Raw genomic sequence first — 72,089 nt, 5'->3', positions numbered from 1 at the left:
TAGAAAAGTATATGGTTGCCATATAGATGAGAGGTAGTTTTATTTAACATGGTGTTATATTTGGAAAAAATAAACCAAAGCCTTTTAAAAACAGTGCTCCCTGAGAAGTACTTTAGGGGTTGCCCAGACGCATCATTTCTTAAATGTCCAAGTATGTAGTTTTTTGTGTACCTTTTTTTTTTTTGAGGTCCGCGGGCCTTTCACTGTTGTGGCCTCTCCCATTGCGGAGCACAGGCTCCAGACGTGCAGGCTCAGCGGCCATGGCTCACGGGCCCAGCCACTCTGCAGCATGTGGGATCTTCCTGGACCGGGCCACGAACCCGTGTCCCCTGCATCGGCAGGCGGACTCTCAACCACTGCGCCACCAGGGAAGCCCTGTGTACCTTTTATTTTAAAACAATCTCAAACTTACAAAAAAATTTAAAGAACATCTTTTTCCTGACCATTTGAAACTAAATTGCAAACATGATGTCTTATAACCCCAAATACTTCAATGTGTAATTCTTACAAACAAGGACATTCTCCTCCAAAACAATAGCAGTAAAACCAATCAATTGAAATTAACATTTATATATATCATGATCCTCAGACCCCATTCAAGTTCCGCCAGTTGTCCTAACAATATTCTTTATAGCAAAAGAATCTTGTCCAGAATCATAACAGGGCATTTGGTTTTCACGTCTTTTTCGTCTCCTTCAATTGTGGAACAATTCTTCAGTCTTTCGTTGAGTTTCATGACCTTGAAGCTTTTGGAGATTACAGGTTGGTTATTTTGTAGAACATCCTTCAGTTTGGGTTTGTCTGTTGTTTCCTTGTGATTAAATGCAGGTAATGTGCAACTTTGGCAGGAACACCACAGAAGCGATGCTGTGTTCTCATTACATCCTATCAGCAGACACAGGATTTCTATTTGGCCCATTACTGGTCATGTTAACTTTGATCACCTGATGGTGGTGTCTAGCAAGCTCCTCCACTGTAAGGTTACATTTTTTACTTTTGTAATTTGTACGTATTTTAGTATATAGGCTAAAAAAGTTTTAATCGTGGTAAAACATACTAGAATATCTTATAAATCAACTTTTAACACCTTGGAGGCCATTTCAAGTTGTTGCCTTAACTTATGTTTGCATAGAGCCTAGCCTGTTGCTTACTATCTTTCTCAGGTTCTTACAATATAATTTTGCGTGATTCTTTATAGCGTTTTCTCTTTAGCTGAGCTGAATTTTCTGAGCTAATCTGAAATCACTCTCAGCTATATCTCTGAGCTTAAAGAATTTTTAACACTGAATGACAGCCCTGAAGTGCTCACAGGATTTATTTGCCTGGGAATAAAGCATCTGTATTCATTTTTCTATTGCAGGATAACAAATTACCACAAATTTCGCCTTTTAAAACAACACATATTTATTATCACACAGTTTCCACGGATCAGGAGTCTGGGCATGGTTTTCCAGGTCCTCTGATTTTGAGAATATTCCAGGCGTTGACTGGGGCCAGGGTCTCAATCCGAAGCCCAGTCTTCTTTCAAGCCCACGTGCTTGTTGGCAGTATTCATTCCTTGTAGTAGCCATAGTACTCACAGTGGCCTATTTCTTCAGGACCCACAAAAGGGTCTCTGGCTTCTGCTTCTGATCTCAGGACCCTCTTTGAAAGGGTTCACCTGGTTAAGTCAGGCTACAAGGATAATCTGCCTTTTGATCAGCTCAGTGTAAACTAATCAGGCACATTAATTACACCTTGCAAAACCTCTTCACCTTTGCCATCCAAGTCAGATGCTTGAGCCTCTTGCACTGCTTTACTGGCCACTGAGTTTGTTACTCGGTTCTGACTCAGCCTTTTCTTTTCTCAATCTTAATTTAAGTTTTTGCCTGTCTGAACACATAAAACTGTACAAGTAAAGACACTGTTACAGCCTGTGTGCACCATTGTGAAATATCAGGCGAGGCTCGGGTACATCTGCTTTATGTGTGCTTACCATGAAGTTGTGCAATGAGAGTAAATGCACAGCCCCTGGGGTTGTGATCCTTCCTGTTAAGCGATTTTAACACTAATTGTAAATCTTTTGTGCTTTTTGCCTGCCTTTTTTTTTTTTGGTAAGGAATGAAATCAGTTGTTAGGTATTATTGGGAATTCCACTCAGGGGCAAACCTTTATTAACATCCTCTTAAGCTTCTGGAACAGTTTAATTGAAGAGTTTTCCAGGAGCGCTGATAACAAAATACCACTTGAAATTCCTTATCTGTATGAATCTGGAATTTCTGAAAACTCGGCAATCCCAACAAGATATGGAAACGGATGCTGAGGTAGATAGATCAGCAACGATCATCCAAGCCTGTGTTTTATTCTCTAGTTACATTATACTCGTTGATAAGGATTTTAAAATGTAACCTTATAAAATAAACATGACTTATGGTCATAAGTTTCTGCTTTTATCTACAGCAGGGGCAGTGATTGAGGTGGGTGTTCTGAGTGAGGTTTTGCTTGATTAAGGAGTCTATTGCTTTAAAAAGATTTGAAAGCCACAGAAGAGTTTGAACAAGATAGTATTGGGAAGACTGGGTCTTCAGCTAGCAAATGAATCTAGGAAATTCAGGAGCTTAATCAAGTTAATAATTTAATTCAATTCTTTCTTGAATAGGACAAATGGAGCTTTTATATAATTTGATCATTTGTATATCCACCCAGTCTGATTACAGGACTACTGACATCACCTCCTCTAGCTAAGGTTTGTTGAACCTGATCAAGACCCCGTTCATTCTCTGCTGCAGAGATATACAATAGCCTTTCTTTTGTCGCTGAGTAAGCCTTAAATCTGAATAAGTAAGTCTCCTACCACTAAGATCTGACTAGTCGCATTTTACCAGACAAGGTCAGTTCTTTCAACTGTCAGCTGAAGTTTTAGTTAACTGTAGGCTGCCTAAAATCCATAATACAATTTTCCAAACACAGTGTATCCCTTGGTCTGTGCCTCCTATGGGACAAAAACTTCCTCTCCTGGACTGGGGTCAGGAAAGGGCTAAATCTAAATGTCCTAAAGTGTTAGGTTTCTCAGGGGATTTCCCCCTGAATCTTATTCAGGTACAGTTGAAACGTACCAAACCACACACATCTGGAGAGTACAATTTGATCCATCTTAACATATGCACACCACAGTCAACATAATGAACCCTTCCATCAGCTTCAAAAGTTTCCGTTGCCTCTTTGTAATCCTTCCCTGCCTCCACCCCCTCCCCCAGAGAACCAGTACTCTGCTTTCCGTTATCACAGATTAATTAACATTTTCTGAAATTAAATGGTATCATCCACTATGTCTTCTTCTTTTGCCTGGCTTCTTTCACTCAGCTGACTCATTTTCACATGCATCCTTGTGGTGAACATCAACTGTCCATTCCTCTTGAGTGTACGGTTATACCACATTTGTTTATCCATCAATACTTTTTTCTTTTTTTAATTTTTATTTTATTTTTTATTTTTTAGGAGATATATATATATATTTTAAACACCTTTATTGGAGTATAATTGCTTTACAATGGTGTGTTAGTTTCTGCTTTATAACAAAGTGAATCAGCTATACGTATACATATATCTCCTCCCTCTTGCATCTCCCTCCCACCGTCCCTATCCCACCCCTCTAGGTGGTCACAAAGCACCAAGCTGATCTCCCTGTGCTATGCGGCTGCTTCCCACTAGATATCTATTTTACATTTGGTAGTGTATATATGTCCATGCCACTCTCTCACTTCATCCCAGCTTACCCTTCCCCCTCCCTGTGTCCTCAAGTCCATTCTCTATGTCTGCGTCTTTATTCCTGTCCTGCCCCTAGGTTCTTCAGAACCATTTTTTTTTCTAGATTCCATATATATGTGTTAGCATACAGTATTTGTTTTTCTTTTTCTGACTTACTTCACTCTTAACACTCTTAACAGACTCTAGATCAATCCTTCACTATAAATAACTCAATTTCATTTCTTTTTATGGATGAGTAATATTCCATTGTATATATGTGCCACATCTTCTTTATCCATTCATCTGTTGATGGACACTTAGGTTGCTTCCATGTCCTGGTTATTGTAAATAGAGCTGCAGTGAACATTGTGGTACATGACCATTTTTAAATTATGGTTTTCTCAGGGTATATGCCCAGTAGTTGGATTGCTCTGTCGTCTGGTAGTTCAATTTTTAGTTTTTTAAGGAACCTCCATACTGTTCTCCATAGTGGCTGTATCAATTTACATTCCCACCAACAATGCAAGAGGGTTCCCTTTTCTCCACACCCTCGCCAGCATTTATTGTTGGTAGATTTTTTGATGATGGCCATTCTGATATGCATTCAATATTGATGGACATTTGGGTTGTTTCCAATTTTGGACTATTACAAATAAACCTGATATGAACTTTCACGTACAAGTCTTTATGTGGGCATACGTTTTAATTTTTCTAGGGTTTATAGCTAGGAATGGAATTGGCATATGGTAGGTGTTATGTTTAACTTTTTAAGAAACTGCTACATTGCTTTCCAAAGTCACTGCACCATTTTGCATTCCCATGAAAAATGTATGAGGGTTCTAGTCGCTCTACAGCCTCATCCACACTTGGTACTGTTTTTAGAAGATTAGTCTTTCTAATGGGTGTGTAGTGGTCTTAAGTTACATTTCCCCAATGACTAATGATGTTAAGGATCTTTTTGTGTGAGGTGTTCAGATCTTTTGCCCATTTTCTTCCTGGGTTGTCCAATGTGTTTTTTAGTGTGTCTGGGAAAGATTTGGCATTCAAATAATCCATTTCCTCAGGTTGAACATTTTGGCTCAGAAAATGATAAGCTAACCACTTTGATCTCTACCAAACTTGAGGGGACTTATACTTTCCTCTCTGTAGAATAAGAATCTGTTCTGGACTGCTCAATCTGATCACCTAGTATGTTGGATGTCCCCTATCTCTATAGTTAGATCTTTCCTGCCAGGGCATGTGCTGCTTGTTACAATTTGGTGCCCTCTTTATTTCACATACCTTGTGGTAGATATTAGTATTGGAGACATGAGTACTAGAATTAGTGCAGGGGCTGTTGAAAGCCTCCTTGCAATCAATGTAGAGTGGAAGAAAGTTTTTGTGTGTGTGTGTTTTTGTTCCTACGGTTATCCTTCTAGGGAGAGAATGTCAACTTAAACGGAAAATTTTCTCTAACTATCAATTAGTAAATGAGATATTGCCAGTAGAAATCTAGGGGATACTTTTTAAATAACTCATATTTACCCTTAGACTTAGAATTTTCTATTTAAAACGAGAGAGGCAAATTGAAAAACAATTAAGCTCTCGTTGCTCTCTCCCATGCTCAGGGTAGATTCTTTGGACTCTATAGACGGTGACATATCTCCTTACTCTAAATCTTGAATAGCTGTCTCTGAGCTGAGTTGTGTGCATACTTAGACTTTGAAATCTGTACTACCTGCTAAAACAAAATACAGATAAAAAAGATGGAGTCCCATCCAAAATAATAGCAGTGATCTATTTTTCACACTATTGCAGATGTGTATATGGGGGTGGTTTGTTAAAGATTTGCTCTTAACATTTTAATAATGAAGAGGACTTCTGCTCTGCTCTCCCAGAGGCGGTGTATTTACTTTCCTTCTCTCTTTTACTCTCTTTATCCTCTCTTTTGTCTTCCCCAAGGCAAGAACAGTTATTTATTTAATTAGTGGGGAGAGCCTGACAATCCTAAAGCCAGGTAGGCTCAGCCTTTAGAATCCTTCCTGGACCGCCTCCCCTGAGGCATTGTGGGTTCACTGTGCTTCCAGGTTCTAATCAGTAAGTTGGCAGGTGTGTTTAGCCTCCTGCAGGCCCTGACAGGCCTCTGTTCTCTGAGAACCAGCTTCTTACCCTGTTCCTGGGTGGAAAAATCAGCGCGGCTGTTCATATTTGGTTGTTTATCTTCAATTCATGGTGGGTAGGGCAATGTGGGAGGTAGGGGAGGGGCCTCAGAAAAAGGCTTTTTACTTCAAACCTAGTTTTACTGCTAATAAAATTTTGAATCAACATGTCTTCCATCTCCTTGGGGCTGTGTTTGAGTTAGCAGAATCTGGAGGGGATTTGAGCTATGGCCTTTGAGATTCAAAAAAAGACCTTGCATTGGCTTATGTGAATGTGTGGTTCCATTCTGTTCCCTTCGTGGAAGTATGGCCCAGTTCAGAGGTTCATGGCCAGCTCTGTTTTTTGCCCCACCCTCTCTGACATGCCTTCAAAATCAGACTCCCTCCTCTCTCCCCTAATACTTGAATATTGAGATACCTTGTAAAAAGTCTGGGTGTTACCCAAGCATTTGCTGAGACTTGCAAAAAACAAAGGAAAGCATAAGAAAAGAAAACAGCAGTAAATTTTAACGTAGAGAGGGGTGATTCGAAAACATTAAATAGTTATAATCTGATAACATGCTGTTAACTTGTATATCTACCTCAGCAATTTTTCCTGAATAATGGATAAAGGCAACTCAGGAAAAGGGTGACTTACTGGAGGAAATATTTAATGCCAACAAATCTGGTTTCTTTCTAAAGCAGATGCCTTCTGCTTTTATTTACTGAGTTAAAAACACGTATCACATTTTTATGATGTGCATTTTTCTCCTCACACTGTATATTTTTGTGTTTAGGATCATAACCACAGTGGTTTTGCCAACCACAGTACTCTTTAGGAATTTAACCTCCATAATTGATAAAGGATTGCCATATTGCTTTTATATTGGGGGAGGGGAGGGAGTTATTAAGTTAAAAAAAGAAGACTTAAATGACCTGGTTGAAAATCATGGGCTTTCAAATTCTATTATTTATTGAAATTTCCCTCTAGATCTCAAAAAACAGATCAATAACAACCTACAACTGACGTTATCCTTCTCAGGTTTCAACTTCCACGATTGGTAAGTCAGAGGCACAATCTGGATGAGGCTATTTGAGAACTCAGTAATTTTCAATCTTATTATAAATGTGCTCTCTGTAAAAATATGTGTAAAATCTTGGGTCTTAGCATTCAAACCTTTGCTGAGAACGGTAGAATAACTCTGATGTGTGAGATTTTAGAAGCCCGAGCCCTGACAGAAACTTTGGAGGCCTTTTTCAACTCTAACATCCTAAGATAATTGCTCTGAACTTTGCAGACTGCAGCCTTTTCTCTTGAAACCTAGGAATAACTCTTCATATATTTCACTGGAATAAAAAGTTTGATTTAAATAGGGTACACAGTGAAGACTTTTGCTATGAAAACAGTTCAAAAATCTTTCTAGATTCATGAGCTTCAAACTTTGTCTCCCTTTATACCTTATTAAAAATTCTATCAGTGGGATTCTGTTTGAACAGACACAGAATAGATTCAACCCAATGTCCAGGAGTATATTCTTCCAACACTCAGCACTATCAACAAACGAATCTGTTGCCTGTTTTGTCTAAAAAGTATGCTAGTAGCCTCTTCAATGAGTGTGTCTCAATTTTTAGAACAATATTGAATTGAGCTTTAGGCAGAATATGCCACTGTTAACCTGTTATACTGTGTTTGCATGCTTGTAATAAAATCAGTTGACAAATAGGGATTATTGACAGCTCATATTGGACATTTATTGATCTTGAACTGAGGGCTAATCTGTTCAAGCTTTACATAGATCCTATATGTTGATGCTTTTACAAAGCCTGAACCTCAGTGAGCAAGAATGATTTCTTAACAGATACTTCAAATAATGTCAGATAAAATTCTGTCACCTACCAAAATTCAAAAGGAGTCATGTACAAAAATGTTCATTGCAGCTCTATTTACAATAGCCCAGAGATGGAAACAACCTAAGTGCCCATCATTGGATGAATGGATAAAGAAGATGTGGCACATATATACAATGGAATATTATTCAGCCATAAAAAGAAACGAAATTGAGCTATTTGTAATGAGGTGGATAGACCTAGAGTCTGTCATACAGAGTGAAGTAAGTCAGAAAGAGAAAGACAAATACCGTATGCTAACACATATATATGGAATTTAAGAAAAAAAATGTCATGAAGAACCTAGGGGTAAGACAGGAATAAAGACACAGACCTACTGGAGAACGGACTTGAGGCTATGGGGAGGGGGAAGGGTGAGCTGTGACAGGGCGAGAGAGAGGCATGGACATATATACACTAACAAACGTAAGGTAGATAGCTAGTGGGAAGCAGCCGCATGGCACAGGGATATGGCTCTGTTCTTTGTGACCACCTGGAGGGGTGGGGTAGGGAGGGTGGGAGGGAGGGAGACGCAAGAGGGAAGAGATATGGGAACTTATGTATATGTATAACTGATTCACTTTGTTATAAAGCAGAAACTAACACACCATTGTAAAGCAATTATACCCCAATAAAGATGTTAAAAAAAAAATTCTGTCACCTATAATCCTTGTGCATTTTCTTTAAATTGTCTCCCTCTTTCTAAACTTGAGTTTTTTTTTTAATACTCTGCACAATTAGCACTTTACAATTTTTTAGCACTTGGGATGGTGTTCTTTACAACCTCAAAGCATAAGCTTGAGCAACCTGAGAGGTAGACTCTGTCTAGGAAGATAGTTTGCTGAGATTAAAAACCACTGGTTTAGGAATTAAGAAGCCTGGCTCTGCCAAACAGCTCAATGACTGTGAACAAGTTATTTAATCTTTCTGATCGTTCATTTCCTCGTCTGTAAAATGACCCAGTCATTTTAGTCTCTATCATCCTTTCCAATTCAGAATATTTGAATATATACTGTTTTTAAATACCCTGGCATTTCTCATATAGCCCTTTCACGTACATATCATTTCATCCTCAAAAGAATCATTAAATTCGATAAGGCTGGTCTTTGCAGAACAGATAGAGAAGGTGGGTAACATTTTAACTGTGGTAACGAAGATTGTGGGAAATTAGGTGATTGGCAAAGATTACCTATCTGATAAATGGCAGAACTGGAACAAGAACTCTGGTCTTTTGACTCCAGCAAACGCCTGTGTAGGCCACCAAATGATGCAAGAGAAAGCATGACTGTTTGGAATCAATTGTGTGCATGAATTTCTTCTCCTGGTGATATGCCCTTGAGCTACTTAAACCACACTAAACTCAAAGTAAGTAACAGAAATAAAAGTAACAAAGTGACCAGTGCTTTACTGTGATATGAATATGGAGTAATTACGAGGGATTGAAAGATAACAGCTGAGCTCTGGGTGGGTAAGTTTGAGGCTGCAATGTGGAGCAACGTTATGATTCAGTATGGCCACTCCTTACCAGAAATGTAGAGATAAGGTACAGGCGGTAGGGGAACAAAGTCATGAGGAAACACAAGGAACTGGGAAATTCTCACAGCTTAGCTAGGTAAAGTAGGAGAACACATAGACTAAAAATATTTGAAAAACAATGGCACACGAAAATCACAGTATGTATCATGCTGGAATGAACCAAGACTAGGAAAGGATGTAAACTTGGTTAGACTGCAATAAAAAAATGTTAGTGACTGCAAAATCATATGCCAAAATGTGATAGGATTTAGGAAATGCACACTGAAAAACTAAGGGGTAAAGGGAATGACATATGGACCCTACTCCCAAATAGTTCAGAAAAAAAATTTATGGGTGTAAATCGAACCAGAAAACTTTCTGCTTTCTGTTGCTCTCTGACCCAATTATTACTGTGGGTGGAATAAAACTCCACCCAGTTCCATAAGGATATGGGAGATAGGCAAAGGTTATAGACAGAAGGTATTAGCGGTGTTTATGTCCTGGTACATAGCCCCATTCTTGAGAGGGATATGCTAAACTCCTGTCTTGCTCAAGGTTTCCCTGAAGATCAACTGAGCTAATGAAGGAGAAAGTACTTGGTAATGACAATGGAGTAATAAAAGTGAAAACATTCCTGAACTGTGGCAATATAACTGTAATGGATACACAGTTGTTACTATTAAGCTAAAAGAAAACCAAGGTTAGCATTGGAAAAAAAATCATCAGATTGGTAGACTTGGTTTTTTGATACTATAAACGCATAATAGACAATTTAGTTGCCCTAATCCTGATAGACACAAATCCACTGCTCTTTTCTCTTCCCAATGACTCATGAAGTATATTAGTTTGCCAGGGTTGCTGTAACAAAGCATCACAAACTGGGTGGCTTACACAACAGAAATGGAATGTCTCACAGTTCTTAAAGTTGGAAGCCCAATATCAAAGTGTCAGCAGGGTTAGTTCCTTCTGTGAGGGAAAGATCTGTCCTAGGCCTTTCTCCTTGACTTGTGGTTGCCTGTTTTCTCCTATGCCTCTTCACCTAGTATTTTTCTACAAGTGTCTGTGCCCAAATTCCCTCTTCTTATAAGGACACCAGTCATATTGGGCAAAGGTCCACTCTAGTGGCCTCATTTTGACTTGATCACTTCTGTAAAGACCTACTCTCTAAATAAGGCCACATCTGAGGTACTGGAGGTTTGGACTTCAACATATGAATTTGGGGGCAAAACAATTCAACCCATAACATGAAGAATGGTTTCTTTTGTGAATGTAGGTCCTTTTCTTAAAGACCGAATTCTTTGATGATCCAATGGGTTCAGTGAGAGATGGTTCTCCCTTCTTTACTTTCTTAGTTTCAAGGCATGTCTCATTTCCACTGCTGAATCTGTCTCATTGAAATGGGGAAGAAGAGATAGGCTTGCCCTCCACAATAGTGCAAAGGATTGGCAGTGAATTCAAAGACCTACCAGGTGGTATTCCAGGCATACCCAATGGGGTGTTCCAGTCTTTCAGTATACAGATCTTTCCCCAAGAATTTAGTAGTAATAGGTGAGAACCCACCTTACTACTTTCTGCAAGAATGTACAAAAAATATTTTTATAATGAACACATCAGTGACAGAACACTTACAAATACCAGATACCAATACGTTCTGTTGGAGAGCACACTTTTTTTTTTTTTTTTTTGCGGTACGTGGGCCTCTCACTGTTGTGGCCTCTCCCGTTGCAGAGCACGGGCTCCGGACGCACAGGCTTAGTGGCCATGGCTCACGGGCCCAGCCGCTTCGTGGCATGTGGGATCTTCCCAGACCGGGGCACGAACCCGTGTCCCCTGCATCGGTAGGCGGACTCTCAACCACTGCGCCACCAGGGAAGGCCAGAGAGCACACTTTTTAAGACACATGAGGCATTGAAAAAGCCTTTTTTGTGTGTGTGGCCAGAATATTTATAAATCTGAGAATTATCCTATTCATTTATTTTTAACCATTAAACTAAATTTTTTTCTGTTTTAATAAAAGCATTTCATCTAGAATATTCATTGCAGCAGCCAGCCTTTTCCATTGTTCCCTGAGTGCACCCCCAAAGTTTAAAATATAGTCCTCATTTTCATTTGTCATGTACTAACACGTGCTCTACACCTTAACTGCAGGCAATTACTGAAAATGTCTTTGATGCAGTAAGACAAGCTGTACCTAATTCTCCTCTTCTGACTCTGCATAGTTCAAGGATAAACTCTGGAAGTAAAAGGGGAAAAAAAAGGAAACCCCCAATCCTTTTTATGAAACCTTCCCTCAATTTTTATTCAAACAGTGACCAGTTGACTTCTCCTGCTACCAACAATTGCTAAATAGTGGTGAAAGCTGTGTAAGAAACTATCAGTGAAGCATACCTGAGAAGCTCTGAAATAATCCCTAGAAAAGACTGGAAAATGTGCTGTAGGCTTCGTGTGCAGCAGTGTGTGAGGGTAGAGGCCTGAAACTGAAATCCTCAGTTACCTTTTGCAGTAGTCTGATGTCCAGCCCATGCACTTGTTTATTTTTGAATGCCTTTCCACTGTGTAGGAGCTGAAAGTGTACCTGTTGGGCTTAAACCAACAGTAAGCAATGGTGGTGACAATCACTGAACCCCAGCTGAGTTGAATTATTGGTACAACGAATATAATGAGAAGGAAAGACTCTAGCATTTCCTGAACCCTTACTTGGTGACGAGGTCAGCGCTTGGCCAACTTTAATGTGTGTACGAATCACCCAGAGCATCTTCTTAGCAAACATATTGAGATTCAGCAGGTCTGGGGCAGGGCCTGAGATTCTGCATTTTCAACAAATTCTCAGTGACTACTAGCTTCTGGTCCCCAGACCACAGTTTGTGTAGCAAAAGCCTAGATCCTTCATATTTAATACAATAAATTTGAGAGATATTATTATTTTTTTAAAAGCAGACATTGAAGGAGAGATTAGAAAATTCATAAATGAGGAAAACTGCAATTTGACTTATAACAAAGTTCCTATTCTTTCCAGTACTCTAATAGCATCCAGTAAGAGCAACAAATGCTTTATTTTATTTTTAAAAGTTTGTGTCTCAAGTATGCCTGGTCACCTGTAACATTTGTCTAAATTTCTGATGCTCAGGCCCCACCCCAATCTATTAAATTGAAGTTGCTAGATGGTGCGTCTAGGAAACGGTATTTTAAACTGGTACCTAGCTGATTTTTGTGATCAGGAAAGTTTAGGAAACAATGATTACCTAGGTGATACTGTAGTTTTGGAACTGAAATGAGGAACTTTGGTGTTCTAGCTTTATTTGAGAGTTTGAGCAGAACATTACCTGCTCAGAACCTTTAATGCATTTCAACTTCACTGAGAAGGGCTGCTGGGGCACCGGAATGAAACTTGTCGGTTTCATGACGTAAGGGATATGTTTAAACCTGTATCTTATAACAGGGTTGTAAAGTATAGTATCAAATTATGCCACTCTTAATTGTAAGGTGAAAACAACAACAGCCACAAAGTTTTCTTTCCCTCTTTATCAGGTAAATGATCTTTGCTACCAATCCAGTTACAATCGGTATTCTAGAATAGAAGCTCATCGGAATAATTTTTCCCGTGTCCAAGCTACATAATTAACTTTTTTCGTAGAAATCTCAATGCGATTAAAGTAAGGTTGGTTATTTATCTCTGCTTTGAAAAGTTTACTTTGCAGCAAGGAGATTACCCATAAATTTTTCACTATAGTTCTGAACAGGAAATGAAGGGCCAAAGTAGACTTTTTAAAGTAAACATTGAGTTACTTCTTTTAGATCACTGATATCCTTTCTGGCTTTTAAACAACACGCTTAATGTACTGCAATACTATATGTGATTAAAAGGCACTTTAGGATCTTAGTATAGTTAAGTTAATGTACTTAAATATAATTTATTAGCTTGATACATTCTGTTATTAATGGAACCTAATAACTTAATAACTGGAAGACCTTGAATTTCTTATATATTTCTATATTTTTAAGAAAATCTAATTATATATGACCAATTTTCAAATGAAATATCACATTTCCTTTTAAAATTAACAGGGTATTTCAAATATGTCAAAAGACTTGTATACCGAAATCTCACTATGACACAATTCACTAAGGGTGGAATTTGCTGCAGGGAAGTTCAATCAATATAAATATTAGTCATTTGGAGACGCTCAACTTGAATTTCAAATCTAGATTGGGCCAGTTAAGTAGTTTTTCTGAGCCTCCATTTCCTCATCTGTAAAATAGGGACATTTTCTTGCTGAGTTATGTATTAGACTAGAGGTAGACGAATGGGCAAGCATGTGGTAGGTGATTAATGAATGGTAATAATAAAACAGGGCATCATTGCTGAACTGCTGAAAGGACTTCTTTTTACTGATTATCACTTTTATAGTAATCTCAGAGAATGAATTCCATCATTATCTGTTTAGCAAAGTTCCTGCGTATGTACTTCCTCCATTGGATTACAATGAAGTCACATGATATCTACATTATACTTATTCAAATTCAACTACATGCACTTGACATGAAAGAGAAAACATGGAAAGAGGGGAAAAATCCCCCAATTTATAATTGTCTAGGCAATTCAGCCCAATATTCTGCTCAATGAGCATAAATATTCTGGTGTAAATATAAGATGAGAAATGTGAATCTTTCTTTCCATTGGTTTTGCTTCCATTGGTTCATGCCTCTCAAAGCATGAACACTTCACTGTCCAAAGTATAACTCTAGGATCTTGACATACACATTTCTGTACAAAGTATTCCTAAAGTGCAGGCCAACAACTGCACTTTATCTGCTGCTAACTGAAGAAAGAATGCTCTCTGTTTCAAAGCTGGAGGGAAAACTGGCTCTATTGGAACTATTGAGAAATACTGTGTGTCTCTTTGAAGTAACAACTTCCTGAGGAGTTTTCCAATGCAATGTTTAAAAATGTCTTATTTTGAAATAATTTTAGACACAGAAGTTACAAAAATAGTTCAGAAAGTTATTGTCTATCCTTCAACCAGTTTCTCTGTGTTAACAACTTTCATCACCGTAGTCTAATTATCAAAAGCAGGAGATAAAAGCCTCATACTACTGAAAATGGACACTGTTGTTCATGGTGTCCATAAATTGTTAATGTGGCTACATTGAGAACACAGGTTTTGCTTCCATCACTGTAACTTTATTGCAGTGGTGACAATGAGACCTGCAACATTTTTTTTTGGCTAGGCTCATGAGTAAAAATTGGATATAACAAGGCTTTTCAGTACTAGAAAAGATGAAGGAATAAATAGCAACGTACTCTTGCTATATTTAACTTCTAGGGTCCTAAAGTAAATCGCTCAAGGAAATTGGATCCCAAAGATTACAGGTGGGGAATTTTGAAGTGTGTCCATATTCCACTGGAGATCAAAGAAGCCCAACTAAAAGAATTGTGGGCTGACTCACATGACAACTTCTTTTTTGAAAGGGCTATTTTATCTCGAAGATCATGAGTTTGGAGGAACTAAGGTGATTGGCAGTGGAAAGAATCAGAACATGTGAAATTCCTTAAAAACTTATTGACATAATTTTGTCTATGTTACACATAATTAAAATAAAAGAACCCTTTACACTTTGTGCAGAAAAAAAAAATCGGGAGATAAACATGTGTACAAAAACTCTTAACCAAACTACAAAGCTTATTCGAATTTTGCCACATTTTCTCCAATGTCCCTTTTCTGTCCCAGAATCTGATCCAGGCTCCTACCTTTCATTTATTTGTTCCATTTTCTTGGTCTCCTCCAAACTGTGATGATTTCTCATTTTTCTTATCTTTCATGACTTTCCTCTGACTCCAGGAAGATAAAGAAAAGTAAATCAAGTCATTTTTAAGAATGTCTGAAGTAGGTATCGATTTCTTAGCTAAAAGATCTTGTGTAAGTCCCAAACCAGGATATTTTCTACAGAGGAGTATTTATCAGTTTGTCATTACACAAGTGAATGTACCAGGTGCCATTTACAGGAATGAATATAACTACCTGAGTGACAACAAAAGTAACAAACTGTTCTTGCTTTTGGATACTATTTTAGAGTCGGAGCCATTTCAGGCACTGGTGAAAGAATCTGTTAATGGTTCTCCACTTCTAACCCCTCAGATGGATTGGAGATTCAGCAATTTTGACTTTAGGTGCTTGATTTCTCAATGATCTTTCTGGGGCTTCCCTGCTGGTGCAGTGGATAAGAATCCGCCTGCCAATGCAGGGGACATGGGTTCGAGCCCTGGTCTGGGAAGATCCCACATGCCGCGGAGCAACTAAGCCTGCGAGCCACAACTACCAATCCCGTGTGCGCGCCTAGAGCCCGTTCTCTGCAACAAGAGAAGCCCCCGCAATGAAAAACCTGTGCACCGCAACGAAGAGTAGCCCCCGCTGGCTGCAGCTAGAGAAAGACTGCGCGCAGCAACGAAGACCCAACGCAGCCAAAAATAAATTAAAATAAAACAAATAAATTTATTTTAAAAATAATCTTTCTGACTTTATTTAAAAGAAAAATGAGCTAAAATGTATAGATAAGTAAGAATCACCTCATGCAGAAACTTTCTAAGCAGTGATCATTTTAACAGCAGCAATTATCTGTTTGGTGCCAGTATATGCAAAAATATGCTTCAATTATAAACATTAAATGGGCATGAGAGCATCTTTTAGGGAATTTAAAGTATGGTAACAGAAATGGAAAATAATGGTTGAGACCTCAGAGGTTTAAAAGTTTTGTAAACAGAATTCAAAGATTAGTAGTCATCAATCTATATATATATTAACTAATAAAAAGATAGATTTTTCATTGCACTTTTGAATATCAGTAGCAACATATAAGACTTTTTTCCTCAACCTTAGTGAGGTATAATTGCAAATAAAAGCTGTATATATTTAGGTTGTAAAACATGATAATTTAATAAACACACACATAAAATGATTACCACAATAAAGTTAATTAACACATCTATCACCTCAGAGAGGTGTGTGTGTGTGTGTGTGTGTGTGTGTGTGTGTGTGTGTGTGTGTGTGATGAGTCTGGAGGACTTTCTGTTTTCAGTTTTTTGTTCTTTTAGTCTAAGATTTGAAAAAATATTGTGATTTGTTTAGAGTCTGATTTGTGATTACCTATTTTTTTAAGTAAACTTTTTATTTTCGAATACATTTTGTTTACAGAAACATTGCAAAGATAATCAAGAGAGTTCTTACATAACCCTCGCCAATTTCTGCTGTTGTTAACATCTAACATTACAATGGTACTTTGGTTAAAACTAAGAAACCAGCATAGACACATGTCTTAAACTTGTGATTTTATTTAGATTTCCCCAGTTTTCCCATTAATATCCTCTTTCTGTTCTGGAATCCAATCCAGGGGGCTACATTGCATTTAGTTGTCACGTTTTCTTAGTCTTTGCCAACCGGTGACACTTCCTTTTTATCTTGTCTTTAGTGATCTTGACACTTCTGATAGAAACTGGTTAACTGTTCTGTAAAACACCCCTCAGTTTGGGTTTGTCTGAGGTTTCCTTAGGATTACATTGAGGTTACACATTTTTTGGCAAGAATTCCACAGAAGTGACGCTGTGCCTTTCTGAGCGCATCCTATCAGGGATGTATGATATCCACATGATACTTTGGTTAAGTAGTGACTGCCAGGCGTCTCCACTGTAAGTTTACTATCCCTCCCTTTCCATCTTCTATTCTTTGGAAGCAAGTCACTGTCTAGCCCACCTGCAAGAGGGACAAGAATAAGCTCCACCTCCTGGAGGGGGGCTTATCTCCATATATTATTTGGAATTCTTCTACAAGGAAGATTTGTCTACAAAGGACTTCTAAAATCTAACATTACTTAATTATCCAATTGATGTTGAAATAACGCTATTCATTTATTGCACACGTTTTGGGTAGATACCAATAAAGTACAAGGCATGCTAGGCCACTAACCTAATATATCCTAGTAGGAGAGAGAGATTAAAAACAAGTAAACAGCAAATGAAAAAATTACACATCAGGATAAGTGTTACAAATGATACTCAGTATGTCACGAGACAATGTGGTAATTCTGAGGTAGATCACCTGAGAGAGTGCGGTTTGGAAAAGTCAGAGGTGTTGACATTTGAATTGAGAACTGGAGAAAGAGAACAAGCCCATTCTACAAAACCTTTCAAATGATAGAATGGTCTGGAGGCAGGAAATTGTCCTATGACGTTTCATTTCACGTGTCAACTTGACTGGGCCACAGGGTGCCTGGGTATTTGGTTAAATACTATTCTGAGTGTGCCTTTGAGGATGTGTCTGCATGAGATTTACGTTCCAATGGGTAGACTGAGCAAAGCAGATGTGGATGAGCCTTATCCAATCTGCTGAAGGCCTGAACAGAAGCAAAAGGCTGAATGAGGGAGAATTTGCTCTCTCTGCCTGACTGTGTTAGAGCTGGGATATCGGTCTTCTCTTGTTTTCAGAAGAGGACTTGAACTGGAATTTACACCATTGGCTCTCCCGGTTCTTGGGCCTTGGGGCTTAGACTGGAGCCATATCATCAGTTCTCCTGGGTCTCCAGCTTGCTGACTTCAGCCTAACATATGTCCCCAGAACAGAAAGGGGGCTGGGGTGGCCCAAGTACAAGAGAAAAACATAAACTGCTATGAGAAGAAGCAGGGACAGGGAGGAAGAATGATAAACTTCTATGAAGCCTGCCCCAGTGCCGTCTTGAGGACCCTGTGAGAAAGGGGTTTGAATTTTGCTCTAAAGGTTGTGGGAAGCCTTTCAAAGATCCTCAGCAGGAAACTTAAATTATATATTACATTATTTAAAGATCATTCTAGGGCCCACAGATGGTAAAGGGCAGATGCTCTGAGGCCAGCGCTGTAGGCTGAGCTGGAGATGTCTGTGTGTGGCCTGCGCTGTGTCAGCCTGGATGCAGAGAATTGAAGGGGTTCCAGAGAATGTTTGGAGGCAGAAATGACAGGTCCCCTGTATCATGGTGCTCTCTCAAGCGGTTTTTATTAATTTTAAAAAGATAAAGATAACATTCTTACAGAATTTTAGGAGGTTAGATTTGTCCTAGGGAAGGGTGGGATCAAATTCCTGAGGAAGAGCACAGAGATATATGTACAAGGATGTTCACTGCAGCAAAAAATCAGAAAGAAGTGTCCATGAATGTGGAATTGGTAAAACAGAACATCCGTTAGAAAAGAACACAGTAGGTTTTTGTGCATGGAAAAGAAATGATGTTCGAGAGATACTAAGTGAAAAAGCATGGTAGAGAAGAGTCTGCATAATACGATCCCACTGATGTGAATTAGAAGTGATTATCACTATGTCTACTCTATATTAAATATTATAAGAAAAAGTCTGATGAAGTATATCAATATATGTTAACAGCGGTTAACTCTGTTGACAGTGGTCATATCACGGTGCAGTGGAGATTATGAGGGATTTTTACATTATACCTTATACCTTTCTGTCTTACTAGAATATCTTAAAAAATGGATGAGAAAAAAATTTTTTTTTTAGACGTGGAATTTTCCTTCCTTTCCATATAACTTATCTAATTAAAATATTCATCTTGGTAGTTACCACAAAAAAGTAACATAGAAAATTGTATTTACATTTTGGGACCAAAATACAAAGGAAGAGCAAGGTAATACCTTGCTCCTTTCCCTCCCACTTCCCGGAAAGAAAGAAAAAGCCCCAAAGAAACTGCTCATTACACCAAGGATCACAAAGGGTTAATTTGTAATTTGGGGATTTGTATGTAGTGTAGCACGGAAAAAAAAAAATTGCACAAGTTTTCACAAATGAGACCGAAGGTTCAACATCATCCTGTGTCTGCTCTGCAGCCATTTCAATAACCCAGGAGAGGTGGTTGTTTAGAAACTCAGTTTTTCTTCTTCCCTCTTCTCACCAAGTCACATCCCCGATGCAGACACTCTTGGAGGGGAAAGGGGAAAATAATTTTTTTAAACCAGAGACACAAGCAGTACTTTTAGGATTAATAGGTACTTCAATGAAGTCTTTGAATCAGCTTTAAGAAATAAGTCCTATAAATATAATTTTCCTTTATAAAGATTATGGATTATACTCAAACCAGGAAAATGGAGAATATTATTAATTAAGTTGACATTATTAATATTTCCAAAATGATGTTGAAAACATATTTATTCATTTCCTTCAAGTAACATCTAAAACAAATAAGTGTACAAAGATTTTCCTATGTCATTTATTTTTTTTTTGTGGTTTAGTAAAGAAAGAGAAACAGAAGTTTATTTGTGAAATAAAACTAAAGCTTTCTTTTTAAGTTGTGCTTTATGAAAAGACTATTAATGCTTGGTTATCTCTGAGCACCAGATTATGGATTATTATGGATGACTACCATTTTCTTTTTACCTCCTTTTTATATTTTCCAAATTCTCCATAATAATCACAAATCACTTTTGCAATTAAAAAAAATGTTTCATTAAAGTTAGGTGTCTATAAATGTAACAGTGTATCTGATCAATGTCAATCTGCTTGCACTTTCTACATGGCATCAAGTAGTTCTCTTTTTCTCAAAGACGGAAGTTTGCAGACCTTATTTACAAACTGGGACCAAATGACTTTTATCGTGATCACATTGGTCCCTACCTCTCTCTCTATCCAAAATGACAAGGCAATATCTATTGAGCACACCCTGACAAGCAACTTTTTAAAGGTCATTACCAAAATGACTATGCAGGCCTTTCATCGAATTCTAGAGAACCACAAAGAAAGGTCAAAGCAAAGAGAAGCTGACTGTTAGAAAAACTCCAGCCTCTTACACCTTCTCTTAGCCACAGTCACATGGTATGCAGCAAATATTTTTAGGTTACACTGAGAAAGCTTGAAACTGCAGCTTTGGTGTGCAATGTGCAAAAAAAAAAAAAAAAAGAGAGAGAGAAGAGGGTTTTTTCATGACAATTGAAAATTTTATGCAAAGGGTGTGAGATCCTTGGATGAGTGTTATTTAGTAAATACTGCACGACATGCACATTGTACAACTGCGTAAAATAATTCTACTTTGCTTTCAACCACCTGAAGCCTTTCTGTGCTTTCTGGTTTCAGCTTCTAAGCCGTGTAAGTTATTTCTGACTCATTAGCCTTTCACCCTGGGGGCAACTCGCAAGCTTCATAAAAGTGTGAATATTTTTCTGAAATCTCTTTTCCAGCCAATGAATTCATTTGCATTTTAGCCTCAGAATGTAAATCCCCATGGTGAAAAGCAACTAAATAATACTTGTCTCCCTCTCTTATATCTTCCCTTCTCTAAAACTGTCCTATTCATAATTAAAAGCACATAACCAAAGACCAATTCTACATTATTAGTTTACAGCTGGGGACCATAAGCTGAGGAGGGAGTTGGCAGCAGGATGATACAAACACTACTAGGCCAGAGTTCCCCAAGCTTGGCCCAACTGACACTTTAGACTGATAATTCTTTATTGTAAAGGGCTGTCCTGTGTATTGTAGCATGTTCAACAATATCCCTGGCCTCTACCCAATAGATGCCAGTAATCAGAGCTGCAACTCCCCAGATGTGAACACCAAGAGTGTCTCCAAAATATTGCCCAATATCTTCTAGGGGACAAAATCGTTGTCTGCAACTGAGAACCACTGTACTAGATCAAAGACTACAGAAAGACTACAACAGGCCCTCTGTTCTCACCAATACAAATTGTTCCTTTGACCCCACGGCCAACCTCTATTTACCTAGCCACCACCAACATAAAATACAGATACTCATAAACGCCCTCACACTCTTCATCTCAAAGCCCTTGAAGAACACCATCTAGAGTTCTGCTGAATAATATGTGGCCAATTTGTCTAGGAGGAGATAAGCAGACGCTGGTAACTTTCCCAGCCTTCCCTGACATGGCCGGTCATGCTTGTCACTTTTTTTTTTTTTTTGGCTGTGTTGGGTCTTCGTTGCTGAGGACGGGCTTTCTCTAGTTGTGGTGAGCAGGGACTACTCTTAGTTGCGGTGCGCGGGCTTCTCATCACGGTGGCTTCTCTTGTTGGGGAGCACAGGCTCTAGGCACGCGGGCTTTGGTAGTTGTGGCACACAGGCTCAGTAGTTGTTGCTCGTGGGCTCTAGAATGCAGGCTCAGTAGTTGTGGCGCACGGGCTTAGTTGCTCCGTGGCATGTGGGATCTTCCCAGACCAGGGCTCGAACCCATGTCCCCTGCATTGGCAGGCGGATTCTTAACCACTGCACCACCAGGGAAGTCCTGTTTGTCACTTTTCAGGTATGTAAGCTCATAATGTCTTGACTTCTGAAGCTCATGAATGCCCCCAGTTTCTTTATCCATTACCTATACTGCAAACCCATGCTCCCCCATGAATATTGTTTCAACCTAATTTCCTTTAATTAAATGTTTATTCTGCCTTGCAATTGTTCTTCTCATTTGGCACTTAAGTACGCAGTTATGATCGAGGCTCAAAATATTTATTTCCTGAAATTATCCTAGATTTAGAGCCAATTAATTAAAACTGAGGGATGGGATTTATAGATTAAAAAAAAAACACTTTCCCTAATTCATCCCACTACAAAGCAACATATATTAGCTCAAATAAATTTTATTTTTACGCCTCCGAATATATCCAAGTTGTCGTGATTTTTTTTTAATGAGGCAGATGATTCAAAATTCTTTTACTGATAATGAATTGATATGAAACTGAATTTGAATTTACTTAGTTGCAACTTCACTTCTCACTTTAAACAACTCTTTCTCAGTGATTGTCAGTACATAAAAAGCCCCTTTGCTTATAAACAACGCAGCTCTAATACATAACAGGGCCTTGCTTATTCTTACTTGATGCCACGCTTTTGCACATACATGAATAACACTAAAAATATATTTACGCACTTAGTGGAAACAGCCATACAAGAGTAACTGTAGGATTCCCTTTATATGAAATTCTAGAAAATGCAAACTACAACGTCTACCTGAAGATGGCAAGTTGGGTAGGGCTGGAAGAGAGAGAATACAAACGGGGCAAGGAAGCACCAAGGAAAATGGGCAGAGGGAGTGGTTTCCTCTGTGGAAGAAACATTCTTTTTTTTTTAAACATCTTTATTGGAGTATAATTGCTTTTAATTGCTGTATAACAAAGTGAATCAGCTATTATACTTATATCCCCACATCCCCTCCCTCTTGCGTCTCCCTCCCGCCCTCCCTATCCCACCCCTCTAGGTGGTCACAAAGCACTGAGCTGATCTCCCTGTGCTATGCGGCTGCTTCCTACTAGCTATCTATTTTACATTTGGTAGTATATATATGTCCATGCCACTCTCTCACTTCCTCCCAGCTTACCCTCCCCCCTCCCCGTGTCCTTAAGTCCATTCTCTATGTCTCTGTCTTTATTCCTGTCTCACCCCTAGGGTCTTCAGAACCTTTTTTTTTTTTTTAGATTCCATATATATATGTGTTAGCATACGGTATTTGTTTTTCTCTTTCTGACTTACTTCACTCTGTATGACAGACTCTAGGTCCATCCACCTCATTACAAATAACTCAATTTCGTTTCTTTTTATGGCTGAGTAATATTCCATTGTATATATGTGCCACATCTTCTTTATCCATTCATCTGTTGATGGACACTTAGGTTGTTTCCATGTCCTGGCTATTGTAAATAGTGCTGCAATGAACATTGTGGTACATGACTCTTTTTGAGTTACGGTTTTCTCAGGGTATATGCCCAGTAGTTGGATTGCTGGGTCGTATGGTAGTTCTATTTTTAGTTTTTTAAGGAACCTCCATATTGTTCTCCATAGTGGCTGTATCAATTTACATTCCCACCAACAGTGTAGGAGGGTTCCCTTTTCTTGTGGAAGAAACATTCTTAATGAATTCTTCTCTATGGAAAACTCTGGAAAGTAGATTTACCATTAATAGATTCATAATCTTGAGTAAGCGTCTTCGTCTCTGATGGCCTGTTTCATCTTTGGTAAAATAAGAATGATGATACCTACCCTTTAAGGCATATTGAATGACATAATCTGTTTTAAGCTCTTAGGGCTGTGCCTGACATACAGGTGTTTTGTAAGTGTTCTTTTCTATGCCACTTCCCTCTTCTGTTCCCAGCACTGGCTAATAATTTGTGAGGTCCAGTGCAACATGGAAATGAGGGCTCCCTTGTTCAAAAATTATTAAGAATTTCAAGACAGCAACAGGAGAACATTAAATCAAGTGAGGGGCCCTTCTAAATGCAGAGCTACAAAGCCAGCCTGGCTCACTCCCCTATGGTTGCAAGGTTCCATTTGTCTATTCTTCTACTAAATTTAAAGTCACTCTTCAGTTTGACAATTGACAGGGAAATAAATTCAATTAAAGAGGGCTTATGTGTGTTGTTTTTCAATGCTGGTTCACTTTTAGTCAAGCTGTTGAGTGTTAGTGACCCTAGGGCTCTTATAAAGGAACTGTTTTAATCTGCCATGGTATTTCCCTGGTTTGTATCATTCTCAACATGGAGGAATTGAAACAAAATACCTTAGTTGTCTACAAGTAATTGGACCCTTGATGATAGCCAAAGAGGCACTTAATTCAAAAGTACTTTATCTAGACTTAGCAAATAGCAATCGCAAAGAAAGCAGGATAGCTTTAAATTGGTGTCTTAGATCCCATACTGGAGAGTTTGAAGGAACTGGTCCAGATGTCTAAGAGTAAAATACCCAAAGAGGAAGACCTGGTCTCCAAACCACCGAGCCCCAGCTCTGCCTGTTATTCCTTCTTTATGGATGCATCAGCATGTCCTTTAATGGGTTTCTCAAAGTTTTCACAAGCTATTTATGAAAGAATCCTGTAAAAAAAATCAAAATAATTGTGTGAATATATATATATATATTCATTCACACGCACAGAAATTCCAAATTTTCTGTTGGAAGAAACACACACAGGCACAAAAGGCATCTTAACACAAAGCAAAGAGAATGAACATTTTTTGAGCACCTTCTAACCTTCCATGTCCCAAGTGTTTTATATTCATTGGAATATTAAAGCGTATGTTAGTTTTCATTCGTTCATTTAATCCCAATACACTCAAGACCTTTTTTTTTTTTTTTTTTTAAACAGTGGAGAAACAGGTTCAGAGCAGTTATTTAACCTGCCCAAAGTCACAGTTAGCAAGTTGGAGGGTCTGGATTGAGACTCCAAAGCTCATGTATCAAAATCCTATTCAGTTTAAATGATTAAAAATTCAGGGGTCCAATCTGTCACAGTATCTTTGAATCAAACACCAAACAAAATGCAAACTTTAACATACTTGCTAATCATATTAGTTTACATGGTCGCCTTGCTGTCACCATAATTTCCATCCTTTCCCCCAACTCCATCAGCATAAATCATTCAGCGTCTAAGGGTTAGCAATTCTGCTAACAGTTATCAGGAGAACAGGCTGGCTTCTAAGTAAAGATAAACAGTTAAAATTTGTGGTGTGGGACTCACTCCGAAGACCTTAAGAAAAAAATGAGCTGTTTGGTAAGGCAATCTCTCATTCACTGCTGGGCGGGAGGGAACCCCCGCACGCTGGTCTGGAGGATTCCCAGCCGGCGAGTCCTTCGGAGCAGCCCGCGGGTCGGCGCAGACCGCGCAGGCGCCAGCCCGGAGCGGCTTCCCTGGAGACCGGGCGGAAGCGGTCGGAAGCTGCCCTGCGGTTGGCCGCTGGGGCGGGACGCAGAAGCAGGGGGTGGAGCCTGAGGAAGAAGGCGACCGCGACGAGGAAGAGGACGCGGCTCTGGGCATGGAGCGGGCCGAGACGTGGGCAGCAGGCAGCTCGCCGGGTGCGCTGGGGCCTGAGGAGCCCGGCGGCCTCCCTTGGTGTAAATGAGCAGCGCGGGGCGGGAGGACTCCCGGGGCAGTGGCGGCGGCCGTTGGGGTGCGACCGTCCCGCCCGGCTCGGGTCCTTTCGTCTTCCGGGCTCCGCTGAGAGAGCTGCCCTTCGCTGCCCGGTGTTTTGAGGCCAAGATCCCGAGAGGGATTTTTTGACCAGTAGTAGGGTGGGCGCGTCAGTTGGTTAATCGAGGTTGCATTTGTAATCCCTGAAACAGCCCAGTGAAAGCGGAAGAGTCCCCGGCCGCCTAAAGGTTGCAGTAGCGGGGGAACTTGTCGCCCGTTTGGCAAAGGTTGGGGCCCCGGCTCAGCCCAGACGGGAAGGGACGGCGCAGCTCGGAACCGGGGACGAGGCACGTCTGCAGTGGCCGCCTCTCCGGTGACCCACTTCCAGCCTCTGGACCCTACTTTGCAGCGCGCCAATCCCCGGGCCTGGGGCCAAGGCTCTCCTTCCCTGCCTCCTAGACCCCCGCCCCCTTTTTAAAAAACTTAAATTTTATAATAATTTTAGATTTACAGAGAGATGCACAGATAGCTTTTCCTAACTTTAATATCTTACATCACCGTGATACATTTGTCAAAACTAAGAAAGTAACATTGGCATACTATTAATGAAAGGACAAGCTTTATTCAGATTTTACCAGTTTTTTTCCACTTAATTTTTTTCTGTTCCGGGCTCCAAACCAGAAAACCACATTGCATTTAGCCTGCCTTGTTTTTAACTGGTGTTAAGAGCTGTAATCTCCTCTGTCTTATCCCTCTGCCCTTTCCCTCGAGACATGAACCACTTTTAAAATCCAGGAAATATTTACTCTGTCTTGCAATTTAGCAAGTATTCATTGGTAGTCTATTATATGCCAGTCTCTGTTTTAGGTATTGGGTATTCAGCATTGAACCAGCTAATCTTGATATCATATGGGAGCTAGATGTAGTCCATCGGGACCCATAGGTTCTGTCTTGTGCTACTTTGTATTTCAGATTATTTTTTTAATTTAAGGACATGCCACTTAGAATACTTTTTAAGTTGGTTGAAAGATCAGTGTTTAAACTTTTCTGCCCCTTGCAACTTTCTCTAAATTTTCCCATAAACTTCCAAGTCCTAGGATTACCTCTTGCAATCTTCCATTATTGATAATTTTTTTTCCTTAAATTTGTTACTATCCTGAGAAAAATATAGTATACAAAGAAATAGTAAGTAAACAGGACTGAAGACTATACTGTGGGTGGAGTTTCTCTCATGTCTTTGTAATTTTTAGATGCTTTGACACATGTGATAAATCCAGGAAAAAAACTTTAAAAATCGCTCTGCATTCTTCTTTCTCAGTTGCCATGTTTTAAGGGGCTGGCAGTTGCTCAGAGGCGATAAGCTGCCTGAATGTATTTTTATGTTTCTTTGCATATTGTGCCACAGTCCATGATCAAGTGGTGCCAGCAGGAAGCTCTTCATCTAGAGTCATAGTACACGTGGATCTGGATTGCTTTTACGCACAAGTAGAAATGATCTCACATCCAGAACTAAAGGGCAAACCTTTAGGTAATTCTGGAGTTTGATACTATTTTCTTTGTATAATAGGATTCATTATTTATTATGATTTATTAACCATATTAATAAATGTTGGAAGCAGTTCTGTGACGCTTTATAGACAGTAGTCTTTGCTTCACTACAGGTGTAAACTTTATAATCGTTTAATAAATGGTGAATGTGACACAAGTAGTATAGTTCACCAAATGGATGAACAGAGAGACCATGATAAACTTTTAGTCTTTTTCTCAATGTTTGAAATTTTACAACCGTCTTATCTCAAGAACAATCTCTTTTATTAATTTTAATGGAAGTTGTCATCTATTCTCTCACTTTTGAAATTAACTCTTGAATTGTGTAACATTCGACAAAATAGTTGGATTTTGAACAGAACCCAAAATGTTAAGGCATACAGTACAAATTTTCCATAAAATCATAAGTATCTTTAAAAGGCAAAGAGAAATTTTACATTGGGGATCTACTTACTACTATGTTGGCTTTTTAAAAAAACTTTCTTTTTTTTATTATATCTTAAATTGGGAAAGTAATTTAAATTTCTAAAAATTTATTTTATGCATGTAGTAAGGATTTATCTTTTAGTAAAAGCATAAAGAGCAATTTTGGTTCACCTGCCGCTTCCCTCTGTTGTCTATTTTGGTTTTGATAAGTCCCCAATTCAACTCAGCCTAGTTGATTTACTAAGGAACAGAGGGATGACTGATGACTAGTTTTTGGTATGCCAAGGTCAGTCTAGGATCTTTAAAATTAAGGCTGTCAAGGAGTTAGGATTAGGGGACCTCAATTTTCTTCTGAAGGCATTTCTAACTAGTAGCATGGTAACAAGATGTTCTGTAAGTAATGATTAGTAAAAAGGTATTGTGTAATTAAGATGCAGGAATGAATGATTACCAGGAAGTGAGGGATATAATGCTGAAAGTTTCTAGGAGAAAGCAGCATAGTCTTCCATTTGTACTAAGCAAATATATGACTACTTAACTTGGGCTGGTGACATAATGGTGAGTCCATTAATCCTGCATTAAAAGACTACTTTTTTAGTTAAGGAAGTTACTAATCTGATTTTTTACATAGTTCACTGGTGAATCATAAATTATTACTTTTGACCCAGTGCTTCTATTTTTGGGCATAATCTGGTATATCAAAAATATATGAAATAATGTTTCTTTGCCTTGTTTATAGTATCAACACTTTAGAAACAAAATGTCTTACATTAGGGGAATGGACATAACCTTTTTTTCCCCATCTACATATTTGTGTTTTACATATTTTAGATGAACGTTACTTTAATAGTGGTAAACAAGTAGTCAACTTGTGTAAAGAGAAAAGCAAATAATTTTAGCAATTTTAAGCTACCGGAAAACTAGAATTTTTAAACAGTCTGTAGATGATCATAACTTAATCATTTTGATAAGGAGGGGGCTCATAATGCCACCTCACTCTCTATAATCTTTTCTGAAGATTACTATGAAGAACAGTTCAATAATTAGAACACTGATTGGGGGAGATCCCTAGTAATTGCTGTAGGTTGGCACTTGTAACAGAACATTGCTTTATATTCATTGGAAAGTTACTTGGAAGACAAGTTAGGTTTTCTAGCAGCAACCGGTAGTTAATTGTACTCAGTTATTTTCATCTGCTTTATTTTTTGGTAAAACATGGCCTAGAGTTATATATAAAGTTATATAGAGTTAATTCTTTGGTTTTGTATTGTTTGAAAAAAATCCTCGAAGGATTTTATTTGTATCTTTTTGCAGAATTCATAGAATTGCTCGTTTGTGCTAATTTTTGTTAAATTGTACTTCATAGAGCTTTGATGAATGGAGGCTGTATTTTTTAACTGAGAGCTTTTTATTCTTATCAAAACATGGTATTACAACTATAATATGGAATAAGTAAATTATATTTTAAATTTTATTTTTAATCCTCATAAAATATTTATTTTTCTCATAAAATATTTATTTCTTATAGGGGTTCAGCAGAAATTTTTGGTGGTTACCTGCAACTATGAAGCTAGGGAACTTGGAGTTAAGAAACTTATGAATGTCAGAGATGCAAAAGAAAAGTGTCCACAGCTAGTATTAGTTAATGGAGAAGATTTGACTCGTTACAGAGAGGTGTCATATAAGGTTACAGGTACGTTACAGGTACAGATTATGGGCAATATAATTTCAGCATTAATTTTTATATAGGATGCCTGTTAACTACATGAATCTTTTAATAAATGTAAAATGCATAAGTCAGTTTCCTTTTATTTTGGGGCTTTCCCATGTAAAAAAAATTTATATGAGAATGACTTAATATATTATGAGTAACGGTGACAAAAATGTATAGTTGGAAGGAATTTGAACTCTGTCACGCTGATGTTTACATAAATATGAGAAAATGTAAAAAAATTTTTAAGTGAGAAAATGGGAGAAGATAAACCAAAAAGAACCAGGTATTTTTAATTATAAGTTTAAATGCCAAGTTTAAATAAACTATGAAGAAATATGCTGTACTCTAATGCACTAATGGGAGTTGAGAGAGGCTTCTGTAATGTTTGATTAACATAATTAAAAACCAATTTGTTAGGAAGTATTAGCAAAGATAAGGAGTATATTTTTTTCTTAGATTTTATGTATATATTAAATATTTCAGTGTAGATAAACTCCCCCTTACTAAGGTTTGGGTTTGAATCTTAGTGTTTTAGTAAATTACAGGAAAAATGAAACCATGTGTTGTACTGGCATATGGCAAATATATACAGTTTTAAAATGTATAAGGATCAGCTTTTTATTTATCTTGTTTGCTATTGTTTTAGTAAATTCTTTTTTTTTTTTTTTTTTTGCTGTCCGTGGGCCTCTCACTGTTGTGGCCTCTCCCGTTGCGGAGCACAGCCTGCGGACGCGCAGGCTCAGTGGCCATGGCTCACGGGCCCAGCCGCTCTGCGGCATGTGGGATCTTCCCGGACCGGGGCACGAACCCGTGTCCCCTGCATCGGCAGGCGGACTCTCAAGCACTGCGCCACCACGGAAGCCCTGCTATTGTTTTTGTTTACTTGTTCTTTGGTTATTTGTAGCAGTTTTCAGATGAAAGCATTAAATATAATATCCAAGAGCTCTTAGGAATTAACAAGAAAAAGAAACTTAAGAAAAATGGACAAAGGATATGAATAGGCAATTAACAAAAAGAGCAAATTCAACAATGTGGAAAAAGAATGCTCAAATTCATTAGTACTAAAAATAAGAATGTGAGAAAAAGTAGAAACAAAGTATTACAGCCTTTTCAAGAAAGCAATCTAGAAACATGTTTTGAAATTAAAGATACCTATTATGTTCTTTAACCCAATAATACCACTGCTGGGGATTTATCTAATAGAACTAAAATAATGTGTATATACAAAAATGTTTCTTGTAGCATGGCTCATAATTGCTAAAAATATGGAATGAAAACAATTGCTCACCAGGGTGAGAATGGCTAAATAAACTAAGACTTCTCTATGATAGAATATTATATGGCTATTAAAAAGAATGAATTGGTGCTGTACTGTTTGACTCATAGAGATATGCCTTGTTGAGTGAGTAGAAGGCAAGATGCAAAAACCAGTATCAGGTTTTTCCATATGTGTAAAACAATGACCCAAACCCCTTCCGCCACATATGTGTATATGTCTGTGTGTGAATAGACAATGTGCACAATTATGTGTGTGTATCTGAATACTCAGAAGTTAATTTTTACTGTACATAGAAGAGGTGATATAATACAGACAGTGTGCATCTTGCCTTTGTTCTTGGTGATCTTTCATCTTATTCATATAGCTCTTCCTCATTCTTTTTAGTGCCTGCACAGTATTCTGTTGTATTTTGTCCCAAACATTCAACCATTCCTTTACTGATATGAAGACAGTATGTCCCACTTTATGCCCATTGTCCCTATGTAATTATTAATAGCACCTCCTTTTGTTCAAAAGATATCTTGTAAATTATGTGGCTTCCCTGATAGTGAGGGATTATTTCTGTTACCAACTTTTTGCTCTTACAAATATATGCTTCAGTAGACATTTTCATACAGAAATTTTCACATACTTTCATGAAGATATCCTTAAAGTAAGTTCCTAAAGTTTAATTGCTAGATCAAAGATAATTTGCATTAGAAATACTGCTATATGTTGCACTTGAGGTTGTCCCAACATATTGCTAGTATGTATGACAGTATTAGATATTCATAAAGATTTTGCCTATACGCAGAAAAAATAGTAAATCATTGTTTTGATTTGCATTTCTCTATAAGTAATTGTGAGCATTTTTTCATGTATTTTTGGTCATTTATATATGTTTTCTGTGAATGGCCTTTCCACTTGGGCCCGTTTTTATTTAGATTGCTCCTCTGTTTTCTGATTGGTTTGTGTCATTGTTTGGGGAAGTTAAGGAAATTAGCCCTTTGATGGTCATGTGTTATAAATGTATTTCCAATTTGTGTTTCATGTTTTTTACTTTTCCAGTTTGTGTATTGTCTGACATTATGTTGTCAGATTTATCAGTCTTTCTCTTATGATTTCTGTGCCACTGCAACTCTTCACAGTGAAAATATCTACTGGAAATTCAATGAGTAAATCTTAGTTTTTATGCTGATTCTTAACTTATAAAGTAGTATCTTGAAAGAATTAAAAATGCACTAATATAATAACAATAAATATTCTAAGTATGATTTATGCATCAATAAAATGTTATTTTGTTAATTTTTTTCATGGTATTATCTGAGTTGAAATAGGAACATAGCCTAATAGTCCTATACTGAATTTATTTCAGACCTATTTATGATGTATAACCTTATTGTTTATTTCCTATTTTTATTCTACAGTATTACATTTTTGTCTAGATAGTTTTTTCTCTAATCATAACTCCTCTCTTTGGCCTTGTGTAATCATATGTTTAATAAATGCCTCTTGTTTATGGAGTTGACAAGTTGACAGCAAAAAAGAGGTTAACTTCAGGAATGGATAAGTGATTTATTCCTATGACCTAGTAATAGAACCAATATAATCAATCAATATTCAGTGATCCACCAGCTTTGTGCATGATTCGGTACTTAATTTGCTTTTCTCCTTAGCACTTAACTTGTTCTTTGTTTTTTATATAGTATTGTTTTGATAAACTTTTATTTTCTATCTGTTACTGCTGGACATCAGGTATATACTTTTGGGGAGGAAAAGCAGAAATTGATGAGGGAAATTCAAAAGAATCCTTTTATATGGTCAGACACATTGTCAGTTTTTCCTCAGAGTAGATATATGGTTTTCTCTAGGTAGGTTGAAAGTGATTTTTGGTGGTTACCAGATCACACTGTTGTCTTTATTAATTGTTTTTTCCTGCTGTTATCAGTGTTGGCATCAATAAAACAGAGCTTTCATATTATAGGACTTTAAGAACCTATGCATTTTTATATAATAAGAGGCTAATAGATTGTTTTCTGCCATCCAGCTGGTATCATAGGTGATTCAGAGAGAAGTGAAAATTCTTCTTAATGATTTCAAATTATTAGTTTTACTCCTAAAAATGAGAATTGATAAGTCTTTTTGAACTTATTTCAAATCCTGGTTCAGCTCAATTTAGTAAACGTTTGAGTTATGGACTAGGCATTCTGTTAGAGGCTGGGCATTCAAATACATGTAAGTCATGGGCCATCTCTGCCCTTAAGGAATGTGCTGGAGGGTGACTAATCAAAAAGTATTGCATTGTAGTATATTTTGAAAATTAAGTAACTTTTCTCTTTGGATGAGTATTAACTGGACATTTTAAATTTTATTTTGTTTTGCCGTTTTAAAATTCTTATGAAAAACATAGCTAGAATATATTATTACTTGTTTTTACTTTTCTAAGCAGACTATAATTTATTCTTTGACCTACTGCTTCAAGATCATAATTAACTATAAGCATTGATGTTTAATGTACTACAGATAGAGAAATTATAGGTATAGGAGATTGAGAAATTTATTGCTATGAGCATCTGCCCAGGAAATGTTATTTTTAGACTTATTTTGTTGGAAAATATTGCCTTTACTCAAAATGTGGTACAGAAAAAAAAATCCCAGTTAACTGAGGACTTTATTAAAGATATTATGGGACTGTGAATATATGTAAAACCTTTAACAACATATTTTGTTATTTTTTTAAGCATAAAAGAGTTAAATCTATTCTAGTTACAACTTCAGTTACATCTGTGCTCCAATGTTATTTTAATTTAGAGTTGTTGGAAGAATTTAGTCCAGTTGTTGAGAGACTCGGATTTGATGAAAATTTTGTGGATCTAACAGAAATGGTTGAGAAGAGACTAGAGCAGCTTCAAAGGGATGAACCCTCAGCACTGACTGTGTCGGGTCATGTATACGGTAATCAGCGTAAGTGGGTTCTTATTCATTCAATTTAGTAACTAAAAGTATCTACATTTCTTAATGTTCAGTCAGTTCAGAGAGTCGATTATGTCTTTCTGAAAGTATTCTGGCTTTTGTTGGATATATTAGCCATATTTCAGCAGTCTAAGATGATTAAAATCAGGTATTGATATTCCATATTAAATAGGCAGAAAATCGTATTTTGATGACATGTAGCTCAGTGCTCTGTGCACTTTTCATTTCTCTGACACAGTCCTGTATTACGGTTTTTATTTTATTTTTTAATTTTTTGGCTGCATTGCATCTTCGTTGCTGTGCGCAGGCTTTCTCTAGTTGTGAGTGGGGCTACTCTTTGTTGTGGTGCGCAGGCTTCTCATTGCGGTAGCTTCTCGTTGCGGAGCACGGGCTCTAGGTGCCTAGGCTTCGGTAGTTGTGGCACGCGGGCTCGGTAGTTGTGGCTTGCGGGCTCTAGAGTGCATGCTCAGTAGTTGTGGTACACGGGCTTAGTTGCTCTGTGGTCTGTGGGATCTTCCTGGAGTGGGGATCGAACCCGTGTTCCCTGCATTGGCAGGCAGATTCTTAACCACTGTGCCACTAGGGAAGTCCCTGTGTTATCGTTTTTAAAGAGGATGACTCTTTAGGTCATCCTTAAGTTACAGGAGTTGGCTTTTTAGAGTAGTTTTTGATTTTCTTAAAACCATTTTTAAGCAAAATTTTAGGTAGACTAAATTTGCCTTTGCTGCCTCTTTGCTTGTTCACTTCTATTCTCCCAAGGCATCAAGACCCTCCCAAGTTAGCCCTTGTGGAAGCTTGTCCAGGGCTACCTGCCATATTTTGCAAGCTCATATTTAATCAGTTCAAATAATCTTTGCCAACTCTTAGCAAGAAAACAGAATGGTTCCTCTCCTTCGCGTATTAAAGTATGAATGACTGATGGTATTTCCAGGGTTATTTGCATTTGAAAATAAGCTGCAATCAACTCTACTGAATATCTAATTAGGCTTTCAAACATCTTGTGACTGCTGGTGACTTCCAAATCATACCACGTAGAAGGCAAGCTACTCTGCTTTTCTATAAGACTTGTCCTGACATACTTGCTCATAGGTTTCAGGCAGCATGTGCTTTCTCTTATTCCCCCTTTTTGAGTGCTGGTGGATCAATCTCCAGTCATTATCCACCTCCCTGATATTAAAGAAGAAAAGAAGTAGAGCTACCATTCTGCCTTAGAAGAAGATATGAAGCTTTCATGTGTCTTTTGTACCTGTGCTCTTTTGTCACTTACGAGGTCTGGGTAGCAAGAAGGTTCCAAATGTGTTTCTGTATAATTTTTAAAGCAAACTTAGATTCTATTTGTTAGAACATATTGCAGAGAGCTAGGTCTTATATCCTAAAATATCTAATTCTTCATGAATTCTTCTTTCTCCTCCACGTAAGATTGTGTTAATTTTTTTTTTAAACCTACAGAAAAGTTGACAGAATGGTATAATGAGAACAGTCATTATGCCCTTCCTTGTAGATACTCCCATTGTTATCATTTTGCCACATTTGCTTTATCTTGCTGTTTATTGATTGGTTGATAGATTGTTGAGCCACTATTACAGACATCATAACACTTGAAATGTAAATACTCCTGAGGAAAAGGACTGTCTCATATAACTCTAATGTCATTTTCACACCTAAGAAAATTTGTTTCTATATAATTTCCTTATACTTTTAATAAAAGATCTCTTAAACTGTATACAAATCCAAAATTGTTTTTAATAGCACATACCACTGGTGTGTAAAGTTTAGATTCAGATCTTTAAAGCTGTAATGTTAGCTTTATCATTAATGTAACACTTACTTTTATGCTTACTTCCAGATAAACATGAGTAAAAGTTCTACTAATGTCTGTCGGAATTTTTTATGTGATCAATTTTTGTAATCTGTTAATCATTCAGCACTCCCAGTATGCATTTGCTATCACAGGCCTTGGAATTTACTTGTGGTAGTTACTTTACAGAATTCCTGTGAAGGACAAGAGAGATTAGTTAAGTGTGTAGCAGTATGGTGGTGTAGCAGTATGGTGGTAGGGAAGGGGGGTTGGATATAGATTAAGCCCTTTATCTTTTTAAAACTCATTTGTTAAAAAGAAAATTAAAATTTATTATGGTGACTTTTAACAACATTGGCTGTTTTTATAGCTATAAACCTGCATGACATCTTGCACATCAGACTACTTATTGGATCTCAGATTGCAGCTGAGATGCGGGAAGCCATGTATAATCAGTTGGGTCTCACAGGCTGTGCTGGAGTGGCTTCTAATAAATTATTGGCAAAATTAGTGTCTGGCATCTTTAAACCAAATCAGCAAACACTCTTACTACCTGAAAGTTCTCAAGATCTCATTCATAGTTTGAACCACATAAAGAAAATGCCAGGTAAGACAAATATATTTGAAATATATATATTGGTTTTATTGTATTTCTTTAAGTTTAAAAATTACAGCTACGTGTAATTAATTTTTAGAGCCTGTGTACTTGGCTCTTGGTGAAAACCAAAAAACCTGACGTTTTCTGGAGGGAATCTATATTAGGAATCTATATATATGAAAGTATTTTCCTAGTTTTACCTACTTTTGTATAGTTTGAATATGATTATGAAAGTTATAACCTGGAAACGTATGGTCCTTTATCACAGCATTAAATTTTTTCCTGTGGTAAAGTATGACTGAGTTTTAGTGCAAGAACTTTGTCATAGGAGTTTCGCTAATGAGAAGATTCGTTTGTTTGCTTTCTGGCTCGAAGTTGTATTTGGGATGGTTCCTACCTCCAGATATAAATGTGTGGTATTGTGTATAGAAATCAGTCAAGTTAGCTAATAATTAGCAAATGGTAATGCATTTTAATTGCTCTAGTGACAGTCTTTCTTTACATGGATAATAACTATGATTCTTCAATACTTCCACATTGTTATGTAACAGGTGGTAAAAATTTCATTTTATCAATATCAAGACAGCATTTATTGGTTGTCTCCTTATTCATTATATTATACTATGGTTGTTAGGTTTTCAAGGTGGTTCATAACTCAGAGGTCTTGAGCAGAACAACAACCTAATTTTTAATAAAGTTTGATCTTAGCAAAATACAAATTATGGTATCAAAAGATGTGGTTGATATCTTTATAATATTTTAATTAGCTAATTTTAAAGAGAAAAACTATTATAACACCGTATGCATCTCTTTTTGCTTAGGTATTGGCTATAAAACTACCAAACGTCTGGAAGCACTGGGTATCAGTAGTGTGCGTGATCTTCAAACCTTTTCATCCAAAATATTAGAAAGGGAATTAGGAATTTCAGTTGCTCAGCGTATCCAGAAGCTCAGTTTTGGAGAGGATAACTCTCCTGTGACCCCCTCAGGACCTCCTCAGGTACGTGGCGATGATGTTCATTTTAACTGAATACTGGTTGTCACATTATTTGAGGTAAAGATTTCTAGTTTTACTACTGTGTTCTTACTATTCTAATTTGCTTTTTAGGTTAGTACATGATCCCTTTCCTATGAGAAGGCTATTTATTATAGTAGATTAATAAATAGTCTTAAATTGAATCTAAGAATTAGTATTTAAGTCTCATGTTAGCCACTGTGATTGAATACTACTTAATTTTAATAGCCTATATTGTATACAGTAGGCAAAATATTTTAATTTTTAAAAATCTTGTTTTCAGAGTAGTCTAATGGTTTAGGAAATGGAGAAAGGTATAATCACCCAGATAACATTAATGAATTTTTTTCCTGAGGGATAATAATATATACATTATCCCAGTTAATCTTCACAGTGAGTCTTCCAGGTAGTTAGTACTATTGTTCATACCTTTTCCCCCTCCCTTACTCCCTCTTCCTCCCATTATTTTTTTAAGATGAAGATACTGTACTTTAGAAAGGTTAAATAACTTGCCCAAGGTTAAACTCAGATTCAAGTCCTAGGAGATTAAGAGCCTCACTGTAATTGTACAATAAAGCGTGGCATTGGTACTAGAGCTTTGTAATTTTCTTGACTTCCAGTGCACTTTCTAGTGGAGTACAATAACTTGCAGATAAAAAGATTTAATATAAAAGTGAACTAAATGGCTCAAACTAAGTACATGAGGTAAGTTAGTAAAGAATGTGTTGAATATTTATTTAACATATACACTGATAATTGGATATGTTTATTTGGGGTTTTATTAATCCTTATTTGTGCTTCTTTGGTAGTCCTTTAGTGAGGAAGATTCATTTAAAAAATGTTCATCAGAAGTTGAAGCTAAAAATAAGATTGAAGAGCTACTTGCTAGTCTTTTGAACAGGTGATTTTTCCATTTTGCCGTATCATCTTATAGATTCTGTGTATAGTACATGGAAAGAATACTTGATGTTCTATCTTGGAACTTACCGATTAACTGGAGACTAAACATGCAAAGATAGATGATTATAAAGTAACAGATGTTTTTAACTAAATTTAATTCATCTACTTCCATTGGTCTTAATTTTAGTAACATTGTGGTTTACTGTGGATCTTAAGCTGCTGATCATTAACCTAAGGGGGTTTCATGGGTGTCTCTAGAATCACGGCACCTATAAACTTTGTGATGATTGAGGATAGGAAATTGATGGAGAAAGCAGAAGAACCCTTTTATCTCCTGTGCCTCGGACCATGTGCAAGAAAATGGAGTCAGATGAAGGAATAGCTTAATGGGATTATGTGTGAGCAGTGAGAGTGATTGTGGGTATGTGCAGGGTTACTGGCCTATAAATACATGAAGAGTGTCAATTGGGATTATGAGTATACAAATAGCATTGCATAAACTGAACAAGACATTTAGTTTTCTGATGCTCCTTTGCCATCATATATCTATTTCTCAGTACTCCATTTCTTTTCCTCCCATTTCTTTGATTTCTCAAAGTGAGGTGTCAGGGATCTAACAGTTTTGGGTAGGTGTGCTTCTGTAATGATGCTAGGATGGCTAATGTGACTAGAGAAAATGGTTTTTGGATGACTGTAACTCTCAGAAAACTGATAAAGTGATATTTCCTTCAACTTGGCAGTCATGCAACATGCATTGCAATCCCATGTCTTGAGCAGGGCCACGCAGCTCATCATTTGCTGCATGCAACTGGCTGGCTATATGACCCAGCTTCAGTGATATGACTCAGGCTGAGCCTGTGACTATGCTAGTGAAACTGGGTTATCTGCTTTGTTTCAGCTAAATATAAGACTACTGTGAAATGCCTGGTCACTGGAAAAAGTTGTGTACGTAGAGAAACCACAAGAAGTATACATTTTATAGGTTCTCTTATTTGAAGCATCAACCCAGAAATGAGTTTAGATGCTCTAAACCTGTGAAATAACTATTAACCATTTCTCCTTATCTCTGCTTGGCATTCCCTTTTCTACATAGTGGCCCCTTGTATCAGTGACTGAGTTGTATAATGCCATCTAAGTAAATGGCAAAAAAAATAGTTGTGCGTGTGTGTGAATGTTCTCAAGCATATGATAATTAATACTATAGATATGTAAGAGGTATAAAATCATACATCTAGGCACTGGTCCATTAATCCATTCCCTAGGCACTGGTCTTAAGATTGCTTAGAGTATAACCTTTTTCTAGTATGTCTTAATTAGTTATAGGAATCAAATTGTACTCTTTGAGTTGCATATTAACTTAATAGAACTGGAAGATGTTTAAACTAGTAACATGTTTACAGGAACCATTTAAGATATTATCTTAATAAAGCAACAGTCAAGAAGTTTTGTGATAAAGCAATAAGAAAAAAATTGTTTACTACAAAAATCCAAATTTTCTAATTCAAAATCAATTTGAGTATGTTTAATAATACTTGTATTTTATGTTTGTGACACATATAGAAAGGAAAATGTTATTCTTTGATGACATTTATTTTCTCTAGTAATTAGATTTTCTACTTTATAAGCGGATTTTCCATGTCATTAAAAGTTTTGTTTTCAACACTAAAACCAAGATTATTTGGATGGAACACTTTTTAAGATGCATGGACAAGTACTTACCTTCCTAAATATAGTATATAATTAGCCTTTCACATTATTTCTCTAAAGCCATATAATGGTGATATTACTGACTCCCTTGGATCTATTTGAGGAGTGCTTTTAGACAGAAATAATCTCATTAAAACTTTTTTTTTGGTAATCTTATTTTTTTTACATGTGTAAAAAATTGTCATTTTTTATATATTTGCTTCTGTCAGTAAATGATTCTTTCTTAAATTTCCTGCTGATTTTAATATGTTGCTTTTAGTTATGTTTTGGATTTGGATTGTAAAATGGCTTGTTATTATTATATCTTATCTCTTTTCTTTTTCTGATAGCACTCAATTCTGCATGAGGCCTGAGAGCCTTATTTAAGTTTCAGAGCTTTATTATTGTAGACTTTGTGAAGTTTGCTTGGACTATTCAGGGACCATTATTGCCTACTGCCTAATTATCAACTGTATTTATAATTGTTACAGTTACTAAATCTGGCACCTTTAGGTAAATGAGGTATATTGGACCATTAAAAAAACTTTAGATAATACTTTTTCTAATTCCTTGTTTCCTCTTTCTCTTTATTTTTAGAGTCTGCCAAGATGGAAGGAAGCCACATACAATAAGATTAATAATCCGTCGGTATTCATCTGAGAAGCACTATAGCCGTGAGAGTCGTCAGTGCCCAATTCCATCCCACATAATTCAGAAGTTAGGGATAGGTAATGGACTAATTTTCTGATAATTTAATTGGCAGGTCAAACTCTTAAAAAAACAAACTTTGAGTTAGAAATATGATCCAAAGGTGGGTAGTCTTCACAGGGAGTTAGTGAACTATTAAATACTTTTATTCTATATGAAATTTTCACTAGAAAACTTTGTTGTTTTTTAATAGATATTAAAAGTAAAGACTCGGTTAGGAATGCTTCCCAACTCCAGAGAAAACAAAACTATGGTAATTAATTATATAGCACGAGATAACTTCTTTATGGGCATTTAGATTGTTTCCAGTTTTTGACTGTTAGAAAAATTTGTTACGAAAAATGGTGCTGTGAACATTTGTGTGCAAATCATTGGGCAAGTATATGCTTTTGTTCATCTTGGGTAGATTACAAGGAGTGGAATTCCTGGGTTGTATGGTAAAGTTGAACTCTAAACTGACACATTTTTTTTCAAAGTGAATATAACAATGTAGATTCTCACCAACAAAGTATAGAGGGTTCCAGTGTTTTCATATTCTCACTGACATTTAGTACTGTCATTTTATTTTATTATACTCATTCTCATGACTGTAATGGTATTTCATTGTTTTGTTTTTTCTTCTTATATGGATAGTACTTTTGATATCATCTAAAAATTCTTGGCCTAACTCAAAGGTCATAGATATTTCCTCTTATGTTTTCTTTCAGAAATTTTATAGTTTTAAGATTTCTACTTAGATCCACTTTGAATTAATTTTTATGTGTTGTGTAAAGTAAGAGTCTTAGTTCCTTCTTTTCCATGTGGGTATCCAGTTGTTCCACAGAATTTGTTGAAAAGAATGTTCTTTCCTCTTTGAATTGCCATAGCACCATTGTCAAAAACGAATTGACCATAAATGTAAGGGTTTATTTTTGACCTTCTTATTCCATTGATCTATATGTTTATCCTTATACCAGTTCCACCCTGCCTTGATACTTTGTTGTAAGTTTTGAAATTAGGTAGTGTAAGTTCTCTAGCTTTGTTCTTTTATGAATAAGAATTTGATTTCTTTATTTGTTATAAGTTTATTCTGATTTTCTATTCATTTTGAGTCAGTTTTGGTCATTTGTATCTTCTAGGAATGTATGCATTTCATCCAAGCTGTCTAATTTGTTGTCATGAAGTTGTTAATATTCCCTTATAATCCTAATTTTTGTTGGGTCTATAGTGATGTCCTCTCTTTCATTCTTGATTTTGGTAATTTGTGTATTCTTTTTTTTTTTTTTTCCCTTGGTCATTCTAGCAAAGGTTTATCAGTTTTGTTAATCTTTTCCAAGATTCAACTTTTGGTGTCATTGATTTCTCAGTTGTCTTTCTACTTTCTATTTCATTTATTTCTGCTCTGATCTTTGTTATTTCCTTCTTTCTGCTTGCTTTAGGTTTAATTTGCCTTTCCACTCCTGGTTTCTTAAGATGGAAGCTTACATTATTTATTTTATACTTACCTTCTTTTCTAATAATTCAAGTTTAAAGTTATTCATTTCCTTCTGAGCAGTGCGTGAGCTGCATTCCATAAATTTTGTTGTTTCTTTTTCATTAATGCTAAAGTAGTTTCTAATATCCATTGTGATTTCCTCCTTGACCCTTAAACTTATTTAGAAATTTGCTGTTTAATTTCCAAATATTTGATTATTTTTCAAATTTCTTTTTGTTGATTTCCATTTTGATTTTAGTTGATCAGAGAACATACTTAAAGTAACTTTGATCCTTTTACATATATTGTGCCTTATTTTGTTGCCTAGCATATGGTCTACCCTGGAGAATGTTCCATTTGCATTTGAAAAGAAGAGTTGAGCAACACTATCAAACCATTCTACTTAACTAAAAGTTATGGACTACTTCTCCAAAATAGCATTTTTGAATGACAGTTTGTCTGGGTATATAATCCTTTACTGGTTTCTTTCTATACTTTGAATATAGTATTCCATTGCTTTCTGGTTTTCATTATTTTTGATGAGGAGACAGCTGTTAATAGCTTAATCAGGAGAGATTCCTGTTACTAGTTCCAATCAAGAGAGAATAACCACACAGAAATTTGAACAGGGAAAGTTTCAAAGAATTACTAAATTATGATAGGGGAGTAACTATAAAGATATAAAGATACTCTAAGAGGTACCCGAGCGCTAAGAAAAAGTATCCAAGGAAGGGCAAACTTGGAAAAGAGAGTCCTCTAACCCTCAAGGAGAAGGTGTGGTTGCAGAACACTGAATGGTAGAGAAATCCTTTGAGTTACCTGGCCCAGAGCTGGTCCATAGTTATTGGGCAAAGAGAATACCATGCTCTGATCTACAGATGAGCTGAGGCTGATTGGTGGATGCACAGGAGGTGTTGGGATATTGGGAGTTTGCTCACTGGCAGGGCAGCACATGAGCTGGGGTATGCAGGTGTCCATGTTGAGAAGGCTTCTGTTAACAATCCTCCAGGATGTGGGCAAGCTGAGACTGGTAGGTGTTTATGCTGAAGGAATCTTCATTCTTCTGCTAGTGCAAAGGTGGAGGGTATGGTGCCTGCATAGGAAGAGCTGGAGGTAACAACCTTCTGTGGCATATGCAAGTCAAGCCTATTAGGTGGGTATGCAGGAAGAGTCAGGGTGCTGTTTATGGCACAGGCCTGGTATGTGCAGTGTTTGAGTTGCTAGTGCCATGGTAACATGGTCACTAGGCTTAGACTGGGGCTGGAGGTTGCTGAGGGACTGAGCGTTCCACACACACGTGGTATGGCACAGCACTATTGGATATTTCCACACATATGTACTGCACACAGACCATGTTACGGGAGCAAGAAAAAGGTAAATGACAGTACATCGGAACCAGGAAGAGAAACACCCTTTCTCCTTTAATGGTCCTCCAGTTCTCTCTACTGACAAAACTTAACAGTTGAGTTCAATGTAAAAAAAATTTTAGAGTCCAACGCATTATCACACAGCAGTTACTGAAGGGTGATTTGTAGCTGAGAGGCAATAAATTGTTACCAGGCACAGTTGTATTGTTGTTCTCCTTTATGTGATGAGTTATTTACCTCTCTGTCTTTTTCAGCAGTTTGACCATGGTATATCTAAGTGGTTTTGTGTGTGTGTGTGTGTGTCTGTGTTTATCCTACTTGGGATTTATTGAGATTTTTAATTCTGTAGACTAAATTTTTAAATGAAATATGGGGAGTTTGGGGCTCTTATTTCTTCAAATATTCTCTCTTCTTTTTCTTTCCTTCTGGGACTCTCATTGCACATATGATGGTGTGCTTGATAATAATGTCCTATAGGTGTGTGCAATTCTATTCATTTTTCTTCAGACTTTTTTTCTTCTTTATCAGATTAGATAATTTCTCTTGAGCTGTATTCAAGTTCTCTGATTCATCTGTCACGTCAAAACTTTGTTACACATCTAGTGATTTTGTTGTTGTTGTTTTGGTTACTATACTTTATAACTCTAGAATTTCCATTTGTTTTGTTTTGTTTGTATGTTTGATTCTGTTTCTTTATTGAGACTCCCTCTTTTTTGGTAGTGGTTATTATATCTTACTTTAATTCCTTAAAATGATCTTCTTTAATTCTTTGAAAATATCTATAATCGCAACTTTGAAGTCTTTGCTAAATTGAACTTAAAGTCAGTTTCTATTGACTGCTTTTTCTGCCTGAGTAAGAATCACATTCCTGGTTTTTTTTTTTGTATGTATTGTAATGTTTTGTTGAAAATTGGACTAGATAATGTATTCTAGAAACTCTGGATTTGGATTTTTTTCCCTGTGGGCTTTTTTCTCCTTTTCTTTCTTTGTAACCTGTCTGGACTTAAGCTGCAGAATCTACCTGCCCTGTGATGTGTTGCCCCTGATCTCTCTGCTTAACTTTTTTTCTTTTTTTTAATTTAAATTTAAATTTTTAATTTTGTCTTCTTAGGCGATTACCCTGTGTCTGCATAGTTTGGTGGTTAGACAATAATTGGTCAAAGGTTTGCTCAAATACTACATCCTGGAAGGCTTTCATTTTCTGTCAGCAGACAAGTGCTTGGGTTGGAGAGCACTTTCAAAATTTAGGCCTTTTTCAAATCTGCCTTGGCCTTTATTTTCGGCTCGTCCCTCTTGCACCTCCCCTGGTATACTTGCTGCCATTCTGGTGAGAGACATATGGAAAGCTTGGCTCCTCTCTGTGTGTGCAGCTCTCAGTCAGTTGGGGTTGTGAGGAGAGCTTATCTAGTCCCTCTGTGGTTCTCTCATTTCCAGATCTCCTGGTTAAATTTATGGCTGGTCCATTGATCTTTCACTCATCCCAACCACAGTTGCCACCCCAGGCTCAAGAGCTATATGATTTCCTTTGTTTCCTACCAAGTTTGTTCATTTTTCTGGCAACACTGCTGGGTGTGGGCTTTTGCCCTCTACCTCAAATCAGGTCAGTCCTTTCTGGCAGCAAAGCTTCTGGCTTTCACAGCCAGCCTCATCCTGGTAAAACTACTATACAAACTGCACTGTGTAAATGGGGATACAAGCAACTCTAACCAATAAGGCTGCTGTCCCCACTTCATTACCTAAGTTCCAGCAGCTTTTCATAAATCAATGCTTCTCACTTTATTTGCCTTTGGTTCATTCCAGAATCTCAGAATGATTATTTTTGACCATTTTGTTCAGTTTTATTTTAATTTTATGGGGAGATTTTCTGACCTCATCATTCTCCCATAACTAAAAGTTCCATATTTCAAATCTTCTGAAAACTTTAACTCATTTGGCAGTTGGTGTTAGTGTTGAGATGTCCCAGTTCAGTAAATAATGTCAAGATGTCCCAATGATATCTATTTAGGATTTTAACTTCTTAATCTAAGCAATATAAATTAGATTAAGCTCTTAATATCAATTATGATATAATGTGTTTAGATATTGTCTTCTTAAATGTTTTATTTAGGAAATTATGATGTGATGACCCCAATGGTTGATGTACTTATGAAACTTTTTCGAAATATGGTGAATGTGAAGATGCCATTTCATCTTACCCTTTTAAGTGTGTGCTTCTGCAACCTTAAAGCCCTAAATACTGCTAAGAAAGGGACTATTGATTATTATTTAACACCATCATTATCAACAACTTCACGCTCTGGCAAGCACAGTTTTGTAAGTACACTGTTACTGGATTTGTATGGTTAAATTTAGAGATAAAAATTTGTGTTTAACTGATATAATTTAGAGATTCTTTTGGGTGATATGGTTTGAATGACTTACTTGTAGTAGTGCCTTTCATATTATGGTTTCTAGCCTTAAGTATACTGTACTGTGACCTAAGAATAAAACGTAAACGTCGCTGGATAAAAGAGAAAACCTTGATAGAGGTTCTCTGTTTTGGAACTGTTAAAACATTTTATAACAGTATATAGGAATATGATGATTAGCTCACATGAAAATATTTTCAAATACTGGAAATCTAATCTTGTTGTCAATTTATACATAAGCTACCAGCGACACCCCCCCAAATGTCTTTGTTCAAATATTTAAATTTTCTTGGTTTTGAAATTACATAAAATTCTGGTAGCAGTATTGATAGAATATGACTCCTCATTTTACAACTGTAGAAATTAAGAGTGTGGCAATAGAGAGGCAGAGGCTAGTCATATTTTCACATGACTAAAAGAAAATGCAAACTTTTGTTTACCAAATGCTTTAAAAAATAATCATCTTTTACTAAATTGTTTATGCCTACAATTAACTCTTAATTTTATTTTATTTATTTATCTATAAATTTTATTTATTATTTATTTTTGGCTGCATTGGGTCTTCATTGCTCTGCACGGGCTTTCTCTATTTGTAGCGAGCGGGGGCTGCTCTTCATTGCGGTGCGTGGGCTTCTCATTGCAGTGGCTCCTCTTGTTACAGAGCACAGGCTCTAGGTGCGTGGGCTTCAGTAGTTGTGGCACATGGGCTCAGTAGTTGTGGCTCATGGGCTCTAGAGTGCAGGCTCAGTAGTTGTGGCACAGGGGCTTAGTTGCTCCACTGCAGTGGGATCTTCCCGGACCAGGGCTCGAACCCGTGTTCCCTCATTGGCAGGCAGATTCTTAACCACTGCGCCACCAGGGAAGTCCAACTCTTAATTTTAAATGTTTGTATTATTTTCTTTATTTTTATTGTTTAATCAGTCATTATAATTTTAGTAATATTTTCATTTACATTTAAGCTTATAATGAGAACAGAATAGTGTTACGGAAATACTGAATTAGTGCCCTCTTCTAATTACTTTTTTTCAGTGACCCTTTTTATTCTGTATATTAACTGACATTTAAAAAGATGTTTACTTTTTAATTAGTCTGTAGAATGAGAATTAAAGGTCTTTCATCCACAGTAGTATTAGAGAGTAAACATAAGTGAAAGTACCTTGTACATGTCTGGCACACAGTTCATGCTCAATAAAAACAGTGACCCAAATCTCTTCTCCTTTTACTTTTTGGAAGTTACTAATGTGTTGATGTTTCCTGAATTATATATGACTATCTGTACATTTTTATGGTGCTTGAAACTAGAGGGAAAGTTAGGCAAATTAAAATGGAAGGTGTTTTAAAATTTTTATTTCATGTAAATATAGAATAGTGTTACATCTTAATAATGATACTGGGTTTTTACCATAGAAGTATTTTTTTTTCTTTCTGTTAAATGTTACACTTCAAAAATAGGGAATTTTAGAAAACCAGCCCTTGGTGCTATCTGTGCATATACATACGTTTTAGATACCCTTGGTGAATCATTTTATTTTTACAGGCCACCAGTCTTTTTATTCACAGAATTGGAAGTTTGAATACATGATTAAGGTCCTTTCCAGGTTTCCAGTACATACCTACCTTCTGGCTCAGTGCTTTCTAGGAAGGAAGCCGTCTTCCTGGAATAGTGAGTAAAGATCCACACAGTTGTGTGACTCATTGTGGTGGATTGATCATTTCTAGTTGTTTGGAACTGGCCAAAAGGATTGAAGTTATGGAGTAGGATAGAAACATGTTGGTCGGATAATAGCTACAATCACACTTCAGCAGCATGAATGTTTAAAAGATATCAGTTATCTAAATTTTTCTGTTACCCTTGTATTCTAGAAAATGAAAGACACTCATATGGAGGATTTTTCTAAAGACAAGGAAACAAATTGGGATTTTCTACCAACTGGAAAAATTGAAAGTACTAGAACTGGGGAGTCTCCACCAGATACTACAAGTTTTTCTAAAGAAAAAGACAGTAACGAACTTCCACTCTCCTCACTTCCTGCGGGTATTGACCAAGAGGTCTTTAAGCAGCTTCCAGTAGATATTCAAGAAGAAATCCTTTCTGGAAAATCTAGAGAAAAAGTTCAAGGGAAAGGAAGTTTGAGTTGTCCATTACGTGCTTCTAGAGGAGTATTATCTTTCTTTTCTACAAAACAAATGCAAGATGGTTCCTTAAATCCTAGGGATCATGTATCCAATACCAAACAGATATCCTCTGTATCTCCCTGTGAACCAGGAACATCAGGTTTAAATAGCAGTAGTTCCTCTTATGTGTCTAGCCAAAAGGATTATTCACATTATATAGACAGTAACTTAAAAGATGAACTAATGAGTCAAGGACCTAAAGAGTCTCAAGGATTCCACTTTTCAAAAACAGACCCTGCTGTATCTGTTTTCCATTCATTTCCAAATGTGCAGAGTGAGCAACTTTTCTCCAAAAACTGCACTACAGACAGCCATAAACAACCGATGGCAACAGTCTTTATTCATGAAGGACTTACAGAAAATAGAGAGCAAGAGTCTACCAAAGAGAAAATTACTTTTCCTTCTGACATTGATCCTGAAGTTTTCTATGAACTACCAGAAGAGGTACAAAAAGAACTGTTGGCTGATTGGAAGAGAACAGGATCAGATTTCCACACTGTACATAAATAAGCATGCTCAGAAAAAAGGGAAAGACGTTCTCAGATTAACAGTTTATTAAGCTCTTCTAAATTAAACACTAATACTTTCAATAATGTAGAAACACAATATAAAATGTTCCAGATAAAGCAAACATAGTTATGGGAAGTAAATTCTGGCACAAAGCATAAAAATATTCGTAACAGAAATAATGTAAAATGTTACCTTCCTCTTATTTCTAAAGCTATTTTATATTGCTTTTCAATAAAAAGAATATCATGGTCAGCATTAGTACATTTTCCATTCATTGTGGAAACATTGGGAGGAAGATATATATGACTGTATATAAAAAATAGAGTGGCCAAATCATTGGTATGCTGTACCAAAGAGCAGGTTTTTTCTATGAACTATGGAGTTGCTCAAGAAATTCACCTCATTAGGAAATAGCTATAAGAAATTCTATTGCCTGCTAAAAATGTATGTCTTTGACTGAAGTACTATGTACCATTCAATAAGTTGATTTAAAAAAAATACCAAAGCAATGTATATTCAATTAATGATTCTTAGTATACCTAGAACCTACCACAATGCCTGGCACACAGAGGGTGCTCAGTAAGTATTGAACGAATGAGTTGTGTGGCAGAGGCCCAGCAGGGAATTGGTCTGGGGAGTGTATTTGTTGTAAAGAACTAGAAGGAACTCTCCATACAAGTTGATTAAGGGAAGGATGACACTAGAAATTCAAAGTGATAGGTCTTTAAGAATGTCAGATAATGGAAGAAGTCCATTTCCTCTGGCCAGTCTGTAGGGTCTAAAAACAATGGATTAGGTGTGTTTTAATCTCTACAATTTTGTAGATGAAGATTTGGAGATGAGATTAAGGATATCATACACAGTGACTAAATTGATGGGTATCCTATTTCTCCCATTGTTGTTGCGTTCCCCTTTTGCCTTCAAGATTAAGAATCAGATATAAGCTTGTGGACATTTTATAATTTGCAGGACATAGAGAATGTTTCTAGAAGGCACCAAAGTGTGGGTCAGCATTGGATTGGAGTAGGTCTGTTCTCAAGTTTATATCCTTTCCAGATATAAGAAAGAAAGGATGATAAAAATAATGTACAAACATGAATAAAAGTTGTTTAAAAATATTTTCTTCCTGGTGAGGACTTTTAATTAGTTTTAGATTTCTTGACATCTGAAAATTCCCTAACAAGGATTTTTAACAGGGAGTTGGGGTTATCAAAAACAATAACTTGGAGCAAGAATGTCAGAAATTATTTACCATGCAAATATTTAGTGCTTAGGATCAAAGGCTATAGAATTTTCTACATGCAGTATTCTGGTAAGGTAGTTAAAATTCATATGAAGGGATATATTACTTTTTTGGATAATACATTTTTACAAAGTTTCTAATAATCCTTGTAATTGTTTCAGCCAGAAATCATTGGACAACTGAAAAGTTAGGAAAAAAAAGGTTAAGAAAAGTAAAGTAAACAGTTTGGGACAGTTTAAAAAGAGAAAATAAAGTAGTAAAAAGTACACTTTCTTAAGTGAGAATGCAAGGGGTATATCACCGCTCTGCTATTTATTTATTCTGTGGCCTTAAGTTGGTCTTTCAACATCTTTGTGCCTCAGCGTCTGACTTTTTAGATTATCTTTTTATCTCTATCTACTTTTAATAAAATAATGTCTTTTTTCTTTGGTGTTCTACAGGTTTACTGTAATGTTTGGAGATGTGAATTTCTTTTTATTTATTCTTGGTGTATGCTGGCTTTCTGTATCTTTCAATTCATTTTAGTTCTATTAAATTTTTAGCCACTCTTCAAATACTGCTGCTCTATTCTTCTAGGACTCTAATTGCACAAATGATGGACTTTCTTACTCTATCATGTCCTTTAATCTTTCATATTTTTCATCATCTTGTTTGTGCTGCATTTTGGTTAATTTCATCAGCTCTGTGTCTTATTTAGTAATTCATTTTTCAGCAATGTCTGATCGATTTAAAAACACTAATGATGGTTTTAATGTCAGTAGTTATATTCTTCATTTTATTCTTTTTCTAATCTTCCTGTTTATTCATTATAGTCTCTTGTAAGTCCATTTCTAATTTTAAAATTTTCATAAATATTTCATATTCTATTTCTGATCATTTCAGTATTTTAAGTCTTATAAGTCTAAATTTTTGTGTGTACCATTGTGTACTAAATACTGTTGTGTACTATTTTGGCTTGTTTTCTTTAGTGTGTGGCTAAGCTAAATCTGTGGGAAAACAAAGGACCTAAATTGTGTATACTTTCCTTCAGATGTGATTTTGCATTTGCTTCCAGTGAGGCAGTACCAAACCCATTGGCACCACTGTAGCCCCGGCAAGGTTCCTGACTGAATGCAGTTTGTCTTTGTCTTATTTTCAGCACTCAGACAAGTTTGCTTCTTGCCTGATGCTTCCTGCTCCTTTCCTGCTTTTGTTTCAGCTCAATTTTTTTTTCCCCTGTGTGAGTGTAGAGGGATGGGACCTGGAAATTTCTCTTATATAGCACAACCCAGCAATGAATTAAATCGTTTGTTTTCTTCAGAATCTAGTGTTTTGTATTAGGGAAACACTTAAGAGTATCTATCCCACCATAGTGCAGAAGTGCAAGTCTGTTCGGATTTACTTTTTCCATCTTATTTTGTGCTTTCTATTTTTTTCTTTTTCTATGCTATGCTTCTTTCCCATCCTTATCCCTTTCCTGTCTTCCTTTTGGCTTGGTTGAATTTTCTATTTTCCTTCTACTGATTTGAAATTTAAACATTCTAAGTTTTTGATTATCCTTAAAAATTTAACATACTTAACATCTAAAAATTGTATATATCTGTACCCTCTTTCCAAACAACACAAAGATGTTAAAATATATTAATTTTAATCAAATTCCTCTAGTTCTTTATATAACCTCCAAATTGGATATTGTTAGTATTTTATATAGTTAATGTTTGGGTTTGCTCACATGTTTATCTTTGTTGGTGGGGGTGAGGCTCACCTTTTTTTCTTGTATTGCAGATGTTTCTTCAAAATAGGATTATTTTTACTTTCTGAAATTATGTCTTCAGAACTGTGGATTTAGAATTGACTTCTTGGGTTGTTTTAAAATATATTTACTTTTATCTTTGGAGGTCTGCAGTTTTTACTATATGTCAAAATATATATTTATTTTTATCATGTTTGGGATTTGGGTGCTTTCTGAATCTGCAGATTTATGTCTTTCATTGAATCTGGATTAATATCAATATTTTAAAATTTCTATTGTCAAATATGTGTACAGGAAAGTACATAAATGAATGGACATGTTAATGGGTAATCATAAGCAAAAACTATGTAACATCCAGGTCAAGAAATAAAATATATCAAGGGATCAGGAAGTTTGGAGTTTTTTTTTTAATTGAGATATAATTGATATATAACATGTTTCATGTGTAAAACATATTGATCCAGTATTTGTATATATTGCAAAATGACCAACATAATAAGTCTAGTTAACATCTGTAACCACACATAGTTAATTTTTTTTTTCCCTTGTGATGAGAACTTTTAAGATCTAAGGAAGTCAAGAGTTATTCTTGGAGTTTCATTACATAGGGAGGATTTAGTAAATTATTGGCTATGTGATTGAACTCCATCTCCAGCTTCCCTGTCCTACCCTCCCTGGATGTCAGACTGGCTCAAATCCTCAACGTTCTAATCAAGTGGTTGGTCTTTCTGATGTGGGCTATCTCCATCCTAAGTCATCTTGTTGATATAAGCTATCTAGGGACCCACAACGAATCACCTCATTAGCATACATTGTCAGTGTCCATGATGAATAACAAAGACACTCCCATTTGGGAAATTCTAAATGTTTTAGGAGCTCCATGCCAGGGACTCTGGACGAAGAGCAGAAAAATTCTTCATTCTACTGCAGAACATTTTGAAATAAGTTTTGAGATGTTTTATGGCCCCAAATGTGCTGTAACTAAGTAAATATTCTGTGTGTGCTTGAATATGTATTTTGCTGTTGGTGGAGTGTTGTATAAATGCCAATTAATTTAGTGTTCAAGTCTTTTTTTTTTTACATTTTTAAAATTCATTCATTCATTTATTTATTTTAACATCTTTATTGGAGTATATTTGTTTTAAAATGGTGTGTTAGTTTCTGATTTATAACAAAGTGAATCAGCTAAACGTATATATATATATCTCCATATCCCCTCCCTCTTGCATCTCCCTCCCACCCTCCCTATCCTACCCATCTAGGTGGACACAAAAAACCCAGCTGATCTCCCTGTGCTATGCAGCTGCTTCCCACTAGCGATCTTTTTTTTTTTTCCCTTATTAGTTATCCATTTTATACACATCAGTGTATACATGCAAATCCCAATCGCCCAATTCATCACACCTCCACCCCCGCCCCCCGCCGCCTTCCCCCCTTGGTGTTCATACGTTTGTTCTCTACATCTGTGTCCCTATTTCTGCCCTGCAAACCGAGTCATCTGTACCATTTTTCTAGGTTCCACATATATGCGTTAATATATGATATTTGTTTTTCTCTTTCTGACTTACTTCACTCTGTATGACAGTCTCTAGATGCATCCACATCTCTACAAATGACCCAATTTCGTTCCTTTTTATGGCCGAGTAATATTCCATTGTATATATGTACCACATCTTCTGTATCCATTCATCTGTCGATGGGCATTTAGGTTTCTTCTGTGTCCTGGCTATTGTAAATAGTGCTGCAATGAACATTGGGGTGCATGTGTCTTTTTGAATTATGGTTTTCTCAGGGTATATGCCCAATAGTGGGATTGCTGGATCGTATGGGAATTCTATTTTGAGTTCTTTAAGAAACCTCCATACTGTTCTCTATAGTGGCTATATCAATTTACATTCCCACCAAGAGTGCAAGAGGGTTCCCTTTTATCCACACCCTTTCCCGCATTTGTTGTAGATTTTCTCATGATGCCCATTCTAACTGCTGTGAGGTGATACCTCATTGTAGTTTTGATTTGCATTTCTCTAATAACTAGTGATGTTGAGCAGCTTTTCATGTGTTTCTTGGCCATCTGTAAGGCTTCTTTGGAGAAATGTCTATTTAGGTATTCTGCCCATTTTAGGATTGGGTTGGTTGTTTTTTACTATTGAGCTGCACGAGCTGTTTATATATTTTTGAGATTAATCCTTTGTCTGATGATTGATTTGCAAATATTTTCTCCCATTCTGAGGGTTGTCTTTTCGTCTTGTTTATGGTTTCCTTTGCTGTGCAAAAGCTTTGAGGTTTCATTAGGTCCCATTTGTTTATTTTTGTTTTTATTTCCAGTACTCTAGGAGGTGGGTCAAAAAAGATCTAGCTGTGACCTATGTCAAAGAGTGTTCTTCCTATGTTTTCCTCCAAGAGTTTTATAATGTCTGGTCTTACATTTAGGTCTCTAATCCATTTTGAGTTTATTTTTGTGTATGGTGTTAGGGAGTGTTCTAATTTCATTCTTTTACATGGAGCTGTCCAGTTTTCCCAGCACCACTTATTAAAGAGGCTGTCTTTTCTCCATTGTATATCCTTTCCTCTTTTGTCATAGATTAGTTGACCACATGTGCATGGGTTTATCTCTCGGCTTTCTATCCTGTTGTATTGATCTATATTTCTGTTTTTGTGCCAGTACCATATTGTCTTGATTACTGTAGCTTTGTAGTATAGTCTGAAGTCAGGGGGTCTGATTCCTCCAGCTCCATTTTTTTCCCTCAAGACTGCTTTGGCTATTTAGGGTCTTCTGTGTCTCCATACAAATTTTAAGACTTTTTGTTCTAGTTCTGTAAAAAATGCCATTGGTAATTTGATAGGGATTGCATTGAATCTGTAGATTGCTTTGGGTAGTATAGTCATTTTCACAATATTGATTCTTCCAGTCCAAGAACATGGGTATCTCTCCATCTGTTGGTATCATCTTTAATATCCTTCATCAGTGTCTTATAGTTTTCTGCATACAGGGCTTTTGTCTCCCGGGTAGGTTTATTCCTAGGTATTTTATTCTTTTTGTTGCAGTGGTAAACGGAGGTGTTTCCTTAATTTCTCTTTCAGATTTTTCATCATTAGTGTATAGGAATGCAAGAGATTTCTGTGCATTTATTTTGTATCCTGCAACCTTAGCAAATTTATTGTTTAGCTCTACTAGTTTTCTGGTGGCATCTTTAGGATTCTCTATGTATAGTATCATGTCATCTGCAAACAGTGACAGTTTTACTTCTTCTTTTCCAATTTGTATTCCTTTTATTTCTTTTTCTTCTCTGATTGCTGTGGCTAGGACTTCCAAAACTATGTTGAATAATAGTGGTAAGAGTGGACATCCTTGTCTTGTTCCTGATCTTAGAGGAAATGCTTTCACTTTTCACCATTGAGAATGATGTTTGCTGTTGGTTTGTCGTATATGGCCTTTACCATGTTGAGGTAGGTTCCCTCTATGCCAACTTGCTGGAGAGTTTTTATCATAAATGGATGTTGAATTTTGTCAAAAGATTTTTCTGCCTCTATTGAGATGATCATATGGTTTTTCTTCTTCAATTTGTTAATATTGTGTATCACACTGATTGATTTGCGTATATTGAAGAATCCTTGCATCTCTGGGTTAAATCCCACTTGATCATGGTGTATGATCCTTTTAATGTGTTGTTGGATTCTGTTGGCTAGTATTTTGTTGAGGACTTTTGCATCTATATTCATCAGTGATATTGGTCTGTAATTTTCTTTTTTTGTAGTATCTTTGTCTGGTTTTGGTATCAGCATCATGGTGGCCTCATAGAATGAGTTTGGGAGTTTTCCTTCCTTGCAATTTTTTGGAAGAGTTTGAGAAGGATGGGTGTTAGCTCTTCTCTAAATATTTGATAGAATTCACCTGTGAAGCCATCTAGTCCTGGACTTTTGTTTGTTGGAAGATTTTTTTTTTTTTTTTTTTTTTTTTTTTTTTTTTTTGCGGTACGCGGGCCTCTCACTGCTGTGGCCTCTCCCCCTGCGGAGCACAGGCTCCGGACGCGCAGGCTCAGCGGCCATGGCTCACGGGCCCAGCCGCTCCACGGCATCTGGGATCTTCCCGGACCGGGGCACGAAACCGTGTCCCCTGCATCGGCAGGCGGACCCTCAACCACTGCGCCACCAGGGAAGCCCATGTTGGAAGATTTTTAATCACTGTTTCAATTTCATTACTTGTGATTGGTCTGTTCATATTTTCTATTTCTTCCTGGTTCAGTCTTGGAAGGTTATACCTTTCTAAGAATTTGTCCATTTCTTCCAGGTAGTCCATTTTATTGGCATAGAGTTGCTTGCCATTTTATTGGCATAGCAGTAGTGTCTTAGGGTGCTTTGTATTTCTGTGGTGTCTGTTGTAACTTCTCCTTTTTCATTTCTAATTTTATTGATTTGAGTCCTCTCCCTCTTTTTCTTGATGAGTCTGGATAATGGATTATCAATTTTGTTTATCTTCTCAAAGAACCAGCTTTTAGCTTTATTGATCTTTGCTATTGTTTTCGTTGTTTCTATTTTATTTATTTCTGCTCTGATCTTTATGATTTCTTTCCTTCTGCTAACTTTGGGTTTTGTTTATTCCTCTTTCTCTAGTTCCTTTAGGTGTAAGGTTAGATTGTTTATTTGAGATTTTTCTTGTTTCTTGAGGTAGGCTTGTATAGCTATAAACTTCCCTCTTAGAACTGCTTTTGCTGCATCCCATAGGTTTTGGATCATTGTGTTTTCATTGTCATTTGTCTCTAGGTATTTTTTGATTTCCTCTTTGATTTCTTCACTGATCTCTTGGTTATTTAGTAATGTTTGTTTAGCTTCCATGTGTTTGTGTTTTTTATGGTTTTTTCCCTGTAATTGATTTCTATTCTCATAGCGTTGTGGTCAGAAAAGATGCTTGATATGATTTCAATTTTCTTAAATTTACTGAGGCTTGATTTGTGACCCAAGATGTGATCTATCCTGGAGAATGTTCCATGTGCACTTGAGAAGAAAGTGTAATCTGCCTTTTTTGGATGGAATGTCCTATAAATATCAATTAAATCTATCTGGCCTATTATGTCTTTTAAAGCTTGTGTTTCCTTATTAATTTTCTCTTTGGATTATCTGTCCATTGGTGTAAGTGAGGTCTTAAAATCCCCCAGTATTAATGTGTTACTGTCACTTTCCTCTCTTAGAGCTGTTAGCAGTTGCCTTATGTATTGAGGTGCTCCTATGTTGGGTGCATATATGTTTATAATTGTTATATCTTTTTCTTGGATTTATCCCTTGATCATTATGTAGTGTCCTTCCTTGTCTCTTGTAACATTCTTTATTTTAAAGTCTATTTTATCTGATATGAGTATTGCTACTCCAGCTTTCTTTTGATTTCCATGGAATATCTTTTTCCATCCCCTCACTTTCAGTCTGTATGTGTCTCTAGGTCTGAAGTGGGTCTCTTGTAGATGGCATATATATAGGTGTTGTTTTTGTATCCATTCAGCCAGCTTTTGTCTTTTGGTTGGAGCATTTAATCCATTCATGTTTAAGGTAATTATCGATATGTATGTTCCTGTGACGATTTTCTTAATTGTTTTGGGTTTGTTTATTGTAGGTCCTTTCCTTCTCTAGTGTTTCCCAGTTAGAGAAGTTGCTTTAGCATTTGTCGTAGAGCTGGTTTGGTGGTGCTGAATTCTCTTAGCTCTTGCTTGTCTATAAAGCTTTTGATTTCTCCATCGAATCTGAATGAGACCCTTGCTGGGTAGAGTACTCTTGGTTGTAGGTTCTTCCCTTTCATCACTTTAAATATGTCATGCCACTCCCTTCTGGCTTGTAGAGTCTGCTGAGAAATCAGCTGTTAACCTTATGGGAGTTCCCTCATATGTTATTTGTCATTTTTCTCTTGCTGCTTTCAATAATTTTTCTTTGTCTTTAATTTTTGCCAATCTGATTACTATGTGTCTCGGCCTGTTTATCCTTGGGTTTATCTTGTATGGGACTGTCTGCGCTTCCTGGACTTCGGTGGCTATTTCCTTTCCCATGTTAGGGAAGGTTTCGACTATAATCTCTTCAAATATTTTCTCGGGTCCTTTCTCTCTCTCTTCTCCTTCTGGGACCCCTATAATGTGAATGTTGTTGCATTTAATGTTGTCCCAGTGATCTCTTAGGCTGTCTTCATTTCTTTTCATTCTTTTTTCTGTATTCTGTCCTGCAGCAGTGAATTCCACCATTCTGTCTTCCAGGTCACTTTTCCATTCTTCTGCCTCAGTTATTCTGCTATTGATTACTTCTAGTGTATTTTTCATCTCAGTTATTGTATTGTTTATCTCTGTTTGTTCCTTAATTCTTCTAGATCTTTGTTAAACATTTCTTACATCTTCTCGATCTTTGCCTCCATTTTTTTTCTGAGGTCCTGGATCATCTTCACTATGATTATTCTGAATTCTTTTTCTGGAACATTGCCTATCTCCATTTCATTAAGTTGCTTTTCTGGGGTTTTATCTTGTTCCTTCATCTGGTACATAGCCCTCTGCCTTTTCATCTTGTCTATCTTTCTATGAATGTGGATTTTGTTCCACAGGCTGCTGGATTGTAGTTCTTCTTGCTTCTGCTGTCTGCCCTCTGGTGGATGAGGCTATCTAAGAGGCTTGTGGATGTTTCCTGATGGGAGGGACTGGTGGTGGGTAGAGCTGGCTGTTGCTCTGATGGGCAGAGCTCAGTAAAACTTTAATCCACTTGTCTGCTGATGGGTGGGGCTGGGTTCCCTCCCTGTTGGTTGTTTGGCCTGAGTCAACCCAACACTGGATACTACCTGGGCTCTTTGTTGGGGCTAATGGTGGACTCTGGGAGGGCTCACGCCAAGAAGTGCTTATTATTGCAGTAATCAATAATTATGAAAGCTATTAATTTTATATTAAAAACAATGAACAATTTTCAGTTATTGAGTAGGGAAAGAGATTGACAGTTAATATGAATGTTGAAAGAGTACAAATACTTGATAACTTTATGATGAACACATATCCTTGAGTCAACAAAAAATGTGTGGTTGTTTTGTGGCATTATTTCATTAATAGATTACTACAAAAGTTAATACATACAAGTGGGGAGCTGTTCAACAAAACCCTGAAAATATGGTATTGGCTTCAGTAGGGAGTTGAGAAAACTGTTAGCAGAGGTTGAAATAATGATGAGGAAACTGCTTTATTAAAAAGCTTTCATGAAACATTTGATAAAACAGCTGCCTATGGTACCTTGGAAAACAGAAAATACACCTAATTAACTTTGGGGTTTGGGCAAGTTTATCTCCAGGCAAGATGTAGAAACCGCCACCTGGTGGCTTTTAGCTACATGGAGTATACTACGTACAAGAAAGAGTTGAACTTTAAAAAAAAAAAAAAGATGGTTAGGTTGCAAGCAGAAGTTAAAGGTAACATAGAGAGCCAGAACTACTAAATTGGAAAACTTGTCATCTTATCTCCAGCCACCCCAGTTAGCAAAGTCTCAAAGTGAGATGTGAACATGTGTCAAACATCAAATGAACACTGTGACTATCAGATATTTTGATAAGACTTCTGAGAGAGTTAAGGTGGTGCTGAGATCTTCTGAAGTGGACAAAAGCCTAAGGGTGTGGTTGCACAGAAGTCAGATCCAAAATTAGCCATAGGAAAATCTAGAGAAGTATATGTTGGTACCAGTTATGGGGGTGTGGCTTTTGAATATGTAATGGACCATAACCAGACAGTTACAGAAAGCTCAAAAGTTTTAAAGAGAGTACTACTAGCAAAAACACCAACTGCCTGGACGACAAGAGGGGTCAAGCTATACAAAGGTCTCTGGGCTCTTGACTTTCTGGGTAGGAAGCATCCTGAGAAAGTTATTCAGCTGCTAACAAGGATCATTTCTTCACAAAGAATAAAGGAGGGTGATGGGAAAAGGAGGGCATCTCAGATAGTGTGACAAAAAGCTGGAGAACAATGAGTCAGGGAGCAGCTCCCAGAGAGCAGGGTTGGGTCTAATCAGGGAGTATTTCCCCGTCGTCAGAATGGCAGGCCCAGTGGGATATCAGAATTGTTATGAACCAGTGACTCTATGCTTCCCATTCTTCCTCCTTTCCAATGGGACTATTCACTGTGGTTATCCTGTTCCTTTTTTATTATTGTATATTGGCTGCGTGTGTGTTGAGGCAGAGGGCTAGGAAACTTGTTTTTATTTCATAGGTCTTTGGACCAAGAGAAGCTGCATCTGGACCTGATATATATCACAAATTTCTAGACTTGAAGTCTGTTACTGTGATTGTATGAGACCTCTGTGGGTCTTGGGAATGAGTGAGTATATCATGCATGTGGAAGGAATGTGATTATGACCAGAGGGTGAAATGTCATAGATCAGCTGAATTAATGGTCTCACTTCTTCACCTCTTGTATTCATACTCCTTTACCATGGGACTTTACAGTTACACTAAAAAGGCAGATTCTATTTCTTTGCTTATATAGGATTACAAGTTTGGCGGAGTGACTTGCTTTGCCAATGGAATGTTAGACTTGAAAAACACTTAGTCTTTTTCCACCTCCAGGCAAGGCTGCTGGAGGATGGAGACTCGAAGCAGAGCTACGTCACTCCAGTTGTTCCAGCCCAGGCCATCCTTTCTCGGATGACCCACAGCCGTTTGCCAGACTTAAGATAAATAAAGTTAATTGTATGCCTCTGAGGTTTTATGGTTGTCTATTAAACATCATTATTGTGGCAACCAATAGTTATACAATAATTTACAATAGTATATATAAGTCATCTTGATTTATGAAAAAGATAAAGTATGTGAGAAAAGTGTTAGTGAAAAAAAGTGGTAGTGAAAAACAACTTATTTTGTTCAACCAATTAACTCCCCAAACAACCTTCAACTGGAGGATAAAATTTAAAGCAACTTATTAAAGTGATTATTGTAGACTGCCATTTTGCTAAAGGAATTTTAAGGTTTGCCAAAGCTATGAATCCTAAATTGAAGTTCATTTTTTTTTTTTTTTTTTTTTTTTGCGGTACGCGGGCGTCTCACTGCTGTGGCCTCTCCCATTGCGGAGCACAGGCTCCAGACGCGCAGGCTCAGCAGCCATGGCTCACGGGCGTAGCCGCTCCGTGGCATGTGGGATCCTCCCGGACTGGGGCACGAACCCGTGTCCCCTGCATCGGCAGGCAGACTCTCAACCACTGCGCCACCAGAGAAGCCCCCAAAGTTCGTTTTGAAACTCACAGAACTGAAGAAACTTTTCCCAGATTTTATGTCCAAAGGAGTTAGTAATATCATTATGTGTGCCACTTGAGCCTGTGTATTGAAGGGGTACAATATAGTGACTGTAGATATAGTCCAGAAGCTGACAATACTGAGAAATTATTTTTCCCTGCACACTCTTGTCAAACTTGAAAATGTAGACTTCTAAAAATTTTAAACAAAATTATAATACATATTTTTTGATAAAACTTCAGATTTATCCTTATGTTCCAGTTCATTCTATGATGGTGATAATAGGAGCTGGCCTTGATTTGGACAAATACTGATTTTAATACTCACCTACTGTTTGACCAAAATGTATATTTAATTCAATGTACTTCTATTTTTACATAGTTTAAAATTATAAATTTATTCTATTGTTGTTAGATATCTTAAGACATGAAAGACATTTAGGATGAAGCTCATTTTCGTTGACAGTGGATGCAATTTTATATTTCAAATAGTCTTGATAATTTTTCTAACTTCTTATGAGATCTAATTACATATATTGTTATTGTTTATAATGTTGCAAAGATCTCACATTAATGAAATGTCAGCTCTGCTATATTCTCGTTTTTGCTTTCATTATTTGCATTTTCAATCCTTAGTTTCTTTATAGAAATCTTTTAAATTCACTTCTCCATTTTCCAAGGGTTTTTCTTTCATTAAAACTATATCAATTTAACTGTAACCCTAGGAAACCCAATTTGTCAAAATATACTGAAAGCCAACGATCACTTTCAAAACTTCCACATTGTTGAACTTATTCTTACTCCTCAGAATGTCTTTTATAATATGTCTCAGGACCCTTTCATAACTGGTGAAGTGTGACACTGTAGGCAAGGTACACAGCATATATTAGGAATTGATTTTTTGAAAAAAATGAACATAAGTAGAAGTTGTAATATTTTATTTCTGCACCCCAGTAGAACTTCCCTTTTTCTTTTTCTACTACAGATGCTAGAATACCTTCAGATGCCAGGTCTGGCCGTGTGTTCCACTCTTGGCTAATGAGATGTGAACATCTTGGATTGAACGTGGAGGTTTCCAAAAAGGCTACGTACCAGGATGAAATCAGCTAAAATGTCTTTTAGCTTTTACCCTTCTTTGTCCTGCTTGGAACCCTGGGATAGTGCCACTGGGACAGAAAGACAGAAGCTACAATCGAAGCAGAATTGAGTGATGTAAAGAGCCTCCCGGTCCCAATTATTATTAGCTCTGTACTGCACACTCCCAGAGTTCCTGTGTGAGAGCAATAAACCTCTCAACATTTATGTTCTCTGAAAGTCCTCTTTTTTTGCACCCAAATACTTTCTTAACTGATATAATCATGTTGCACGGTTCTGGTTCATTAATGTTATATGTCCAACATCACAGTTAGATAAGATCCAAGATTTGAAGGTGCATAGGGAATAAGCATTTCATTTGATTAAATATAAACATTTTGTTTTGGTAATTCCAGTAATGTCTGAATATCTGAAATTATTAGGAAAGCTGCATGATTAGAAAGATTTAAAATATTTAAAGAAAAATCTAAGTTTAGAATTAAATTATTTTTATTTTTCATATTACTTGGATGACAGTATTACCTTCAAACTTTTGCGTTATATAGGATTTTCGTTATTACAGATGACACCTTCCATAATACTTCTTCCTAGGGTCTTTCTTAGAGCATACATTTTAAATTTTGATGAAGATTAATTTGCTATTTTTCCTTATATGGATCATACTTTTGGTATCCAGTGTAAGAATTCTGCCTAGCTGTAGGTTCTGAAGATTTTCCTCCTAGGAGTTTTGTAGTTTAATGTTTTACATTTAAGCCCATGTTCCATGTTGAGTTAGTTTTTGTACAAAGTGCAGGATTAGGCCTTTGGATGTCAGTTACTCCAACACCATTTGCTGAAAGGCTGTCCTTCCTCCAATGAATTGCTTTTGTACCGCTGTCGACCATCAAATGTGATTTAATATACTCCTGAGAATAGCATATGACATTTGACATTTTCACCTCTTTTTACCCATTCTGATGTTCTTCTTTCCTTTGCAAAGGACTCTGGATCCTATTGAACCTTCCATCTCAGCAGGCAGTCTCCTAGTTGAGGTGTAATGCGAGGACTGGTGGGTATGTACATTCAGCTCCCCACTAGGCCCTGCTCTCACCACCCTGGTGAAAGTAGAGCACTGACCGACCCTCATTGCAGATGTGAGGGGGCAGCTCAGCTCCCCTTGTTGGCAAAAATGGGCACTGATTTGCATAGACTTGTTGCCTCCAAGTGCAAATATAAGCTCAGCTCCCCACTGGGCCCTGATGACACCAGGGAGGGAAAGGGGAAGTGGAGTGCTGACTGACCCCATGTCCCACACCTTGCTTCACCTTGTTGATGCAAGCTAGGAGCAGATGCCCAGATTCCCACTGAGCCCTGCTGACACCAGTGAGGGTATATTAGTTTCCTATAGCTATCGTAACAAATTACCACAAATTTGGTGGCTTAAAGGAACAGAACTTTATTCTCACAGTTCTGGAGGCCAGAAGTCCAAAATTAAAGTGTCGGCAGGGCCACACTGCCTCTGAAGGCTCTAGGGGAGAATCTTTCTTTGCCTCTTTCAGCTCCTGGCAGCTCTAGGTGTTGCTTGGCTTATGGCCGCACAACCCCAATCTCTGCCTCTGTCTTCACATGGCCTCCTCCTCTCCACATGTCTCTCCTTTGTGCATCTCTTATGAGGACACTTGTGACTGGACTTAAGAGCCTGATAATCCAGGATGATCTCATTCTGAGGTCCTTAACTTAATTACATCTGCCGAGATCCTTTTTCCAAATAAGGTCACATTCAAGGTTCCAGGGATTTGACAAGGATGTACCTTTTGGGGGTCACCATTCAACACACTACAGAGGGCAAAACACTGATGCTGGGTGAGGATGGAGGCTCACATCATGCTGGGCCGTGGTGGCGCCAAGGATCAGGGAAGCTGACTGGTGACTAGCTCTTCCTTGACCTAGCTGGTTAAATCTTGCTGCTGCCAGGTGCGGGTGGAAGCTCACTCTGCCACTGAATCCCACTAACACTACCCCAGCAGGGATATCAAAGCACCATACCTGCCTCTGCTGGATGGAAGGTGGAAGATGAGCTCCCTGCTCAACCCTGCCGACACCACAGGCTGGGGCTGTCCAGGCACCACCGCCTGCTTCTGCGCCGCAGAGATGAGGTGGGGTGGAAGATTCGCTCTGCTTTGCCCACACGGTGGGGTAGGTGCAGCTTTTCGGTTGATGTTTGGCTGGTGTTCTGCGGGGCCACCCTTTTGTTTGCGGGCACTCCTATGGCGAGGAGGAGAAGGCTTTTTCCTAAAGCCTCCCCCCTCTCTTTTTTCTTCTTTCCTGTCAGCAGTTCCAGGTTGGAGGCTTCGGCAGCGCCCTGTCTGGAATATATGGATGGCAATAAGGAAACCCAGAGAACTCGCGGCTAAAACATTCCTCAAGTCTCCAGGTCCTTGGCCAGTTCACCTTCTTCTTGCCACCTATGCTGGAGTCTTCCTATGCTTGTCTGTTGTGGTAAGTGCAGGTCTTCTAGTTTTACGAGGAAGGACTTGGGAGGAACGGGCTACTACATTCTGGCCAGACCAAAAATTGACTCATGATTCAGCTGCAGATTCCAGATATCAGTTGTCAAACATTCTAGTGGAATTCTTTTCAATTTTTATGTTCATGCTTCCTACAGTTATCAATTTAAGCAGTAAGTGAAAGAAAAACAATTTAAAATATATTTTAATCTTTAATTAATGCTGACCTCTGCCTGTATATGCTTTCTTATTGATGTTTTCTTGCAGGGCATTTTCCAGGGGAAAAAAGCAAAAGATAAAAGTGCATTAAGAACACTTGTTGTTTAACATTATTCTTACATGAGATTAAAAACTATATTTAATGCTTCTCTTGTACAACTATGAGCTCTTATTTTCACAAAGTACCTTCAGTAGTTTGTTCAAGAATACAGTTTAGAATACTGTAACAGTATTTATGCATATTGACTTAGAAGTAAAAGGCAGTTAACTGCCACGCATGATTTTAAATGGCCTCATTTCTCCTTTAGGAATGACGAATGCCCATCATGATGACATCCACGTCCTGATGGAATTTTGTGTCTTTACTCCATCCTTTACATTGAGGAGGAAGCTTACTAAATTGGAAGGCATGGTTGCTTCAATTATTGATGGGGCCAATTTTCCTCTCATTTCTGTCTGGACAAACATCACTAGTTTGGAATATGCTGGGTTCCTGTAAACAAAGGAAGAGTTAAAAAATATAAAGAATTTTTAAGTTTATCTATGGAGTGTACAGGTTGACAAGGAGCAGGAAGCTTGTCTTATTCGCCAGTGATTGACCACATAGCGCTTATGACAGTGTAAACAGCCACTGAAGGAAGGAAGGACAAAATGTAGAGTGAGTTGCACACTCATAAATAACTATTTTACATAAAAATATTAAGTAGTCAGACTATATCTTAAAGTCTTCAGTTTTAGTTATTTCCTTTTTGTCATTTTATTGACTTTTTAAAATTATAAAAGTAATATATGCTTATGAAAATTTAAACTGTAGAGCATTTTCACAATTCCCCCTCACTCTGTTCACCAGAGATAATCACTATTTATAACTTTGACTGTAGCTTTTCAGGTTATCGTCTATGGATATACAAAGATAGCATGTATGTACATATATGTATATGTACCCCACATATATGCACATGTACATTCTTGGTTTTACAAAAATGAGACATATTTATTTTTCTGGAACTAGTTTCATTTTCCTCTTAGTATGATATCATGCACCTCTTTCTGTGTCAATCTATATAGATCAGCTTAATTGTTTTTCATGATTGCACATGGTATTTCATACTCTATTAACCAGTCATCTATTGACCGTCATGGGGTTGTTTCTCACTTTTGCCACTGTAAATAAAGCTGCAATAGGGCTTCCCTGGTGGCGCAGTGATTGAGAATCCGCCTGCCGATTCAGGGGACACGGGTTCGTGCCCCGGTCCGGGAGGATCCCGCATGCCGCAGAGCGGCTGGGCCCGTGAGCCATGGCCGCTGAGCCTGCGCATCCGGAGCCTGTGCTTCGCAACCGGAGAGGCCGCAACAGTGAGAGGCCCGTGTACTGCAAAAATAAATAAATAAATAAATAAATAAAGCTGCAATAAAGCATCTTGTAATGTATCCATTTGCACTTCTATAAATACTTACATTGAGTTTCTAGGGTCAAAGTTTTTGTGCATTTAACATTTTGAAATGTTATCTCCAAATTGCCTTCCAAGAAGACTGTAGTATTTTACATTCTAACCCAGTGATCTTCAAACTAGAGTATATGAAGACTTGGCAAGGGGTATGAGAGACTGATTAACATTTAAGGGAATAAATTTTCAAATCTCTAACTTCCATGTAACTTTTCCTTAAACTGATCTGAGAATACGTCTCTGATGGAGATGCTGGCTTTTCTCTTGCCACCAGCCTGTTCACACCACCCTTCTATTGCTTTACAGAACCAAGGGATGCCTGTCATTCCCCACTGAATAATACTGAATGGTACCAAGGTGCTTTACTCCGGCATATAAAAATCTTTGAGATGCTAAAGGGAAAATTCAATCTATTGGAAGTGAATTGAGAAAGTGAATGACAGATGACTGGGTAATAAAACCTTACCAAGTCATGTCAATTCTTTGCTTTCAATAAAATGTAAGGATCTAATTGAGTTGTCACCTGATAGGTCGTTAAAAACAATTTTTGATTATAGGTCACTATGTAATTCACAGCACATAACTCAGAAGAATTTCAAGGGATTGAATGACAGTGCTAGGGTTGCACTCTCTCCATTTTAACTCACTCATTTATGTGAACAAAGTTTCCTATGCTTATTTTATAAAAATGCAAAGTAGAAGTAGACTTGATAGTCTCATTCTATTAGATGGGACACCTGGATCAGCATTTTTGTCCCATGTTTTTTACAGTTAAATTAGTGTAATTGATAGAAGCATGGACTCTGCATAGTTTGAAGCTGAGCTTTGCTATTACCTATGTGTAACCGTGAGAAAGTTACTTAATCTCTCTGGGCTTCCATTTTCTTTTCAACCGACTTCATGAGGTAATTGTGAGGATCAAATAATTGACTTATTTGGTATATGTAAATTGTTTGTAACAGTGTCTGGCACATAGTAAGTGCTAAGTTTTGCTAATAATATGTGTTTCCAATAACAATTTGCTTTTTTTTTTTTTTTTTGCGGTACGCGGGCCTCTCACTGTTGTGGCCTCTCCTGTTGCGGAGCACAGGCTCCAGACGCACAGGCTCAGCGGCCATGGCTCACGGGCCACTCTGCTGCATGTGGGATCTTCCCGGACCGGGGCACAAACCTGTGTCCCCTGCATTGGCAGGCGGACTCTCAACCACTGCGCCACCAGGGAAGCCCAACAATTTGCTTTTATATTGAACAACTATGTAATATATTTTTATTTTTATCAATGTGTAGTAATAACAATTTAAACCAGTATACATATATATATTTTAACATTTAGATACTTGGGGTCATAGAAAATAAAACAAATTTTAAAAATTAGGTACTTATTTTTGCTGAGGTATGATTGAAAATAGATAGATAGTGATTAATAAAAGAACCCGAAGCATAAGATATATTCTATTAGGGTAAAATTATGCAAGGGAAAAAGAGTAAAAATATGGGATCAAGGAGAAAAGAAAAGAAATGACACAAACTTTCTGACTGTTAAAGGTTATATGTATTTTGAAATTGATAATATAATGGTGGGTTTCAAGTTGTTATGGTATTTAGATTCCATTGGATGCACTTAGAAGGGTGATATAACCATTTTTTTTAAATGTCAGGATTTAGAGTATGCTGGACATTGCACCCTCTTAATATAATGCTATGAAAAATTTTAATATCAACTTAAAAATGTGCAAGGCAGTATACAGTTTTACAAAATTCTCTTGGGGGGTTTGAAGACCACTGCTCCAACAAACCGTGAGTGTCTATATTCTTACACCCTCTCTATGCAGAGTTTAGACTATTTTTACATTGTGTCAAATGGCTGGACTCACTAGCAGTTTGTATAGTCTTAAATCTCTATTTGAGTTTACTAGGGCTTTACACACTTAACCAAGCCTTTCCAACATTTACTGTAGAGTACCTTTACTACAGATACTATGTTTTATAAGTTTACTATAGGACTTGGGCTGCATGGAAAGAGAAGGTACAAAATTACTTTTTTGTCAGTACCCTTCTCCAGCAGGATGCTAGGCAGAGTTTCCACCCTAGGTGGGATATCTAAATCAGAGCTTTTGTCCTATGCTTTTTGCAGTAGAAAGGGAATGGTGACAAGGTGCAAGAACGGGACTTTGCCTGTGAAGCACACTTTAGGTTGTGTAGCTTCCCAACAAGAGTCCCCACCAGCAGCTGATGTACCTAGCTGATTTGGAGTAATAATCCTTCCCTGTTTTGTTCTTTCCTGCTGTGGAGAATAAAGTCCTGGCCATAGACACAAAACTGATGGATGGGCAGAAAGGCCATATCGTCATCAACATCATCATCTGCATCAATGATCCTGTCCATTAATGTAAATATTTGTGACTATCTTTTAGTTCTCTAATTCAGTAGAGAAAATATTAAGGAGTACGGGTCTAAATGTAATTTTATTTTGACTTCCTTCACAAAAATATTTTTCTCATATTGAGTGGTTTATATCTGACCACTATAAAGTTTTACACCTGTTTCTATGTGTCGACATCTTTTATTTAATATAAAATCATTTACCAAAAATTAAAATGTAACGAATTTGTAGAATGATATACATTGAATTAATATATAGGCATTTAAAGACTATGTGTATTGGATGTTACCATCTTATCCCTAGGCTGGCCACCTGTGGGCAGTGACTCTAATTTCTCCAGCTCTTCCCTTTCTGAATTTACCTACTGGATGTCTCATTCTGCAGGTATCTGTTCTCAGTAGGTAGTCCATTGGAAAGAATTTATTCAAGGTAAAGCATTCATTGCTGATAAACGTAACTGCATTATAATTCTAGAGAATTTATTTTTAATTTGCAAAAATTCCCTAATAATTCACAGAAGTGACTCTAATGGAGAAACATAAAACATCAGGTTAAGGTTAATAGGAGGGGGTGAGGATGTTTGTATGTATGTGACTAGTGCCAGAAACCTCAAATCATACTTTATAGGGAATTATCCATTCTGATTATACTTAAGACAAAAATACTTAAAAATTTATTTTAAAAATTGTATTTAGGGGCAATTTTTTTCCCAACAGAATATACCAGAACATATTTCTGGTGAGTTAGTTAACAAATTACAAATTGAACTAAAAAACTGTTAAAAAATAAATATATGGAAATAAGACTTACTCTTGCAGAGGTGAACACATATAGCCACAAGCATGGTTATAACCACGGATATAATTTGAAGATGGAGGATATGCTGGAAAATCCACACTAGTAGCTAAGTGATTAAAAAAAATTAAAATGAAACTTATTCCACAAAGATGAAAAATTCTGTTTCCAGTAGCATATTTTAAAAAATGTATGACATAGCACTTGATTTAACTTAGTTATTATCAGCAGTGACATTAGTTTTATACATATGTATGTATGTTTGCACATTTGAATGTGTACACAGGCCAAAAATGAAAGAATATCAGTATGATCACTATTGTCCTCTCACACTTTTTCATGCAGAACTTCGAAAGATGCTGTTATCTTTCACGTACAGGAAAAACTGTTAAAAGTATTGTTCAATTACTTTCTGAGATTTGAAGCAGAAATCACAAAGAAAGAGACTATTCTATTAGGATAGTGGGTTTATAGATGTTTTGGTTTATAAATTTTTAAAATAAAATATTTGATGTAGTTATTTGGTCTGTCAATACAAGTAGTTTAAATGCCCCTTTCTGCCAATTCCCTGTAGCTAACTTCAATATATAATTAAAAATCAGTAGATTTTGTTTTAGGAATTATGCAGCATAACTGCATATTGTATGTGAAGTTAGAAGGGAGGTCATCTGATCATGATTATGTTTATGATAATTATATATACTCTTCCAAATATATTTGTTTACTCTGTGCAACTGTTTATTCTGTGCAACAGAATATATTTGTTTATTCTGTGCAACTGAATCCTGCTTTTGTCAGAATTTTCCTATGTGATTTTAACATAAGCAATCACTTCTGTAGAAATATAATGTTAAGCGCTAGCTTAGGACTAGCTTAGGAGACAAATGTGGTGGAATCAATTTCCCATTTTCATGACCTGTTTCATCATCTTAACAGAGCCAATTATGTTGGCAAAATGGTACTGCCAGAAGTGATATTAACAATTTTTTCACTGTTTAAAATATGGAGATTATATTTGTCTTTATTTTTTAAAATTTTGTTATATTCCACAAACAAGTATGGGTCTTTTGTAAGGCACACAGTATGGTAGTTAGTACAGATTTTGGAAAATCAGAAAGACTTGAGCTGCTTATTAGCTATGTAACTTGATTTCTGTGAACTTCGGTTTCCTCATTGGTGAGAAAATGCATGCAAAATATTTAGCTCAAAGCAAGATACACAGTAAGCTAGACAACAACAGAAACATTAAGAAGAAAACTATCAGTAATCATCAAAAACTCATTCAAAGAAAATCACTTAAAGCAAATTCAGTAGTGATCACTGAATGACTGATTATAACTATTTATTGATTTTATCTTCCATACTTATTTTTTACCTTCCCTCTGACCACTAAAAATGAGATACAAATTGAATGCTTTCAAAATATAGATAATAACAGATCTATGACTCAAATGGACAGTATTTTGTGTTATAGGCAGTGAATAAATTTTTATGTGCCCTCATTTAAAAATGAGACGACTAAATGACAACTGTATGAAACTATACGAGACGAATATGTGAAAGTGATGAACAGCAGTCCCCAGTGGTATGGGCAAGAGAGCTAACTGTACACATGAGTGCTATCAGCAGAGCAATGACTCAGTCCTGGACTCAGAAACTTAAGAGTCCTACAGATATATCAAAGTAACTGCAACCTTGTTCGAAAATAATAATTAACAACACTGAACTGTCCCTCCCCAAGTAGTTTACAGTAGGGGAAACTATTCACATAGGAATAGTGAGATTAAATTGAATTACAGGGGAAAAAAAGGCTCTAGGTCATTGTCCTACCAAAGTCCCTTCACCATGATTTATCTTGAGTTCTTGGAGTCCAAAGATCTTTGGGGTGTGAACTGGTATGTTTTAAGTGAATAATGCAAATTAGGAAGTGGTTATGTATTTGTATTTTACAGAGTGACACATTTTTTTTGGCGGGGGGTGGATAAGGGTATGTCAAAACCTCCAGTTTTTAAAAGAAATATAAGCACATTTATGAAAACACCTATCTATTGAAATTTTCTTCATGAGCTTTTTCAGTTTCTAGATATACCCATTCTATGTAATTTAAATACAAAAGTATATATCCAAAGATCAATTTTGTTTCTTAGTAGTTTTATAATGTATGCTGTGACGTTTTAGCCTGCAAGTATCTATCTACACTGAGCGCTGCAGGGTATATGCTGCAAAAAGGCCAGGAGATGCCATAATCATTGACTATGATATAAATGGCACCTCTAGAATTAGGTAAAACTTCAGGCTTATCTATATTAACATGCATTTATTGGCCTCACTAAGTAAATACAAAAATAATTAATTGAAAATATTGTTTCTTTCAAACTGTGAGTTAAAAGTAAAAAAATTTATTAAGGACTCACAGTAATTCCAAAGTGTGGGCAAAATGTTTCAACTTACAACTGATAATATCGATATTCCCTTCGCAGTGCTTCAAATACACTAAGTCGATAAAGTCTCGGGGGGATATTGAGCCCATGGCAAAACTTTGTGTAATGGTATGACATATGACTGTGTCCTGAAACAAACTGCATAAGGCTGGACTGTATTTGGAAAAAGCAGGGCTTTGAGGTTTTAAGAATTTATCACCGAGTCAACTTGCATTTTCAGTGTTAAAGAAACATTAGATGTATAATTATAAGTGCAAGGCAACAAAAGCAAAAATAAACGAGTGGGACTACATCAAACTAAAATGCTTCTAAACAGAAAAGGAAACTATCAACAAAATGAAAAGGTGACCTACAGAATGGGAGAAAATATTTGCAAATCATATATCTAACACGAGTTAATATAATCATAAGTGTGACAGAATCAGAAAGGAATCTTGATATTATCTAACCTTTGAATTTTTTGATGAAGAAATTGAAGCCTAACATTAAATTACATGTAGAACTAGAGATATGTATAGAACTAGAACCTGGATTTCCAGTACAATATTGTGTCTGCTACCCCACACTGACTAGGTAATATATTCTGAAAAATATATTGACTTAGCAGCTTGTGGTGTAAGGCCTAAAATTAAAGGCCAATATATGCACTGCTTTGACATCTGGTAAAACTGGGAGGGTGGTGAATGGCCTAACTGCAAGTTCCTCTCCCCACTCTGTTCCCACAGATAAGAACCCTTAGTCCAACAACCCTCCTTATCAGCAGGATCAGACACAATGCCTACTTATACCTGAGTAGTGCGTTTCAGTTCCCTGCTACCCTGCAGAATTATTCCAACAACCAATCAGATCCTCCTGCAGGAATCAGGGGTCACCTCAACCTCTTGATGCCACAAAGCCTGCCTTGCACAACCCCTAGTTATTCACTCTGTTCCTGAGTGCAGCTCCCACGCCACACTGCATGACATGGTGCATCCCTGAGAGTTTAGCTAAGCTACTCCATGTACTGCTGCCTCAGTATCCGCTTTGTTTGTCCGAGCAGCCTGCAGGGGCCTTAAACTAACACTAGTCCTCTCATGTAAGGACACCCCCAGATAACAGCCCTCAGAGTCACAAGCAAATGTAAGTTCCTGATATGACTTCCCCAACAGCGCTTCTGATCAACTGTCTCTCCCACTTCCCAGGGCCTTCCCCTTGTGAGCACCTTAGGTAAGATGCCCCCTGTGGAGCCTACCAAAACCCTGCTCTTTTTGGTTCCAATTGATCAATCTGGCCTTAGCCCAGGAACCCCAAAGCACTCCACCCACAGACACTAATAAAGGCATGTGCCTCAGGTCCTGCCTCTCTCTGTCTGCAGCCTGCCTTGACCTCCCCACATGGG

At 37.0% G+C, this 72,089-nt stretch overlaps 2 protein-coding genes and 1 non-coding gene across 8 annotated transcripts in view; 2 read left to right on the top strand and 1 right to left on the bottom strand.

The window, feature by feature from the left end:
- The first annotated feature begins 14,327 nt into the window (after positions 1-14,327).
- On the top strand, positions 14,328-14,462 carry LOC132504613 (small nucleolar RNA SNORA1). The gene has a single exon (XR_009534995.1). It is a non-coding gene; the product is annotated as a small nucleolar RNA SNORA1 (small nucleolar RNA).
- A 10,493-nt stretch (positions 14,463-24,955) lies between these two features.
- Positions 24,956-51,025, top strand: POLI (DNA polymerase iota). Of its 6 annotated transcripts, none has more exons than XM_060120739.1 (10): positions 24,956-25,094; positions 26,516-26,638; positions 28,613-28,777; positions 32,868-33,020; positions 35,198-35,434; positions 36,247-36,425; positions 37,250-37,341; positions 39,624-39,754; positions 44,662-44,867; positions 46,826-51,025. In XM_060120739.1, the coding sequence occupies exons 1-10, from the start codon at positions 25,016-25,018 to the stop codon at positions 47,645-47,647; spliced, it is 2,187 nt and encodes a 728-aa protein (XP_059976722.1). In that variant the 5' UTR covers positions 24,956-25,015; the 3' UTR covers positions 47,648-51,025. The 6 variants fall into 6 exon arrangements, with proteins under 6 accessions (XP_059976722.1, XP_059976719.1, XP_059976723.1 ...); XM_060120740.1 differs by having other exon boundaries at positions 24,980-25,055; XM_060120735.1 differs by having other exon boundaries at positions 24,996-25,150.
- A 12,908-nt stretch (positions 51,026-63,933) lies between these two features.
- STARD6 (StAR related lipid transfer domain containing 6) overlaps positions 63,934-72,089 on the bottom strand; it is a 20,692-nt gene continuing 12,536 nt past the window's right edge. The window contains 4 exon segments of the mRNA XM_060120742.1: positions 63,934-64,004; positions 64,006-64,137; positions 68,286-68,379; positions 70,722-70,839. Coding sequence (XP_059976725.1) covers positions 63,938-64,004; positions 64,006-64,137; positions 68,286-68,379; positions 70,722-70,839 — 411 coding nt within the window. The 3' untranslated portion in view covers positions 63,934-63,937.

Source organism: Lagenorhynchus albirostris, chromosome 14, assembly GCF_949774975.1.
Source record: "Lagenorhynchus albirostris chromosome 14, mLagAlb1.1, whole genome shotgun sequence".
NCBI classification, from domain to species: Eukaryota; Metazoa; Chordata; class Mammalia; order Artiodactyla; family Delphinidae; genus Lagenorhynchus; species Lagenorhynchus albirostris.
Note: the sequence above shows the minus strand (reverse complement) of the source record. Positions and strands in the feature narration are given on the sequence as shown.

What these genes read in the sequence shown, in the direction of transcription:
- POLI (XM_060120739.1), top strand. Translation starts at nt 25,016, where the DNA reads ATGGAGCGGGCCGAGACGTGGGCAGCAGGCAGCTCGCCGGGTGCGCTG. An exon ending in ACTAAAGGGCAAACCTTTAG is followed by an intron (nt 26,639 to 28,612) that starts GTAATTCTGGAG and finishes TATTTCTTATAG; the next exon opens with GGGTTCAGCAGAAATTTTTG. An exon ending in CCACATAAAGAAAATGCCAG is followed by an intron (nt 35,435 to 36,246) that starts GTAAGACAAATA and finishes CTTTTTGCTTAG; the next exon opens with GTATTGGCTATAAAACTACC.